This window comes from Calliphora vicina, chromosome 1, assembly GCF_958450345.1.
Source record: "Calliphora vicina chromosome 1, idCalVici1.1, whole genome shotgun sequence".
Taxonomy (NCBI): domain Eukaryota; kingdom Metazoa; phylum Arthropoda; class Insecta; order Diptera; family Calliphoridae; genus Calliphora; species Calliphora vicina.
In genome coordinates this window covers 86,139,988-86,212,076 of record NC_088780.1, presented here as the reverse complement: position 1 = coordinate 86,212,076, position 72,089 = coordinate 86,139,988, and the positions used below count along the sequence as shown (strand labels likewise).

Below are 72,089 nucleotides of genomic sequence, written 5' to 3'. Positions count from 1 at the left end.
GTTAACCGATTAACCGAAATTTCTTATTTTTGCAGTTTAACATATTTTTTTTTGATTTATTTTTCCGTTTTAATTTAAATGCAAATGTCAAAGTAAAATTTCATATTTTTTCGAACATCCAAGAAACATGTTTAGTGAGTATAACAACTGACATATTTAATTTGCATGTATTTGACGGTTGAGAACATGATAATAGACGAAACTGGAAACATTACTGAAACGAGTCTTTTATCAGAACTTATCGAAATTAGTAAAAGTATTAAAAATCTAAAAAAATTCAAAAAGGACTCCAATGGTGAAATCAATTTTCTGAAGACCCCAGATATCTTCGGGATCCAAATCTTCAATAATTCTGTCAGACATGCTTTCAAGAAGTTTCCTATTTAAAATCAGCAAAATCGGTCCACAAATGGCTGAGATATGAGGAAAAAATTAGGACAACCTCGATTTTTGACATATATCTGGATTACTAAGTCATTAATATAGACAATATGGATATCTAATGATAGATATCCCAAAGACCTTTGCAACGACGGATATAAGACCATAGTAAGTTGGACCTACAATGGGTCAAAATCGGTAAAAAATATTTTTTAACCCGAATTTTTTTTTCACCAAAATATTTAAAAACAAAATTTTTTTTATAAAATTTTAGAAAAAATTAAAAAAACGACTTATATACACTACACCAAATTTTACTTCAAAATACAGATTTTAAATATTTTTAGGTAAACAAAATTTTTTTTTCCAAAGTCGTTTTTTTAATTTTTTTTTAAATTAATAAGATTCGGCACAGCCGAGTATAGCTCTTTTACTTGTTTTCTATGTTTTTGTTCATTTTATTAATAAAATACTTAAATAAGAACACAAAATCCATAGTTTTATTATCAGTTTTAAATCTAAATAGAAATTATTCGGTTAATCGAATAATTTAAAATTAACCGATTATTAACCGATTAAATCTATACCCCGATTAATTATTTGCTCGATTAACCGATTAAACCAGAAACCCGATTAATTGAATACCCTAGTGACTAGACACGTTCAGAATGCATTGATATGTTTTCAAGAGTTGTTCAACTTTACAGTAGCTACAACTATGCTAAATATTGTTAGTGAAAGATTAGGAGACCCTGGAAGTTATTCTAAAAAAAGTAAAAAAAAATTGTTCTTCCTATATTTTTTCAACAAAAGTACACGAAAAGGCTATTTTTTGAAAAAAATTTTAACAAAATTTATTTGCGGACTCTTAGCTATATTATTGCCATATAAAGTTAAGCCGTATCACAAAGTCTGAATTAGCTGTTAACCAAAAACTGTTGACACCTTTTTTAGAGGCCCCACTGATTTTCAAAAACTTTGGGGCCCATAAAAAAAAATCGGTCACCAAAATGGGTTTTACTACCATTTGGTAGTAGAGTCGAACCTATATAGTCATGATCGTGTGTTTTTTTCACTGTTGCTCTGTGTAATTTGTAAAAATTATTACAAATTATGAGGTAAGTGAACACAACTAATAACTCATGTAAAGTTTTGACTATATCACTGTTAGTTCTCCAGATATTCGATAATAAATATTTAATTTGTATCGGAGGGGCACGTTCCGCTGGCATCAAAGTAATTTACACAGCGTTACTACGTATGTTTTTTATATGAAAAAATATAAGAAAGTGATTCAGACAAAGCTTTACGACTCTCGAAATTAAAATTTTCTTTGTAATGGAGGTCCTACACCCACCATTCCGATCTCGTCTATTTTTAGCCAAACGTCGTACAGTGCTAAGGAATAAATCCGTACTAATCTTAAACACTTTTACAATTACCATAGTAGCGAAATAAATCCTTCAAAGTTTTACAGATTTATCTAATACAGTTCACCAGATATTTTATAATATATACTTATGTTGTATGTGAACCCGCCCAATTTCAGACAAATTAATTAAATAATGTTTGAAGAATCTCGCAATTTTAGTTGTCCAGATATTAAAAATAGACTATGAACTTTCCGATCCAGACCATTTTTAGCTAAACTCCTTACAGTGATAAGGAATTAATTCATTCAAAGTTTTTACAGTTACAGATAGTCAAATTAATTATTTACTTTCTTTACTATTAGATAAGTGGGCGTGGCACCTCACGCCCATTTTCAGACAATTTATGTGAAATGATAAGTGAACTATTCGGACAAAGTTTTAAGAATCTTGCAATTATAGTTCTCAAGATGATCAGAAATATTTTTGTTTAAAACTTATGCACTAATAAGAAACTGAATCATGTAAAGTTTTAAGACTTTCATAATTATAGTTCTCTAGATATTCGAAATTAGCATTTACTTTGTATGTGTAGTGCCACGCCCACTAATCCAATTCCCCATATTTTTAGCTAACCAACAGTATTGTACAGTAATAAGAAATTGAAGCATAAAAAGTTTAAATATGTTTACAATTATTGTTCTCCAGAATTAAAGTATAATTAAATAATGAGTTTTCCAAAAAAAATCATACATTTCATTGCCACCCTAATAAATAAATATGTATATTTATTAATTTATGTATGTTGATAATACGTACCTGTTATATCAGTAAAAGTCTTTGTATTAATAATGGGACAAAAATGGCATTATTATTAACAAATGTGTATCTTAAGTATCTGTAGCAAATTAAGAGATTGTAAATATAATAATTAAATTCATTAATGAATTATTTTGTATAAATGCTGACCGAAAACCAAAACAGAAATCATTCACTTCTGAAGTCTACTTCTTAAAAGAACCAATCAACCAACGAAATACTCATTGTAACAACATGGCTTTCAAGGTAAATTTCTGTTAATGCTTACGCTTTTAAAAGAGTTGTCATATGCATACTCAGCGTGAACATTAATTACAAACAAAATTAAGTAACAATATTATAACCTTAACATTGAAATTATTTCATTATTGTGTTTGCAGTTTGTTTTCGCACTTGCCTTTGTAGCTGTGGCCAGCGCTGGATATATTCCAGCTCATGAAGTTTATCATGCTGCACCCGTTGCCGTACATGCCGCACCAGTAGCTGTTGCTCATAAGGTTGTGGTCAAATCTGAAGAATACGATCCTCATCCACAATACAAATACTCTTATGGTGTTGAAGACAAATTGACTGGAGATTCCAAGAGCCAAGTTGAAGAACGTGATGGAGATGTTGTTCGTGGTGAATACTCATTGATTGATGCTGATGGCTACAAACGTACCGTCCAATACACAGCTGATGATCATAATGGTTTCAATGCAGTCGTTCATCGTGAACCTCTTGTAAATGCTGCCCATACTATTGTCAAAACTGTTGCTCCAGTAGCCCATTATGCAGCTCCCACCGTTGTAAAGACCATTGCTCCAGTTGCTCACTACTCAGCACCTGTTGCCCATTACTCAGCACCAACAGTTGTTAAAACGTTTGCTCCTGAAAATCATTATACATCTTATGCTGCCCCCACTTATGTGAAATCTGCTGAAGTGTCTCATTATGCTGCCCCTACTCAATACACCTCATATGCTGCTCCCTCTTATAACTACCACCACTAAACACCATCATCATCGATAAATTCACATTGTTTTTATTATTTATTTATTTTGTATTTTTCGCAAAAAAAATCTCATTCATGAAGTAAATAAAATTGTATTTAAATATTTTTAAATTATATTTAGTATTTTTTTTAAAACTTGACTTTATTTTAAAATAGAACTTTGGTTTTTTTCGTACCACTACTAATATTTTTGAAAAAACGTAAAAAATATGCCCTTTTAATAGGGTAGTCCTTGATATAGTACTTGTTTCTATTTTATTCAAAGTTTTACTAGAAAAATAATTTCTGACCACAGGAATTTCCGTCATTTAAAAAAAGTAAATAATTATCTGAATTTTTGGAAATTTTATAAAAAATTGTGTAGACCCGTGGTGTTCGACTTTTGGAGGACTTTTTTAAATACAAATCAACTCGAACAAACCTACCTCAACACTGACAATGTGAAAGTTTATTAATACACACAGTTACTAATGGTGGTTTCTTTTCTGACTCAAACGGTTGCCTATATATTTTGTACCATTTATTCAATGTTACCCATACCCTCATAATGTGTTGCATTTTTAACGATCACAATAGAACAAAATCATTACCATTTATGTAATTTTCTTTTATGTAGCTTCTAAATATTAAAAAACTATACTTTTTGCTTACATAAAAAGTGGTGCATTTATAACCCTTTGATAAAATAGAGGGTGAAACATGCAGCATATATTCAGGGTTTTAGGGTAACATTATTACAAAAGAACACGACCAAACTACATTTTTTTCAGAAAAGAACACAAAAAAGTGTAAAAGGCAGAATAAGTGCATCATTTATGCCGGGAAAGAAATCACCATAAATTATACGTACGATTGACTTTTTGGGCCTTTTTTAAAAATCTTATACATGGGGCATTTCATGTCAAGTGAACCAACTTTTGAAATCGATGTCTTCCGATCGGGATGAATTTACACCAAGGTTAGTTCTATTGGATAGTAATTCAGACACAATTTTTCAACAAGATCGGTCGAGAACTCTCCGAGTTAGAGGGGGCTAAAGTTTGACATTTTGGTCAAGCAGGTATTTTTTCTTATCCATGCAACTTATTACCTATTGTTCTTAGCAAAATGTGTCCCAAATAGTTTAGATAGCTCTTTCTTCAATCTTTCGAAAAAAAATATTTAAAAAAAAAAATAAAATTTTTTTTTCCGAAATCAAAAACTTTTTTGACTTTTTTTAAAAATGGGCCCTTTTTTCTTCAAATAAAGCTTAGAGATTTTCCTTGAACGCGTAGTGGAATGCGAGTGGGATATCTATCAAAATAAATATTTTGTAACTCAATTCGAATTTTTTTTCAAAATGGGCCCTTTTTTAAATTTTTTTTTTTAGTCAAAAGAAAGCTCAGGTCCATTCCTTTAAGATATTTTAGGTCGCTTAGTGGGTTGCGAGTGGGATATCTATTAAAATAAATATTTTGTAACTCAAGACATACAATTTTTGACTTTTTTTTGCATTTTTGACTTTTGTCTTGAGTTACAAAATTTTTATTTTTTTAAACAAAATTTTTTTTAAAAAAATTAAAAAACAATTTCGAAAAAAAAAAATTTTAAAAAAATAAATTTTGTTTACCTAAAAATATTTATTTTGAAGTATAATTTGGTGACGGGTATATAATAGGGTGGGTCAATTTGTTCGGGCCCAATAAACGTTGTAAAGCGTATAGCAAATTCGTAATCTACGGAAAATTCTATGAACTTTTTCAGAAGAAACCATGGTTCTAAAATCAAAATCGAGCTTCCGGTTTTTTACGAGAAGATTTGGAGCTCAAGACCTCTTTTGCTAGGAGACCTCGGGTATGTTCAATTTTAAAAATAAAATTATTTCTTCGTTTGTGTTCCGATTTCAAAAAAATTGCATATATAGAATCTTCTCGTCGAGTACTACATATAACAACTCGTAGCTATATGTTCTTTATACATCTTCTTAGAAATTTTTTTAGATAACTTAAAAAGAATAAAAGCACCTTTTTCCCAAAAAAATAACGAAAAATCGCCTTTTTTAATTTTTTGAAATTTAAGCATAACTTTGGACTCAGTCATTATTTTTAATCAATTTTTTCTTTATGTTATATATACATTTCTTGTTAGTCCTATAAATTAAAAATTGAGAAAATCGGAAAATATTTGAAACCGCGGTCATCAAAAAACTGGAGTAGGGTGGGTAAAAATGTTAAAAATGTATTATTCAAATGCCAATATCTTTTACGCTATAAGAGATAATTGATAGCTACGAGATGTTATATGTAGTACTCGACGAGAAGATTCTATATATATTGAAATCGGAACACAAACGAAATATTATTATTTTTAAAATTGAACATACACGAGGTCTCCTAGCAAAAGAGGTCTTGAGCTACAAATCTTCTTGTAAAAAACCGGAAGCTCGATTTTGATTTTAGAACCATGGTTTCTTCTGGAAAAGTTCTTAGAATTTTTCGTAGATTAGGAATTTGCTATACGCTAGTATATACGATTCGGCACAGCCGAATATAGGTCTCTTACTTGTTTCAGTTAGTATACTGCTCCCTTCGATCAAAAAAAGGAAACTTTGACCCACTGTAAAAATAAATTTAGACCAGGTGGACTATAAGTTTCTTCCACAAAAATGATCTACTCAAAATCCTCTTTCAGAATTATAGGGTCGCTATTCTGTTCCAAAAATGCTGTTGGACAGTGTAATTAAAAATATAGACATACATATAATAATTTTTCCCATTAATTTAACAAAATTACGAACAATTTATTTATAAATAAATTTTTTTATTAAATAAAAAATATACACAAAATAATAACAAAAATAATCTAAATGAATCGAAGCATTCAAGAATTAAAGTTTAATGATGGTAGTTATAAGAGGGAGCAGCATATGAGGTGTATTGAGTAGGGGCAGCATAATGAGACACTTCAGCAGATTTCACATAAGTGGGGGCAGCATAAGATGTATAATGATCTGGAGCTGTATAATGAGTTTCAGGAGCAAAAGTTTTAACAACTGTTGGTGCCGAATAGTGGGCAACAGGTGCTGAGTAGTGAGCAACTGGAGCAATGGTCTTTACAACGGTAGGAGCAGCATAATGAGCTACTGGAGCAACAGTTTTGACAATAGTATGGGCAGCATTTACTAGAGGTTCACGGTGAACGACAGCATTGAAACCATTATGATCATCGGCTGTGTATTGAACGGTACGTTTGTAACCATCAGCATCAATCAATGAGTATTCGCCACGAACAACATCTCCATCACGTTCTTCAACTTGGCTCTTGGAATCTCCAGTCAATTTGTCTTCAACACCATAAGAGTATTTGTATTGTGGATGAGGATCGTATTCTTCAGATTTGACCACAACATTATGAGCAACAGCTACTGGTGCGGCATGTACGGCAACGGGAGCAGCATGATAAACTTGATTAGCTGGAATATAGCCAGCGCTGGCTACAGCTACGAAAGCAAGTGCAAAGACAAACTAAAGAAAGTAAAAATTTCAATGTTAAGGTTTTTAGGCCAATTAGCAAAAGTTGCTTGTAATGTTCATGATATGTGGTTTGATATTGAATTTAGAGCACATGACAGTGTCAACAGTAAAAACGATAAAAAACAACTTACCTTGAAAGCCATGTTATTACAATGATTTTGTTATTTGGTTTTAGTTCTTTTAAGAAGTAGACACAAGAAGTGAATGGTACTGTTTTAAAAATGTTATCAGTTTATATACCAAATATTTAAATATTTCACACAATTCTTCTTAATCATTTTACTTGTACGCGTACTCTAGTCTATACGATTCGCAGAATTTATTGTACCATGTATTGTGATGCCATGTAAATTATTTCATTCATATTGCCCAATCTAAAATTCAATTATAAACAGTATTTATTTGAAATATGAATGGTTTTTTATTGTTGTTCAACGTTAATTTCGATTCAATTAAATATATATTGATAATTCGATACACATTGGATTTTTTGCACATATTAATGTACTTTGTTTATAGAATTAAAAATACCACAATGTTTTTTTTACACTACTATTGTAAAACTGCGAAATTAAATCTTTTAAAATGCAGTTTAATAAATATTCATCGAAATAAAAACATCAGCATTCTCAAAAATGTATAACCCTTAGAGGACCACTGAAATGTATTCATACATATTAGGGCGGGTCGATTATTACAAATTCGCCAGACCATTAACATGCCACTTCAACAAGAAATTTAGGAAAAAAATTAACATATTTCGAGAAAAATTTAAATAAAAGCAAATTTTTATTTAAAATATATCCGTATTTACTTAAGTATGAGTTTTTATCTTCGTAGAATACCTGCGAATAGGCAGGTATGGCCAAAAAAAATATTTTTTGAAGCTGTTTCGAATCTCGATTTTAAAATTTTTTAAAATTTTGTTAAACAAATTTCAGAATTTTTTGATCATCACATTGGGATTTATTGAGATCATAATAGGGAATAAAAATATGGACAAATTATGTCAATACCTCTACAGTTTTTCCGTACCTGAGATTTAAATTTTGCGATTTTCAACAAATACTTATTGTTTTGTCCATAATTTGGCGAATTAGCCCAATTTCCTTACTGTTATAAATTTTAAGTAAAACCTATTCATAATATTGTAGTCCTGTTAATTTTAAATATGGTCAGAAAGTTTTACTAAAATCGGAAAACGTTAACCTTTAAATCGTGAAGGTCAAATGTAAAATTTTTCAATATTTGGAATTTCTAATGAAAAGATAGCGAAATGTTATATATTTTGGGCCGATTTTAATGAAACTTGAGGAAAATATAACATGAAGTTCAGAATTTAAAATAACAACACAAAAATGGAAATTAACCCTTAGCAACACTTAGGGTCCAAATGACCCTCAACTTTTAAAATCACGAAAAACACAACCATTTTGACTCCAAGTGCTCTTAACCTTCGCTTTACCAATACAAAAATTAGCTTTTTATTTTAATTTTTCTCGAAATATGTTAATTTTTTTCCTAAATTCCTTGTTCAAGTGGCCTGAGACACTTTAATGGTCTGGCGAATTTGTAATAACTTTAACATTTTTTAACCAAATTTAGTCATTTATATCTCATTACAACGATAATTACGAAAATTTACATATTTTAGAAAACAATGCAGAAAGTTAGCGAGTTTCTCCTATTTATTTCATATAAATAGTAAAATTTTGCATATATCTGAACTTTGACTTCGATGCGCGTCCAGAAATCGTTGTCCGATTTGGCTCAAATTTTTAGCACTTAACTTTAATGCCTAGTGACACAATATTCCACTCGGCACTCTTTGAAATCTAAAAAAAAATCGGCTGTCACTCTAATGTATACACTTTAAATTTTTACGTAAATTTTTACAATGACATGGATTTGAAATCTACGGAAGCAGTTTTTAGCGCTGATAATATAATAAATTTATATTGTCTACTACATAAACTAGATAATTATGCGATGAACATTAAATTAGATAAAACATTGTATATTAATTAAATTTGGTCTCTAATTAAAAATTAAAATAAATATTTTTTAATTTCATTATTAATGACTAATAAGGGGTTAATTAAAAAAAATACTTTTTGGTAAAAAATAGGAATATTTAATGTTTTTCCAACTTTAATGCAAATCTTAAATCGGAAGTTTGTCTAGTTTATGTAGTATTTAAAAATACATCAGTTGTTGTAAAAACTGCTGGTATAAACTGCTGGTATTAAAAATAATACCCTATAAACCAATTGTAAGGTTAATCGACGCCACAGTGCACAGTGGTTTAGAAACTGTTTTTTTAAATAATTTGGTATCTCGGCAACTACTGGAGATATTGTTACGAAATTTCACATGGTTGGAGCTGAGAAATTTCCTACTGTGACGTTATTTACCATATTATAGTAAAAAAAACGTATGTATTTAAGAAACATATAGGGTAATACAAATATGGAGCTTTTTCAAGGATTGGTGCTTTGCCTTTTTAGAATTTTTTATTCAAACCAATTTTGTTTTGAAATTGGACAAGTTTCGATAGTTCTGGCGGATGTTGTGTACGTTTCAGTGATCCAAATTGTACTTTATACGCTTTTTCATTAAGTTCTCTTTCTGGATCATAAACAAATTGTATTCAGTTCCGATGAAAATTTTTTTCTACAATGAAAAAAAAAAAAATTTGGCCCGAGGTGACCAACTTTGAGGGGCCCATTAACTCTAGGAAGCTTAACAAATGTATATCAACTCGGAAGCACCTCAGCTCCAACCATGTGAAATTTCGTAACTAAAAATGCTTCTAAACCACTGTACAGTGGTATAAAAAAAGAGGGAATAAATCTGTAACTTTTTAATGAAATTTGACATTTAAGTTTTGAATTATAACTGCATTGGACAACCATGGTGTGGCCAGGGGTCCCTAACGTAGGACACCTCGTGTATCTTAAATTTTTAAAACGATTATATTTCTTCGTCTGTGTTCCGATTTAACAAAATATAGAAGTTCCTCGTTAACGGACCAAGGGCTTACAAGTATGTATGTTTCTCTTTTGTTTTCTATTCGACTGTGGGATGGATGCCCATTTATAGTGTACTTGAAGGAAAATCTTTAGAATGTAAAATTAGAAATAATTTTGAAAAATACTGTTAGCGATCTTAGCGTAAATGCGTTTAAGAAAATATGTTAATTTAAAATTATTTAAATACAATTTTATTTACTTCATAAATGAGATTTTTTTGGCGAAAAATACAAAATAAATAAATAAAAACAATGTGAATTCATCGATGATAATGGTCAATAGTGTTTAGTGGTGGTAGTTGTAAGAAGGAGCGGCGTATGAGGTGTATTGAGTAGGGGCAGCATAATGAGACACTTCAGCAGATTTCACATAAGTGGGGGCAGCATAAGATGTATAATGATCTGGAGATGTATAATGAGTTTCAGGAGCAAAAGTTTTAACAACTGTTGGTGCTGAGTAATGGGCAACAGGTGCTGAGTAGTGAGCAACTGGAGAAATGGTCTTTACAACGGTGGGAGCTGCATAATGAGCTACTGGAGCAACAGTTTTGACAATAGTATGGGCAGCATTTACAAGAGGTTCACGATGAACGACTGCATTGAAACCATTATGATCATCAGCTGTGTATTGGACGGTACGTTTGTAGCCATCAGCATCAATCAATGAGTATTCACCACGAACAACATCTCCATCACGTTCTTCAACTTGGCTCTTGGAATCTCCGGTCAATTTGTCTTCAACACCATAAGAGTATTTGTATTGTGGATGAGGATCGTATTCTTCAGATTTGACCACAACCTTATGAGCAACAGCCACTGGTGCGGCATGTACGGCAACGGGAGCAGCATGATAAACTTCATGAGCTGGAATATAGCCAGCGCTGGCTACAGCAACGAAAGTAAGTGCAAAGACAAACTGGAAATAGCAGAAGAAAAATAAAATGTTCAATGTTAAGGTTTAAGTCCAGTTATCTAAATTGCTTGTAATGTTTATGTTGCTTTTGTATTTAGAGCTCATGTCTGAGGCAACAGCAGTATTAAAAAAACAATAACTTACCTTGAAAGCCATGTTATTATAATGATTTGGTTTTGGTTCTTTTTGGAAGTAGAAACAAGAAGCGAATGATACAATTTTAGATATTTGATCAGTTTATATAACAAATGTTTTAATATTACACACAATTTTTCTTAATCATTTTACTGGTACGAGTGTTTTACTATGTACGATTTATTAAATTAAGTGTACTATTGTGATACCATTTAAATTATTTCATTCATAAATAAAATTATTGGCCAATCTAAAATTCAATTATAAATAGGATTTGTTTTGAGGCTTAATGTGCATATGTACATGTTTTTGATTGTTGTTCAACTCACATTTCTTTTCAATTAAATATGTATTGAAAATACGATATACATTGAAATTTTGGCACATATTTATAACTATTGTTAAATAAATAAAAAATATAAAATTTTTTTTAGTAAGTTTTTGTTTTAATTAAATAATTGATAAATTCACTGAAATTTATGGTTGGGGTATAATTTGTTGTTGGCTCTGCCTTTACAAGGGTCTGTGAAATATGAATAATTACACAGAGATGCAAAAGTGAATGAAAAGATATGCAAGGGTTCTCATTTAGCAATTCATGTTTTGTTGGATTCCACAGAATAATGAAATACTTGAAGTTTTCCTCGATCAATTTCAAAACATCATTATGAACCGATCAGTATACAATTGTGTGACATAACTTTTGTATATACATATATTTGTATTGAATTTTAGTTGGATACTAGTTAACATATTTCAGAGATTTATGCTCATTAATAAAAGTTTCTAGAGTTAAGGACCACTCTAGAAACTTTCATTACTCAGCATCCAAATAAAATTCAATACAAATATATGTATATACAAAAGTTATGTCACACAATTGTATAATGATCGGTGGGGAACTATGGTAAATTATGGACCGAACGGTACTAAATTTTGTTAGCTTGTGTTGAATTGTGTTTGGATATGTACCTATATAAAAAAGATATTTATGAAAGCTTAACTATTTTCAGATGGAGCAGTTGTATGGAGGCTAGAAGAAATAATGGACGGATTCTAACCAAATTTAATAGGCTATGTTGGGGCAATAGATACTGAGCAGATTGATATAGTTTAAGGGAGGTTTTGGGGATTATATTTTTTTTATTATACACTAAATCAATATACACTCCCCACTATGGAGGTGTAGGTACTCATGCCTCACAATCCACTTAGAGCTTGAAGAAAATAAAAATTTGTTGTAAAATTTTCGTTTTTTTTAATCTTAAGCTTTCGTAACACAGCCATTTTCAAAACGATTTTAAAAATGTTTCATCTCTTTGAAAAGCAAATTTAAATGTATGTTTTCTGGAAGGTGCTGTCGAGTACAATAAGAATATGTTTTCGAAATTAGCAAAACACTTCCAAAATCTTGAGTTAGGGTAAAAAACCGGGTTTTCATACATTTACGTTCTTATAAGCCATTAACTAAGCTGATTCTCAACCAATTTTAAAACGGATTTAGAAAGAAAAAACTGTGGCCTTTCCAATGGTATATATATTATTTAAGTATTTTGACAAAATTTGTGTTCATTTCTTCAACGAACATATTTTTGTTTTTATTTTTTTACCATTATCCAACTTTGAAGAAGATTTTACAGATTTTATTTTATAAAGGAACCGTAGTATTTATGCACTGATTTAAAATATAAGTTTATTTATGTGAAAAATGCAATATTTATTTTAAAATTCCATTGGAAATTGACAAAGTTATTAAAGGTTGTACTAAAAAAAAATGTTTAAAAACTATAATTTCTAGTCATTTTACTTAATATAGGGTCACAAATGACAAATATTTGACGATGTAAAAGATGTAACCATTAACTAAAATACATTTGTATTCTTTTCTTTATTCCAAAAACTTATTTTACTTAGGATGATTCAAAACAAAAAATTTAGTTTTATTTTATTTGATGCTGTTTGATCTTACAAAACACAGTGGACGTCCAGTAGTACGAATTATATATTGTCAGGCCCTTTCGTAGTACCGAAAAATTCGTATTATTGAACACTTATTAATTGTTTGTACTTAAACAGGCATGAAAGAACATACACAGAGAATACAGATTCGTAGTAGCAACCGAATTTGTTTCCAATCGAATGATTCGGTTACAAACAAAGAATTTTTCGGTTCTAGCAACAGAAAATCTGTGCATGAAGAAGAATTTCGATCGAAACAACTAAACTTTTGTTACCACTTCTAAAATTTTGTAGCCATAATTGTAAAATTCGGTAACTAAGGCCGAATCATTCGATTGGCAACAAATTCGGTTGCTTCTACGAATCTGAATTCTCTGTGTACTAATGTATGTACATATATATATAACAAAAAAACAATTTACATACTTACTTAAAAAATCTGTTAAACATTGACATTTATTACTTTATAAACTGATTTCTACAGCCTTTTCATGAAGACTTCTCAATAATAGTATTTTCGAGGTTTCAATGCTGTTCTCAACAGCACATTAAATACTATTTTAACAATCGTATTCCATAACGCTTTTTAAATTTTGTTAGCCAACCATCACTGGCACAAAACTGACTATTGTAGAATTTTCTGTGCAGCTCCACAGCTTTGCATTTTAATTGTTCTCCACCGACTGGGATATGGAATTTTCTTTGTACTAAAAACCACTAGTAAAGTGCTTCCTCCATTTTTTAAATTCACCTCTTTTTAACGAACTCATGGAATTATCCAGCAGTTGCGTTTTTTGTTTAATGATTGTACATATAGTGGATTTGGATAATCCATATTTATTTGAAATTTCAAACAACGATGTTTCATTTTCGTGGTCTGCTATAATTTTTAATTTATTTTGCAAAGAAATTGTCTTTTTTACATTGTTTTACTTGCAACATTTTGACAGTTAAAAACACAAAACACTTTTAAAAATAAAAAAACTTCACAATAACTTCGCTAAACGTGGATGACCGCGAAAGAATGAAGTAAAATCATAATAAAAACTTCATTCATACGTAAATAAAACAAAAATTCTTATAACAAACCACCATTCGTACTATCGAATAGAAAAAATGCCCATTTATTCGTACTACAGAGTAGTCAATGCAAAAATTTTGCCATTCGTATTATTGGAAATTCGTAATAAAGAGCATTCGTACTACTGTACGTCCACTGCACTTGTAAGAGTAAAGTCAAACAAACTTGTGCTAAAAAGAAGTGGTTACGCTTTTTTGAGCAAATATTTGCTATACCTTACTTTTAATATATATACCATTGGAAAGGCCACAGTTTCTTCTTTTTAAATCCGTTTTAAAAATTAAAATCGGTTCAGAATCAGCTTAGTTAATGGCTTATAAGTACTTAAAAGTAAGAAAAACCGGGTTTTTACCCGTAACTCAAGATTTTGGAGGTGTTTTGCAAATTTCAAAGACAGCACCTTCCAGAAAAATTGTATCATTTTCCAGGTATTATTTTTTGTCGCATAGTGTTATCAAAATACAAATTTCTTATTTTAACAATAGAGTTTATTGAATATAATGTAATATAATAATCAGAATATAATGTAATATAATATTGAGCCATTAGCGCCAAATTATCGTAAGCGACATTTTTAAAATATTTGTTTTATTGCAGAAATTAAAATTTTATGGACCGACTGATGTTTTAGCGTTCTCAGAATATCAAAATTGTTAATAACATCAAAAATATAGGGGGTAAGATTTTATTGTTAGTCAATGTTTATATTTTACAATAAACTAATTATATTGTAAGCGACACACAGTGGTATAGAAAAAAAAGAGGGAAATAAATCTGTAACTTCTAAATGGTTAGATTGGTTTGAAGAAGTTTTATCGAGTTTAAGTTTTGAACGTGGACCTTATGGGCTCACCAGGGGCGCGACCAAGGGCCCTTAAAGTAGGACACCTCGGGTATGTTACATTTTTAAAACGATATTATTTCTTGGTTTGAGTTCCGATTTCAAAAACATGACACATGTAGAATCTTTTCATCGAGCACTACAAAAAACCGTAGCTATCAATTATCTATTATAGCTTAGGAGATATTCGCATTTGAAAATTAAATTTTCAACATTTTTACCCACCCTACTCCAGTTTTTTGATAACAGCGTATCCAAATATTTCCCGATTTTCTCCAGTTTTCCTTTATTGGACTACCAACATATGCATGTGTCAAATGAAAAAAGAACTGTTTAAAAATAATGACTAAGTCCATAGTTATATGCATTTGAATTTAAACAATTCTTAAAAAGCTATTTTTCGCTATTTTTTTTGGGAAAAAAGAACTTTTTTTACTTTTTAAGTTATCGCAAAAAATTTCTAAGAGGATGTATAAGGAATTTCTACTTTCTGAAAGCTTAGTTTTCATAAAATATTTTAAAGGAAAACCAATTTCAAAAAAAAAACACCTATTTTTTATGTAAAATAAAACTTTAGGGCAAAAATTCCCAAATCGCGTATCCGATATCAAAATATAGTAACCGATTATAGGTGGCTCAATATGTTTCTAATTATTTTGTAAAGGGTCCCGATAACCCCGACCATGGTATGGATATTATAGCCAAAAAACTAAAAATTACCATTTTTGGAATTTTTCAACACTTTTTTGGGAATTGCGGGATTTCTGATAATAAATTTCAAAATTCGTTTTTATTTTTCCATTTTAAATAGAAAAATCTACATAACTGTGAAATTTCATTAAAAACTATTTATAAATAAAAATTTAATTTCAATTCGAAAAATTTGTATCTATGCAAAAATTCAATAAAAAACAAAAAATGTTTTTTCATATTCTTCTATAAAGTATTCCGTGAATTTTTAATTGTAAAAAGTTATAAATATTTGTGAAAAATAGACAAATAGCTTGAACGAAATTATATTATATCGCATCATAAAATTTTTAATTCTATGTATAAATTTCAAAATAATCAATGTTTTGTCGCTTACGATAATTTGGCGCTGAGGGCTCGATATCATCTATATCATCTTATTTTTAAAAATACCTAAATAACATCAACTACTGCAGTAGTGTAACAGTATACTCTTACAGCTAAAATACCGTTGCCTCTAAATCACCATTACCAAAAAATTCCAAATAAGCATTGCCGTTAACTGTTTCGTCTTATTCTTATCATTTATTAAGTTTCCAAAAAACAGATGAATTTTAAAACCCCGGTTTTGGGTTTAAAAATTTATTATATATTAACCCTTCTATGAACAAGAAATACAATCACAAAACAGTATCTTTAATTGAAACATATTAGAATCTTTAGTACATCCTTTTGCGACATTGCAAACAAATATTAGTGAACAAATCCTGGTTTCGAAATATTTCATACGAGAAATAATAAAGGCCTTATTCATAATCTATTTTTAAATTTATTACAGGTTTATAAAACAAATTTTGTATGGAAATTCCATTTTATAAAATTAAAAATTGATTATGAATAAGGGGGTAAATAACTATGCATACAATTTTGTGGATTTACCTTCATTGGAAGTTATTTTGCATTTTTGGGACTAATCTTTTTATATAACTTAAAAAACTGACAATTATTGGGAGTTTAACCCATTCCTGCCTAATGGGTATTTAAATACCCAAAAAAGTGACGACAGTAAAAAAACTTGCGTTTTTATTTAGAAGAAGAGATTGATTAGCCCAGAAAAAATGAAAAAAGTAAAATTGTTTGCTTTTTGACTTTATCTTCCGTATAGGTAAAATGGTGTTTTTTTCTATGTCGGAAAATGCTCGGGAAAAGCGTTGCCAAATAAAAGAAAATGTGAAAAACCAAAAACACGCGGTGGATTTAGATAGCTTTAGACATCCCATCTATAATGTGAAAAAGTAAAAAGTAGTTTGTAAAAACACTTGCTCCACATACGGTGTATAATGTAAATGGGTATTTAAATACCCATCAGACCTTAATGAGTTCCAAACATAACAAATTTTTCCATATCAAAAAAATTTAATTTATCGTAAATAAAAAGCAAATTTGTATATTTTTGTTTATTTAATCAAAGTTATAAATTATTTAGCCTTTAAAATTTTAGATTTATCTGGAGCTGCTCCATTTTGGTAGTGCTGGATGCATGGAGCTGGGTGCAAATTCACCTGGCACTTCAAACATACATCGTTGTCCACATTCCATTGTAATGTGGACAACGATGACGAGTGGATAGTTTTCCGATTAAATGATCAATGCCCCATTTATGCCCCGGAAGTCAGCATTTTCCCGGGATTTTGATGATTTGATTTCACCATACCTCTACTCGGAAATCATTTTGGGCATTTTGGACTTTTTCTCATATTTGCGACAAAGACAATGTAGCTTCCATGCAATAACCATCGAAAGAATTTGTAATAATGAACAATACAACTTCTTTCACCGAACCCGAATGCAATATTTTCATACAAAGTTTTATATGATGTCATCGTATCATCAGAAGGCAACTTGTAAAACTGTTAGTTTAGTCGCCTAGACCATGTTTGTATTGTTACCTTCTCGATTTTAGGTCGCTTTGAATCCTTACTAGAGCTCCTTTCTGACATATGTCCAACATTACTAGAGGTTGAGGTCACTGGTACATCATCGTCCTCTCTTTCACTTTTGTTCGTCGTGCAACAATTGCACATTGTCATTTAATTTCTCATTGTCACTAATGGCATCGATATCATCATGTGCAATTATATTGATATAAACAGTATCTGGTTGTTCGCAAAAATTTTCTTCTGCATCAGATCAAATTTAAATAATGTCTTGTAATTCGGCAGTATAATCACCCTTATCGTGGTTGGAGTATGTGTTTTACGCCTAAGATATTTTCGTACTAGATTAAAGAAACAGGTTACATTTTATCTTTAATCTAGTACAAAACTGTCGTAGTCGTAAAACACATACGCCAACAACGATAAGGGTGAATATAACAAATATTCCAATTTTTCACTTTTTATAGTTATATTGTTTGCATTTTTATACAGAGATACACTTTTATACTTTGCTTTACTAAGATAAATATTTTTAAAATATTCCAAAAAATATCTCTTTAAAGCCTGTTGGGTATTTAAATACCCATGTCCGAGGTAAAATTTTTTTTTTCACTCCAAACAACTTCTACGGGCCTCCAGGCACATTTATAAAAATTTAGTTAAAATCGTACGAGCGGATCTATGGTCAGGCATTAATGGGTTAATCAAAGAAATCTTAAAATACTCTCCCAGCAATACTTTTTTGTGTTTCCTGTCATTCAATAAAGCATTAATATATAAACATATTGTTTGTATATAGAGTTTATCAATGTAAACCATTTAAAATACATATTTACAATAAATGACAAAAACAAAACAATACTAATTTGAAAGTAGTTATAAAGTTGGAGCAAAATTCAATGATTTTATGGTAAATTAATTTGTTATAAATAACAAGACAAATTTGAAAATTAATCATACAACTCATACACAATTCATATCAACTCACTCACAAACAAATATTATTAAAAATGGCATTCAAGGTACTAAATATTTCTTAATAAAATAAGGATAATAAATTAACTGTTTTTTTATTTTTCAGTTTGTTACGTTTTTTGCATTCGTCGCAGTTGCCAGTGCTGGACTTGTTACTGTACCACAAGTATATCACCCAGCTCCGGTACCTACTACTGTGGTGAAAACAATCACTCCTGTTACGTATGCACATGCCCAACCGATATTGACTCAACATCATGATGATCAATATGATCCTCATCCCCAATATAAATTCGCATACGAAGTTAACGATGAACATACCGGTGACAATCACAGCCAACAAGAAGAACGTGATGGTGATGTTGTCCACGGCGAATACTCATTGATTGATGCTGATGGTTTCAGACGTGTTGTCCAGTACTCTGTTGATCCTCACAGTGGCTTTAATGCCGTTGTAAATCGCATTCCTTTGGAACATGTCAAAACCGTTGTAAAATCTGTTGCTGCTCCTGTGCACTATGTAGCTCCTGTTCCAGCCACCACTATTGTCAAACAATATCCAGTTCCTGTGGCATATCATCAACATCATTAAGAGACATTGATTATAAATAACAATGTAATAGTTTTTATTATGTATATTATTGTTTTATTGAGATTCAAGATAAATAAATTGTTATGTATTTTTTAATTATTCCACAGCAACATACTTATTTATTAGTTTAAACATTTATATTTCTTTATTATCGCACTGATGTTCGCTGAACATTTAAGTAATGTATTTCAACCAAATACACATTAGAGTAACCACATATAGGTACATTAGAAGACTTTGGAATAATCACAGTCTGTTCGGAATATGCTCAGAAAGACAATCTTAACCCGAAAAAGTCCCCAAGCTATGATTTAAAAACACCATATAGGATTAGAAACCTACATAATGTGGCTACAATATTTAATGTAATACAATTTGAGAGAATACTTCCAAAAAACCGAAGAATTTCAAAATATTGTTACGAAAGTACTTGAATTCAAATATAACGATTTTAAGGACTGATTTAAAAGTAGCATAATGCTTTCAAATAACAGTGCTGTAATAGCAAACTGTAACATATCTGTGGGCATTATTAAATAAAAGCTTTCAGTTGATTTGATCGTAAGTTGGCAACGCTCTATTCGAATATTCAGTTAAAGAACATTGTAGAAAGTACACCACAGATGGCGTATGTATGAGTAAGATCTAGAATATTCGAATTTTGACAGTTAAAGAGCAATCTAGAATGCAGATGGCAGTGTTATAAATAGTGGCAGAGGTTGCAGTCGTGAGTAAGTTTATCAGAGACGCTTTTCGAATAAACATCAACTGAGTGCCTTAAAGTGTATTGTGTTTTTCAAGTAAATTCGTGTACATTTTAAATTGTGTCTGTATTTCTGAGAATTTATAAACGTGTATAAAAAACATTGAGTGGCTATTTAATTCTGTGGTTGTTGTACATTTTGAATAAATAAAGAGTTGTTACAATTTTTAAACTACTAAACGGCTTTTATTTGCAATCAAAAGTATCCGGTTTATTTAAAGGAAATAAACTATCGTTTTGAAAAGGTTAAAACGTAATGGGCACTATGTGCCCATTTCCAATTTTTGCGGCAAAAATTCAAATGATAAACATTCGCTTTTTGAAAAAAAAAATTTACGGTTCTATTCCTAACACTTCGACGATATAAATGCCAAAAACTTATGCCAATTGCCCACCCAGTTTATATATAAACAGCTGTGAAAGTTTACATTTTTTAAATAAAGTTTTCAAGTTGAAAAAAGAAAAAAACTATTGTATTAAGGAAAAAGTTTATTTTAAAAAAAATTAGTTATAACCAGGGAAACCGGAAATATGCTCTAAAAAAAGCGTTTTAGGCGCTTTAAATATGCAGTAAAAACTTTAAAATATGCTCTTAAAATTTAAAAAATATGCTCTTAAAAAAACAAACTTTTACAAAATTTTTAACCAAAAAAAATTTACTTAAATTTTCAAATAAAAATCGTTGTCTATTGGATCTGAAAACATTTTTAAACATAGAAAATGTTCTTTCGACATCAACTGATGTTACAGGAGCAAATTTAAAAGACATTATTTCTTTAACACTTAGAACGGTTAAGTTTGAATTAGAACTAAAATTTGATATTTAGATGGAGCTATTATTAAAATAGTGCTTATTTTATATTAAAACAAGTAAGAGAGCTTTATTCGGCTGTGCCGAATCTTATATACCCTTCACCTAATTACACTTCAAAATAAAAAATTTAAATATTTTTAGGTGAACAAACATTTTTTTCAGTTTTTTTAATTTTTGGAAAAAAAAATTTTCGAATTGTTTTTTTAAATTTTTTTTTTTAAATTTAAAAAAAAAAATTAGTTTTTTAAATTTTTTTTTGGTGAAAAGCAATCTATTTTTCAATTTTGAATTTTAAACAAAGGAGGTAAAAACCTGTAACACAACAGCGAAAAATAAGTAAGACCAAACTTGTTTTTGATAAAGTCAAAATATGCTATTAAACAGTAAAATATGCTCTAAAAACGCAAAAATATCACATAAATATGCTCTTAAAACAAATATATGCAAAAATATGAATTTAAGGGTAAAATATGCAAAAATATGCACTAACAAATCGATGCCAAAATTCTTAAATAGTTCTGAAACGTGTAAATATCTTATCCATGTGCTCATTCGACTCACCAGAAAAAACATGCATTCGCATATTTTGGTTTCCCTGGTTATAACTATATCAAAATTTCTTGATATTTTCTATTGAATTTTGAGTTTTGAATTTGATTATTTTGACAATTGAATATACAATTTTCGTTATTGGTTGAATTTCAAATACAAAAATTATTGATAGATAATTTTCGTAATTGAAAACACATTTTTGTTATTTTTTGTATTTCAATTACGAAAATTATCTATTAAATAATTTTTGTATTTGAAATTCAACCAATAACGAAAATTGTATATTCAATTGTCAAAATAATCAAATTCAAAACTCAAAATTCAATAGAAATTATCAAGAAATTTTGTTTTTGACCAAATGAATACTTGATTTAATTATGAAATAATTGAAACCAGTTCAATATGGGACAGAAAAAATATAATTTTTTCTGTGGAACTTGCGTTGCCTGAATTTGTCCAAGGAATGATACATATGTGGTTATTTGTGGGAAGGTCAGGCTTCATGCCATACTAAACATTTTTAAAACTACTTGCATCGAAGCAAATAATTTTCTTTTTTTATTAAAATTTGTTGTAACTACTTTTACCGAAGAATGAGAGCTTAATGTATTAAGTTTTATAACGATAGCGAATGTCAAAGACACGAAGAAATGCTATTTGTAGAAAGTTCTATTAGAATATAAATTTAATTTTTTTTTTTGAAAATTGTTGGTTAGTTCGAGGGGTGTTATAAGAAAAGTGGGGGGAGGGTTAATGGCAACTTTTTTAAAATGTTATTTGTGGAAAGTGCTATGAGAATATAAATTGAAATCTTTTTTGAAAATGTTTGGTGAGTTGGTGGGGAGGAGGGGGTTATTGCCAATATGTTTAAAATGCTTATTTTAGCATTTTTAGGGTCTCTACACAAAGTTTTATGATGCTAGATCCCTTGGAAATAATTTTTGCCGCAATTTTGGCTTTTGGACACATAGTGCAAAGTAAATTTTTAATTTGGCTAAACTTCTTTTGTTATAATTATGCTGCAATAAATCAATGAATACCATTGTAAAGTAATTTTAGACATTCGGAATACGTTTTCTACACTGCCAAGGGCGTCATCAACAATTTTTATTTTCAAGGCCTATTGTAAGTATCATCTATTTACTATTATTGGGAACTAGAATATGGGAAACAAATTTTTCCAATTTTCATTGTCATCAATGCTGATTTCAACATTTTTAACCACCTTCGACATCAACAAGAAAAGTTAAAAGTTGAGTGTCATTTTAACCCCAAGTGCCATTAAAAATAACATTTCGCTATGTTCCCCATACAAATTCCAAATATTGAAAAATTTTACCTTCACGATTTAAGGTTTAACGTTTTTCAGTGTTAGTACAACTTTCAAAGTATATTTAGAATTATTTTACTTATAAGACTCTGTATAGGATCTACTTAAAATTCATAACAGTAAGGATATTGAGCTCATTCGCCAAAATATGGCCAAATAATTAGTTTTTCTCGAAAATTGCTAAATTTAAATCACAGGTACGAAAAAACTATAGGAGATATTTTCATAATTTTTTTCATATTTTTATTTCCTATTATATTCTCAAGAAATTCCAATGTGATGATCAAAAAATTCTGAAATTTGTTTAACAAAATTTTTAAAAAATTGAAATTGGAGTTTTTTCGCTGGTATGACCAAAAAAATTTAATTTTTGGTTTATATTAACCGTATCCTACGAAGTCAAGCACTCTTATACAAGTAAATAAGGGTATATTTTAAGTAAAATTGAGCTTTTATTCTAATATTTCTCGAAATATATAAATTTTGTTCCTACATTTCTTGTTCTTGTGGCCATAGACACGATAATGGCCTGGGGAATTTTAAATAACTTTAACATTTTTTGACCAAATTTTTATGTTTTTTATGTCTCATTAGATCGACAATTACGTATGTATACAATTCTATTCTTTTAAATTAAATTACAAAAGTAATTTTTTAATGGCAAAATTTTTACAAAAACCAAAAAAATTGCATTTTCCCCCTTGTAAATGCATTTCAAAACTTCAGAGGGCTTGTGGCACGTCTTAATCCCAACCGATTTACATAAAAAAATTTCAGGACGACTTTTTTACCAATGTTCACCAAACTGGGGGGATGAAACTGGCAAAAATCCAACTTTTGTTTATTAAGGGCCACCCTAATGTACATGTTGAAAGTTTCTAAATTCCTTTTATTATAACTTATAGAGTATAATTTAGAGATAAATGTGGTCAAAGAAGCTAACTTTGTAAAAGTAAAAAAATTCTAAATTCTTAATTATATATATTTTTTTTACACAATTCATATACAAATAATTTAATTTTCCATAAACGATAAGCCAAATTATAATGTTTCTGAAGCAATAAAATATTTTTATTTATTCTAGAGAAATTTATCTTAATTAAAACACTAATTTTGTTACTTAAACTTGAGACACAATTCTAGTTTAGTTTAAATATTTCAATTAACCAAAATATTTTAAAATTAAATAAAATTATTTAATTGAGTTAATCAGAGTTTAATTAAAAAAAAAACACTAAATATTTGCACCTTTAATTTGGCCATTCCAATGTTCATGGCAGAAAGTATGAAATACGTTTAACTACAACTTCTGGAATGTATGATATGTATTTGTTATGTGAACAGATATAATTCTTAGCAATTCATTAATCATCATGAAAGCAAGCACACTCTAATAAGCCAAAATATAAAAATATAAATAAATTCTAAACCGGAAATCTGCAGCAACAGGCAAACCAAATATGGTGTATTGAATGGAGCAAACAAATTAATACGAATGATTTTTTCTCATTTCGAAACTTTTTAAATACCTACCTATAAGATATAAAAAAAACAAAAAAAAAACTATGATATGTTAAAGATTACTACATCCAAAGACAATAAAATTACAATTGAAATTCAATTTCAATCACAATTAGTTGCTATAAAAGTTGACGATTAATTTCAAATTGTATCATTCACTTCTTGTACCCATTTCTGCAAAGAACTAAATACTTTAACATGGCTTTTAAGGTAAGAAAAATACGCAAACTGTTGTCATGCGACAATAACAAAAAACAAATTAAGCGTTACAAGCAAAAATGATTGAAATCACTTAAAATACGACCGAAATTATTTAAATTCAATTGTATGTATAAGATATTAACAAACAATCATTAATTGGTTTACTTTTATTTTTACAGTTTGTTTTCGCACTTGCCTTCGTAGCTGTTGCCAGCGCCGGTTATGTTCCTGCCGCTCAGGTTTATCATGCTTCTCCAGTTTCTGTACATGCTGCTCCTGTAGCTGTCGCTCAAAAGGTTGTTGTCAAATCAGAGGAATACGATCCTCATCCTCAGTACAGATTCTCTTATGGTGTTGATGACAAACTGACTGGTGATTCCAAGAGTCAATTTGAAGAACGTGATGGTGATGTAGTGCGTGGTGAATATTCATTGATTGATGCTGATGGTTACAAACGTACTGTGCAATACACCGCTGATGCCCTCAATGGCTTCAATGCCGTCGTAAATCGTGAACCTCTTGTCAAGACTGTTGCTCCAGTTGCTCATTATGCTGCTCCCGCTGTTGTAAAAACTGTTGCTCCTGTAGCTCACTACGCTGCTCCTGCTGTGGTAAAAACTGTTGCTCCTGTAGCTCACTACTCCGCTCCTACTGTAGTCAAAACTGTGGCTCCTGTGGCCCACTACGCTGCACCTGCTTACTCCCATTATTCAGCACCAGCTGTTGTTAAGAGCGTTGCCCCAGTTGCTCATTATTCCGCTCCAGTTGCTCACTACTCTGCTCCCGTTGCTCACTACTCAGCTCCCGTTGCTCACTATTCAGCTCCTACTCATTACACATCTTATGCTGCTCCAGCTGTTTCATACCATCACTAAATCATTGAATTTACCGCACAAATTGTTTATCTGTTCGAATATTTATTTTACGAGTACAAAAAATGTAAGAATCAAAATATGTTAAGTTAATAAAAATAATATTTTCACAAAAATCGTTACAATATATTTTTAAATATAATGATGTTCTGAGGAAATTTGTTTAAGAAAATTGTTATCAATTTTATTATAGAAATTATATTGAGAAGATCTTCTAGAAAACAACCATATTTTGAACTAAAATCTTTGGAATCTTTTGTGGTATCCTTTAAATAATGACGATTTTCTATGCTATGTCATATTTAGTTATAAAATCTGAATAAAAGTTCTAAAGTTATTAACAATTTTACACATCTATTAAAAAATATGAACTTGCAAGCTTTATAAATCCAAACTAAAGCGAATTATCGAATTCAGAAGTAGAATAAAGGTTCCAAAATTATTTTGTTTTTATCGAAAATTTTCGTTTTGTCCCTTAATTTACTTTTAAAATCAAACTTTTTTTAGGTTTTTGACTCATTATCTTATGAGAATTATATACCCATTTTGTAAACTTGAGATTCTAAGGCACAATATTTGAATTATATTTGGATTTGTTAAATTCCATGAGATGAAAATGCTAGACTTAAGTCAAAATTTGAAAAATATTGTAAATTTCATTTCAATGCTTACATCTAAAATACTTAACGAATAACAATAAGAATCTCGTACCTCGTGGAAATGCGTTTCTGAATTTTTAAAGCATTTTTCATTGAGAGGTTTTAAGTTATTACTAGGGGCGAACTTTCATGCCTTTATTCTTATACGCGCTTGAAATATGCTTAATGAAATAAAAATATGAACTAACTAATGCCCAAATTATAGAATATAATTCGCAATAGAGTCTTGAAAGGAGTCTTTAAATTATAGGGTAGAAGGGGGATCATTTGCCATAGGGGCACATCTGCCAACATAGAATAACTTAAAAACCGAGTAAGCGATTTTATTGCATTATCATGTTATGTTTTCGTTTCTCAATTATTTACCATCCCTGAAAGTTGGAAAGTTTAATTTTACATATGATGTGAGGCAGACGCGATAGATTGTTTTTCAAAAAGCTGTGTAAATATTTGAGCTTGTGAATTTTTTGTGCTAACTTCTTTAGTTTTTGTTATACAAAAAAGTTATTGGTTGGTGATAGAATGTCAATAATAGTGAACAATAGTTTTTTCGATCATTTAATTTGAAGTACAAAAAAATTTATATTAAACCGGGAGTTTTGAGGTAGTATCTGGGGCACATGCGCCAGATACTAGGAATCCCTGTCATGTAGAGCAAAATGTAGAAAAAAAAAATCAGTCACAATTTGTTTAAATTTGTTTTGTTAAATTATGTGAAATAAACAATAAATATCTAGTTTATTATACTTTGTTTTGTGACGAAAGAATACGAAGAATAAATGAAAAAATTCGTTTATATTTTTGGATTTTTTTTTTGTTTTATTTTACAAATGACAAATCTGCCCCATCCCTTTGGCGTATTTGTCCCATGGGTGGGGTGGTTTCGCCGTTTTTGGTCAGTCTATAAATGTTAAAAAATATGCATATTAAAATGAGATAGGAAAGATTGAAATGAGTAAACCTAATGCCAACATTTCTACTTAAGTATCCGAAACAGGAATTGTATTGTGGTTTTGATTTGAGATCGTTTAAAAAGTGGCATATGGTCCCCCTTCTACCCTACTAACAATTAGTATTAAAATTATAAGTTTTCTTCTGAGAAAACTATGGGTATATTAATTATAATATCTTGGGATTAATACTTGTTTAACACCATAATCTTGCTTTTTAAAATCATCAGCATTCAACCTTAAGTTTCATTACGTAATAAATGACTATGAATGCCCTTCAACAAAAATCTTTCGGTAACAAAATCTCGTATAAATTGTAATTGAAATGAATGGTCCTGCCCGACCATATAATACCCTACAAAAGAGTAAATGAGCAAAACCCTTTTTTTAATTTCAATAATTTATTTTCTTGAATGATTTTTGGAAGTTGGCCTTATATGGAAGCTATGCCAAATTACACTGTACAACACCAAAAAAAATTACGAGGTCCGACCGATAAATTTTGATAGAGGGGACAAAAAAAGAAGACACGTGTATAAGCGTTTTGAAAGTTTACATCTGGATTTCATTTCAGGGGGGGTTAAAGTTTCCTAACTCTGACACATTCATATTGTTAATTGTCATAAGAAACCATGTTCCTTACATTTTAGGTATAAAATGTGTTCAGCAAATTTATGTAAAATGTTACGTAGAATATTTTTGTAGAATATCTTAACCCTCTAAATCGTCAAGGCATGGGTCTTTTTTGTACTTCTTTTAATAAAGGGCAAAAACACCATTAAAACAGGGATTTAAGGGGTTAAAATGTTCCGCAAAAATATTATATGTGAAATTTTACTATTAGCCCATGAATACACTAAAACGGAAAATTCAACAAGAAAGTCAGAAATATGACATAACAAAAGAGAGCCTAGGGTAAATTAAGTGGAATTGTATGGTAATGAAGTGGAACTGCCTAGAGATAAAAGAAGACAAAAAAGACCCATGCATTGATGATTTAGAGGGTTAGCATATTCTACAAAAATGTTCTCCGTAACATTTTACATAAATTTGCTGAACACATGTTATACCTAAAATGTAAGGATCACATGGTTTCTTATGACGATTAACAATATGAATGTGCCAGAGTTGGGAAACTTTAACCCCCCCTCAAATGAAATTCAGATGTAAACTTTCAAAACGCCGATATACGTGTCTTTTTCTTGTCTCCTCTATCAAAATTTATTGGTCTGACCTTGTAATTATTTTTGGTATTCTACAGTGTAATTAAAACCAGTATTATATATAGTAACATAGTAACCCAATTCCATTTTAATATTGAAATGTTTACAAAATATAATGGACTTAGCACTTCTGCAAATTTATAGTTATTAAATAGGTATTAACCATTTCTGACTACTAAACCAAAAAAATTTGAATACATAGCTTTAAAATTTTTAGTTTTTATTGGATATTTTATTTCTGCATAGATAAATATATTGTTTAAACTTTTAAAATAAGTTCAGTCAGTGTTGGTTAACCGAAAAACCGCTTGTCTTAAAAATGTAAATTTTTGGTTAACCGAACACTATTTATAAACACTACTCCCAAGGAAGCATTTAATAACTTAATTTAATAATAATAAAATTACGATTTCGTGAAAATCGAGAAATTTGGCAAAAATATTCACAAACTGAACTTTTTTTTATATTATTATTATATATTTTTTCCTTTATTCAAATTTTTCAAGTTTACAATTTACAAATTATGAGATTTTACATAAGTATATCAACAATTAATAACAAATTAGCTTAACCTTATATAATCTATAAAATATATCACAGTTTAAGGATGAACAAGTAAGAGTGCTATATTAGGCTATGCCGAATCATATATACCCTTCACCTTTGTTGTGGATGCATTATTATTTTTTATAATTAGTATATATGTATGTACATTGCCCACTTTCAGCGTACAGCATCCTAAATTTATCAAGAACACAAAAAACAACAACGCCAAACGAAACAAAACACCAAAAGAAAAAACAAAAACAAAATACGCAAGCCAATGAAACCAACACACATCCAAACATACTAGGGATGCCAATCCCGAAATCCCGATCCCGAAAATCCCGGGATTTTTCGGGATCGGGATTTCCCAAATCCCGGGATTTGTGAAAAAGAATCCCGGGATTTTTCGGGATTAACGAATCCCGGAATATTACAAGATTTTTGATATTTTCAGGAAGATTTTTCAAGCTTCTAAAATACCTAGAAAGCTAATTTTCAGCATACTTATAATTCTAATCTCGCCGAATCTTGTATACCCACCATCAATGGAGACTTGATTGGCATTTATGAATAAATGACTTATATCGAAATTTATGTTAATATCATTATATACAAATTATTTATTGACAATAAAATATTTTGGACTGGACCTCACAAAAGTTGGTAGAAGGGTTTATTTTCATATACAACTTGTTTATGACCAATTTCATCACGATATTAATTATTATAAGCCAATTTGGACTAGGGACAAATGTAGCCCGATTTCCGCAATACTTTACAGTATAATTTCGGAGTACTTAGAACTTATTTTGTGCACAATTTTTTAAGGATTGGCGTATATTCAACATATTAATGACTGCTCAAACAATATTCCGGGAGACAATTGTATGGGGCTAGGGGAAATCATGGACCATTTTCAATACCAAATTTGTGGATAATTTTAGCCAGCTGGCTTCTTTCGTCTGTGCCCTATCGTGTTTTTAACAGACAGGCAGACATTTTTTGTAATATAATAAAACAATACTTTTTATTTTTAATATTAATATAGGGATGGAGCAAACATTTTCGACAAAAATTGTACAGTTTCAATTGCAAATAACTTTTAAACGTCATTACCAATTTTAACACGATTGGTCTCATCAATGTACGCTTTCCTAAAAATCCTCTTGCTATGAATATGGCATATGTACTCAATGCAAAAGTTATAAAATTTTAAATTTTGTTATGGATTTATCACGGTTAAATTTATTTTAATTTAATGCATTAGTTTTTGCTTTGTTATATTGTTTCTTATGCATATTAACGAAATAAATAGTTTTTATTGTTGAATTTGATGTTTTTGACGTTTAACTAAAATCCCGAAGTCCCGAAAAATCCCGAAATCCCGGGATCCCGAAAAATCCCGGGGTCCCGAAAAATCCCGGGATCCCGGGATTTACATTTCTAAAATCCCGAATCCCGGGATTTGTAAAACCCAGTCCCGTTTGGCATCCCTAAAACATACGTTTAATTGTATAAAAAACAACAACGCCAAAAGAAACAAAACACAAAAGAAAAACAAAATACGCAAAGCATGCACATCCAAAAACATACGTTTTGTTGCTTTTTTGTCAAAAAAACCAACACACAACCAAACAAACGTTTAGTTGTATAAAAAACAACAACAACGCCAAAAGAAACAAAACACAAAAGAATAACAAAATACGCAAAACATGCACATCCAAAAAAACCAACTCACAACCAAACAAACGGTTAGTTGTATAAAAAACAACAACAACGCCAAAAGAAACAAAACACAAAAAAAAACAAAATACGCAAAGAATGCACATCCAACCATACGTTTTGTTGTTTTTTTGTCAAAGCATGCAGTACATTGTGTTTTTTGATGAAATTTTCAGAGGTTGTCTCGGATTTTTGCTCATATCTCCGTTATTTATGGACGGATTTTGCTGATTTTAAATAGCAAAATTCTCGAAAGTATGTCTGACAGAATTGTTGAAGATTTGGATCCCGGAGATATCTGGGGTCTTCAGAAAATTGATTTCAACAGACAGACGGACAGACAGACAGACAGACAGACAGACAGACAGACAGACAGACAGACAGACAGACAGACAGACAGACAGACAGACAGACAGACAGACAGACAGACAGACAGACAGACAGACAGACAGACAGACAGACAGACAGACAGACAGACAGACGGACATGGCTTAATCGACTCCGCTATCTATAAGGATCCAGAATATATATACTTTATAGGGTCGGAAATGAAAAATGTAGAAATTACAAACGGAATGACAAACTTATATATACCCTTCTCACGAAGCTGAAGGGTATAAAAATTAGGTATGAAAAACCTTTGATAAAGAATATAAAGATATTTTATAACTCGTTAACAAATTATAGAAATTTAAATAATTAAACAACAACAAAAATACTTTTGTAAAAAAGTAGAAGGTGTTGCTTTTAGAGTAAATTTCTTATGATATCGTAATTAGACTGTCTGCATTTTTCGTGGAATGATAGCGTCAGATCCCTCATAATTGCGCTAATTGTTTTGTGACCAAACTTATCATGTAATCTTATCGTAGAGTACCTCCATTTCAGATTATGAATAATCTTGAGATTTTTATTTTGAATAATTTGCAATTTTTTTATGTGTGATTTTGCTGTTTTTGAAAACCAAGCTTGACACCCATATGTCATTATAGGCCTTATACACATTTTATACAAAAGTAGTTTATTTTTAAGATTCAGAACTGATTTTCTGTTTAATAATGGAAATAATGCTCTGCCACACTTAATTGCCTTTTCACTGACGTGTTGAACATGCTCATTAAACGTTAGTTTTTTATCAAAAATAACTCCCAAATATTTTATTGAATTCCGAATTTCAATAGTATTACCTTCGAATTGTAATGGGATACTGGGTATGCGTTTTGGTGATTTGTTAAATGGGAAAATAATAGCTTGAGTTTTTTCATGATTTATTTTTATTTTCCATTTTTTAAAAAACTTTTCAGCGGATTTAACGAAACACTCATTCTTTTAATGATTGCGTTTGATAGTTTTCCACTACATATAAATGCGCTGTCGTCTGCATAAAAGGCAGCATCACTATCTTTTTTTATTACAATATCCGATGTATATATGGAATAGAGAGTTGGTGACAATACGGAGCCTTGTGGAAGACCGGCTGGAATATTTCTTACTGAAGAGTAGCTATTTTGTATACATACCACAAAAGATCGATTGGTTACAAAGCTTTTAATAATTTTTTGAAGATATATTGGAAAGCTCATGCTGTTGAGTTTGAATATGAGGCCATCGTGCCAAATCGAGTCAAACGCTTTCTCAATATCAAGAAATACCACTCCTGTACTTCTTTTATTAGATTTATTATTTTCAATAAGTTGTATAACTCGTTTAATTTGATGAACCGTAGAATGCTGCTTTCTAAAACCAAATTGTTGATTGTTTATTATATTATTTCTCTCGGTAAAGCATAGTATACGAAGCAGTATAACTTTTTCGAAAAGTTTGTCTAATACGCTTAACATACTTATTGGTCTATAGCTATTAGGCAATTTTGGATTTTTACCTTTTTTGGGTATAGGTACAACTTTTGCTTTCTTAAATATATCAGGAAAATATCCGTTTTTGAGACAGAAATTAAACATTTTGGAGAGTACTTCAAAAAATGAAAGGGGCATATTTTTCAGGACAATACTTTGGATCATATCTAAGCCTGGAGATTTGTTGTTTTTGAAATTACTAGATATTTCTATTAATTCGGTAGCTTTCGTCAAAGCATCTTGTTCCAATAGTATTTCATTATTGTGGTATAGACTTTGAGTATGTCTTTGAACATTCTTATCCATAGTTGTGTGATTATTTAGGGTAATTTTATGAGACTGTTCAAATACATCAGCAATAATGTTAGCTTTATCTTCATTGGTGTTATATTCATGTCCATTTAATTTGAGGGAAGGAATTTCAAAACGTTTACATTTAAATGTTTTCGTCAGTTTCCAAAACTTTTTGCTACCCGTTGGTAGTTTCTTAATAAATGTAGACCAGTTTTCATTTCTATCTCTATTTATATGAAAATCTATCAAACTCCTTAGTTGCTTTAATATGCTAATTAATGTTTGCCTTCTACCATAATCAGAACACCGTTGTAATTTACGTAGATATTTCTTTCGTTGTCTAATTAAGTTTATCGTTAGGTCAGAAATATTATTTTTCCAATCTCTATTATTACCCACAGGAATTTTTCTATAAGCATTATTTAAAATGGAGATAGCCTTTACAAAAATTGAGTCAATGTTTACATTGGTTAAGTCTTCTGATATTAGGTTTTGTACTTGTATTTCGTTGTCTACCCATCTTCTTATAGAATTCCAATCGGCTAAATGGTAGAGTGGGATTTTGTTTGAGGTACCTTGAATATTCCCATATATATAACAAGTTACAGGAACATGGTCTGAGACAAGTTCATTAGGATGAGTTTCTAGATTTGAGAATGATAGACTTGAGTTTGAGAGCATAATATCAATTGTGGATGGAGGAGAAGGAGAAGCAGTTTGATCAAAGCGAGTGTTATTTGTAGGGTAGAAAACGTAATAGTTGGACTGATTTTGGTGGTTAAATAAAACATTACCTGCTTGGTTATTTAAACTACAATTCCAGCTTGTGTGATGTGCATTAAAATCGCCGAAAATAAAAAACTCTGTTGATTTATTCGTTAATACATCAAGATCCTTTTTAAATTTATCAGAAAACTGTGGGCAATACGCTGATGTTATAATTGTTGTTCTTCCATTAAGATCAATAGAAATCGATATATTCTCAATATCAAAAGTTTTATCATAACGAAGCAATTTATGTTCTAAACAGTTGCGAATCGCAATAAGCACTCCTCCGCCATGAGTTGGACGATCCCTTCTATAAACTTTATAACCAACAATCAAGAATTTGTGTTGAGGTTTAAGAAATGTTTCATTTAATAAAACAATATCTATGTTATTCTTTCGAATAAATTGTTCTAATTGCGAAATAGCTGAATGTGTTGTTATGCCTTGAGCATTCCAGTGCATAACATGAAGCATATTGAAATTTAAGGTATTACAAAGCATGTCTTAACATATTTCCTAATACTCTCAGTTTGTCGTATTTATTTTTACACTTCTGTAGTGCATCGATAGCTTCAAAATAAATATCTAACAATCTATCGTTAGAGATATCATCACTAACATCATCATTATTATTGTTATACTGGTTATGTTTTGACATATCAGAGTATAACACTTTACGATTACCAGCTGATTTTACATGTTGCTTTGATGTTGATGGCTCAGTTGATAAAATTTTCGGAAAATCTTCTGACGACTGATGAAATTCTGGAGTTGGTCTGGATCTTCTGGGACTTGAAATGTTGTTGGATGTAACTTTTTTGCGGATATTTATATACTCCTGCCTACATGGACATCTTGGATCGTCTGCTTTGTGATTAACATTGTTAAAGTTTTTCTTAACGCAATTGAAACACTTATATACGACTGGACCTTCATTATGTATTTTATTTAAATTACAAACCGAATAGTCATGAGCACCTGCACATGCTGGACATACGACAGATCGATGGCAGTTGTTAGTACCATGTCCGAACATTGAACATTTGCTGCATTGGGTTGGACCCTTATTGCCTTTTAGTGGGTTTCTCCATTTAACAGCAATACCACAGAAAAACCTTATTTTTGTATTTCTCGTTTTGAAATTTGTTGCCTATTAAATTCTATCATATAAATTGCATCATCTAAACTAGAACGCTTTGTTTTTATTTCTTTCACATTAATGGGCAATATTGTGAGTGAACTTAAATTCATCTGTGATATCTTTAATAGTGATTTGAGGGAGTCCAAATAACACAAGTTTAAACTTTTTGTTATCTTTAAGTTGGTGAGTGTAGAATTTAATATTATGTTCTTTTAGTTTTTTCATAGCGTCTTCATACAGCAGTAGAGAACTAGACATAACTTTTGTTCCAATTGACATTCTTTGAAATTTGTACTGCGAACCGATAAGTTTATGTACTATCGTAAAGCTGGTGGAGTCGTCAACGACTATAGGGGGAAATGTTTCTGTTTTAACAGAGACTTCCTCACCTTCACTGAATGAATCCAGATCTTGTTCATCTCCGAGCAAATCATACCTGTTTTTTACAGGGTTGTTATCCGGAGCCTTAGGAAACTTATACCTTGGGTTATTCCCAAATTGTTTTTTTCTTTTCATAGTTTTAATTATGTCAAATTAAATTCTATGAAAAATATTTATTGCTATACTTAATAATTTATAAAAACTAAAAAATATTTTCGAGAGCACAAATATTCACGTGTTGTATCAGCTGATAACAATACTGAACTTTTTTTTATTCTTACAATTTTGAATAAAAAAGAGCAAAATTTTTTTATTTCACCCATATGTATGTATATCTATGACTGTAGCTAAATGTTATTCTCAAAATTCAATGCATATGTTTTATTGCGAAATTCCGACACTAAATGCCGCCATTTTTTTTAATAATTTGTTTGACCTTTTTAAAAAAGCAAGCTAATTTTCTTAGAGTTGGATTTTTGCTCTCAAAAATTTACCACAGCTTTTAGTAAAAATTTAACAAGTAGCCATAAAAATATTGGGTTAAATAACTTTGGTCATATAAAATATAAAAAATTAATAAAATATCGATTTTTGAACGCTTTTCATTTTATTCGAACTCATTAAGAACTAGTAACAACAAAAGTGTAATATCAAATCATACAATTATTTAGAAAAACAATATATCACATATACTATAACTTATATCTAAAGAATACTCTTTTAAATAACAAAATACTGCGGCAAGTGATTATCATTCATTTACAATTCATTGGTCCTATTTAATGATGATGGTTATAGTAAGATGGAACAGCATTGTGATAACTGGCTACTTCGGGAACATGAGCATAATGGGTCTTAACGGCAACGGGAGCAACATGAGCTACTTTAACCAAAGGTTCACGATGTACTACGGCATTGAAACCATTGTGGTCATCAGCTGTATAGGTGACAGTACGCTTGTAACCATCGGCATCGATTAAAGAATATTGACCATGTACAACATCGCCATCACGTTCCTCATGTTGACTCTTCGAGTCTCCAGTTACTTTATCATCCACACCATAAGAGAATTTGTACTGAGGATGTGAGTCGTATTCCTCAACAGTTTTGGTGTAGACCTTGTGGGCTACAGGTACAACATGATGTTCCAGTGGAGCAGCATGATAAACAGGTTCAGCATGATAAACCTGTTGATGTTGTAGTGGAACGTATCCAGCTGCAACTGTGGCCACAATAGTTAAAGCAAGTACAAGCTGCAATGAAAAAAAAAACGGAATAGGTTTAACTTTTTATTATAAGGAATAGAATCAAATAATTTAAGAACTCACTTTGAATGCCATTATGCGAAAATGTGTGTTTGTTCTTTTCTCTTGAATTAACAAATCTGGAATGATAATTTTTTTAATTGAATTAACAGCTTTATATATGAAATACAAACATTTTAAACAGCGATTAGCTGTTAATTTTTTAATATTTTGTTAAAACACATGTAGATTTGTTAGCGGTTACATACATATGTGTGTGTTGTGTATATTTTTTAGTTTGCTCTAATTTGATGCTTTTACTTTAGCATTTGTTAATAAAACAAACATTAAATATCAAAAACTTAAGTAATTTCAATATAAGTACTTTACTACCCGTCATTTAAATAATTGGTATATAATTGGTATATATATATATTTATAACAAAACTTTCAAGCCGGATCATGGACGGTATAATTACACTGTCCAACAAATTGAGACTTTTTGATTGGAACTGAAAGTGCATGTTGAGTAGAATAAACTTGTAGTCCACCTGGTCTGAATTTTTTTTTACAGTGTGTCAAAGTAACTGAAAAAAATGATGTTAGTTAATATCTGAGGAGCCGCAGAACAAAAGGTACTTTTTCGCATCTTTTCAAAAATTGGTTTTTTGGTATTTTTATAATATTTGGGTTAAAATCTTCTAGAAACAATCAAGTCAACAAAATTTTTTTAATTGTTTTACTAAGTAAATTGGGTTATAAAAAATGTGTGCTTAACAAAACGTACAATACTAGTATAAAACGAAAAATAAATTAAATTTCAATGTGTACTTTGTTTATATATTAGATCAGGATTAAAAACAAAAGATTCTTTTTCCGATATTAAAATGGTTTTATATCAAACATCCTTTGACATCTATTGATAAGTAAGAAACTTGTTACCATTTCCAGGTTGAAGCAGTTTTTAAGGGGGGCGAAATAAATAAAAATCATTTTTCCAAAAATTTTAAATATGCGAAAAAGTACCTTTTCTTCTGCGGCTCCTCATCTAAGAGAATTCTTGTTATCAGAGTTATATTGTGGAATTTTATGGGGATCATTTTTGTGAAAGATCTTAACCCTCTACCTCCTCTCAAAAAAGTCCTTTCAAAAAGGACATTTAAGGATTAAAATATTCTACAAAAATGACTGATGGAAAATTTCAGTGGGGGTCACCAAAGATGTCAATAAAGCTCTTTACGCTTATTCAACAAAATTACTCACCAACTTGGGTCTCACATTTTAAAAAAAAATCACCAAAAATCTATTTATGATCCGAATGAGCAGATATTTAAAATATAAATAGTCCTAGAAAAGATCTGTAGGTTATCGCATTTAGGTCGAGAGTTACTTAGGCTTGTTAATTTATTTTTTTTAATTTTTCTCGATCTCTTTTTAGTTTTTTAGATATGTAGGGCCTACGGTGGTTCGACATTTTTTTTCAAATATATTTGCGATAAAATTTCGAATACTATAAATACAACATTCTAACAGTTATCTCGTCTCTATAAAAAGTTACATGCATCCAAAGTTGGAACATGTAAAAATGGCCGTATTTTTTACGTTTTTTCCCAAAAAAGTCCCTATATTCCATACAGATTTGAGTAAAAAAATGATTGAAATAATTGAAATCTACATAGAAAACTTTCGTTCTCTTCCTACCTTTTTCTCCCAGGGGCTGGCGGGCTGCCTGACCTTTTCCATGATGTTGTCCTCTTTTCCAGGTGGAGGAGTGGTTAGGGGGCTTCTTTGATGGATTGTTTAGAGGGAGGTTAATTTTAAAAACTCGAAAACCATGATTTAAACTTTTCGTCCTCTGCCAGGGATCGAACATGGGGTGCTTGGTTTTGTAGGCAAGCACTTTAACCACTACACCATGCCGCTTTATATATTATTATGTATGTATATAATTTTAAAGTCAATTTTTAATTTTGCTCTAGTTCGTTTATTAGAATTACTCTATAATAATTCAAAGAATACAACTGTAAATTAATTTTAAACAATTGGCAAATTTTCGGCCCTGACAAAGGCGTCATCAACAATCTTTATTGTAAATATCATCTATTTAACTCACTATTATAATGAGAAACTTATGAACAGGGCAACCAAAAATATGCAATATCATATCTTTTCCTGTGTATCGTGTAAACATGTCTTAGTCATAAATAAATATATCGATGTATTTTGGCATCGATTTGTTAGTGCATATTTTTGCATATTTAACTCATAACTGCATATTTTTGTTGCAAATTTTCTTTTTTTCATTATTTAGTTTTCTTAACATAATTTTATTGTTTGCATTGTAATTTTTTATTTCAATATTTTACTATTTTGTTAAGGTCCAATGCTAATTAGCCTAACTACTTAATGAAAAAATTACAGAACCCATTGATTTTTCTTTCGTTCACTTAATTCATATGTATTTGAATTAAATTAAAACTATACACGCACAAATATCAAAATATAACAAATTGAAAAATTACGTAAACAAATTAAAAGAAAATGGGCAACTTCTTAAATAAATATTTAAGCAACTATTCAACAAATTTTAAGATAATTAAAATCCATCGAAAACCTCGCTTTCAAATCATATATAGATTTACTCATGCGAATTTTTAACGAAATTGTTAAGAAATCATTTAAAAAAATATACATGGATATCGATAATCGAAACAATGGATGAGAAAGGAAGAAACATGGGAAATGTCACGGTATTTTGAGTTCCCATGACAAAACTGCAACAAAAAGGTTTTTTAATTGCCGCAGTATTAAACGGAACAAATCATTCCACTAGTCTAAGGCGTTTTGATAATTCTATTTAAATAAACACACAAAATCCATAGCAATTTTTTATCCAAAAATTACACACGCTCTTCATAGTTTTTAAAACATTATTCAAAAGATAAAAAAGTGGGTTTTAATGCGTTATGTTGAATATAAACATTTCGAGAAATTTATCCGGAACATCCTCTCCCTATTGATCCCATATACATTGGGGCACATGGATTTAGAAATTTAACTATTATGCCACTAATTACTAAAATAAATTTTGAAGTGTTAGGCAGTTTAAAAGCTGAGAGAAATCAATTGATAAAGATTGTCTAAGAAACTCTTCGGATATCTAAAACAAAGATTTAGTTTGAAAATTTTAAAACTTAAGTAAACATATTGTAATTTATTGCTAAATATAATAAAATGAATTGAATCAAACTATTGTCTTGTAGTGCCAAATTCACTAAAATCGAAATTTAATCCTATAATAACCAATTTTAATTTATGAGCTCAATATTTTTTAATAAAACTTTGAAATCAAACAATAACCAACTATTTTTAAGTGTATATATTTTATATTTTAAGATCATATTTTTCGTTTTTAAGTGCATATTTTATGCGCATAAAACTGTTTTTTTAGAGCATATTTTTCGTTGCCCTGCTTATAAATTTGACTTTCCATTTAAATTTTGAGATTTTCCGATTTAAATTTTGAGATTTTCGAGAAAAACTATTTTTTTGGCCATATTTGGATTAATGAGCCAAATTTCTTTACTGCTATGATTTTTAAGCAAAAGCTATTCAGAATATTATATTCCATGTAATTTTAAATATAGTCTGAAAGTTTTACTAAAATCGGAAAACGTTAACCCTTAAATCGAGAAGGTCAAAGGTAAAATTTTTCAATATTTGGAATTTCTCATGGAAAAATAGCGAAATGTTATATATTTTTGGGCCGATTTTGATGAAACTTAAGAAAAATATAACATGATGTCTAGTATTTATAATAATAGCACAAAAATTAAAATTAACCCTTAATATCACATGGGGTTAAAAAGACACTGAACTTTTAAAATCACGAAAAATACATTCGATATGAATGGCGCTAACTTTAATGTTTTTCAGAGTTAAATAAATTCAATCATTCACGTTATTTTTTAAATCTATTAAATCAAAAGTACACTAAAGGGTTAAAATCAATTTTATTATTCAAAAATCCTCAATAAAATATTAATTACGTTATTAAAGCAAAAATCAGGTATAAATACAATATTTTGCCGTTTGAAAAATGTGTGGTCAAAATTGAAGAAAATTGTGAACATTTTTCAAAATAGCTTCGTAATACTATTGTCTAATTAATACACAACACAATACTTAAAAGTTTGTTTCCTATAAAAATAAAATTTTCATCAGCACTATTGAAATTGACTATTTTTTAATGGTTTTAGATTTCTGGACGAACTTCGTAGTGTTGCTGGATGCAAACTAAGCAACATACTGGGTTTCATTAAGGGAATAGGGTGGCTATTTAAGGGACGTTCTACGGCAGGTCCAAATCCGTAAAAAGACTTATCTTTCCTTTCTTTCTTCTTCTTTTTAACAGACAGAATTTTGGACTTTTTTGCTTACTCTAAGGCTATCATCTTTATCTATCTTTATTGAAGGGAATCACAATGGACCTCAAGGTCTCCGAGTGGAAGTACACTCAATGTACACCCCTTCCTAACCTAACCTAACCTAATGGTTTTAGAAGTTTGGGGTCATTTTAATCCCAAGTGCTATTATGGGTTAATTTAAATTTTTCTACTGTTTTTGTAAATACTAGACTCTGTGTTATATTTTGCTTAAGTTTCATCAAAACCGGCCCAAAAATATATAACATTTCGCTATCTTTCCATGAGAAATTTGAAATATTGAAAAATTTTAAATTTGACCTTCACGATTTAAGGGTTAAAGTTTTCCGATTTTAGTAAAACTTTCAGACTATATTTTAAATTACCTGGACTATAATATTCTGAATAGATTTTACTTTAAAATCATAACAGTAAGGAAATTCGGCTCATTCTCCAAAATATGGCCAAAATATTAGTTTTTCTCGAAATATTTTTATTCCCTATTATGTTGTCAATAAATCCCCATGTGATGATCAAAAAATTCTAAAATTTGTTTAACAAAATTTTTAAAAATTTGAAATTGGAGTTTTGAAACTGTCGTTAAAAAAAAAAATTTTTTTGGTCATACCTGGGAATAGTTTAGCGGTATCCTACGAATACAAAAACTCATATACAAGTAAATATGGATATATTCTAAGTAAAAATAAACTTTTATTTTAATATTTCTCAAAATATGTTAATTTTGTTCCTATATTTCATGTTCTAGTGGGCTGAGACACGTTAATGGCCTGGCGATTTTTTAATAACTTTAACATTTTTTAACCAATTTTTTTCTTTTATATCTTATTAGAACGACAATTACGTACACATTTCGATTCTTTTAAATCAAATTGCAAAGGTATTTATTTAATGGCAAAATTTTTACAAAAACTGAAAAAATGCATTTTTTCCCCCTTGTAAATGCACCTCAAAACTAAATCGCTAAGTCGGCACGGGTTGCCCTTCTTAGAACAAGCTAAAAATTTGTTTGGTGGTATTTTATGTCATTACACAAGTTTTCAGGGGGTACCGTCTCAACATTTCCAAAAATTTAATTCTAAGGGACACTCTACTGTACAGTGTACACCCAAACTACAAATTTTGAAGCTGTATATACTTTATTGGACATTTTATGTTTTTTACACATATATGACGGTTAACCGGTTTAACTGCTTTTTTCGATGCCGGTTTTTTAAAAAGTCGGTTTTTTATAAACACTATTCATCCGTTTCAGACAATTTTAAGAATTTTGACATCGATTTGTTTATGCATATTGAACTCACAACTGCATATTTTTGTTGCATATTTTCTTAATTTTCTTCATTATTTTGTTCTCTTAATATAATTTTATTGTTTGCATTATAATTTTTATAGAACAAAGGAATCATTTTTGATAATTCTATTTAAATACATGATGAATGGTCCAAAATCCATTGCAATTTTTTAATAAAAAGTGACACATGCTCTCCATAGAGTTTTTAAAACATAAGTCAGATGTTAAAGCTTTATGTAGAATAGAATAGCTTTTAAAGCTTTATGTAGAATAGAAACGTTCTGAGAAATTTATATGGAACATCCTCTCCCTACTGATCGTATAAACATTGGGGCACATGAATTGAGAATAAAAAATATTATGCTACTAATTACTAAAAAATGCATTTTAAAAGATGAGAAAAATCAACACATAGCAATTTATTGCTAAATATAATAAAATTAATTGAATCAAACTACTTTCATGTAGTGCCCAAGTAACCAAATTCAAAATTTAATGCTGTAATAACGAATTTTAATATATGAGCACAATATTTGTTTTACTTCTTATATATTTATACCCTACACCACCATAGTGGGGAGGGTATTATGCGTTTGTGCAGATGTTTGTAACGCCCAAAAATATTAGTCTAACACCCACCTTAAAGTATACCGATCGACTTAGAATCACTTTCTGAGTCGATTAAACGATGTCCGTCCGTCCGTCTGGTCGGCTGGCTGGCTGGCTGTCCATATAAACCTTGTGCGCAGAGTACAGGTCGCAATTTTGAAGATATTTCGATGAAATTTGGTACATATTACTTTTTCGGCTCAGGGACCAAGTCTATTGAAACTGGCTGAAATCGGTCCACTATTTCACCTAGCCCCCATACAAATGTCCTCCCGAAATTGGACTTTATCGGTCATAAATGTTTAATTTATATATGTATCTCCACAAATTCCGCTCCAAATAAGTTTTATATACACAAAATTCATGTCACCAAATTTTGTTACGATCGGTCCATAATTAGTCATAGCTCCCATATAGACCCGCTTCCGAAAATCACTTTAACGTGCATAAATCGTTTAAAAATGTTGGTACACACACAAAATTCAACATACTTAACTTTAATATAGACATAAATCACACGACCTAATTTCATGGTGATCGGTCCATAATTGGTCATAGCCCCCATATATGGCCCACTTCCGAAAATCACTCAAAAATATAAATTATTGAAATTTTAAAAGAAAAATGTTTTTGCTCTTTTACTTAGTCGGGCTTGACCGACCATACTTCCTTACTTGTTTATTAATAAAACTTTGAAATCAAACAATAACCAATTATTTTTAAGTGCATATTTTTTTTTTAATTTAAGAGCTAGTTTTTTTAATTTTTTAGAGCATATTTTTGGTTGCCCTGCTGAAAACATACTTTTAAATTTGTTTTCTACTTTTGCATTTTCAATAGCAAAATCTATATAACTGAAATTTCATTAAAAAATATTCATAAATACTTTAATTTAACTTTAATTTCAATTTGAAATTTTTTATCTTCTCAAAAGCTCAATAAAAAGCATTTTTTGTCATATTATTCAAAAAATATTCCACGAATTTTTTAATTGTCAAAAGTTATATATATTTTTAAAAATTAGTCCCCCAAATTCCCTATCCATTGATATATAACATGTCTACCTTATGTTTTTTAAGTGACAATTAAAATACGAACAAAAGTCCCCAATGAACAATGAATTAAGGCCCGAAAATATTATAAATAAAAAACAAGTAAGAGTGCTATATTCGGCTATGCCGAATCTTATATACCCTTCACCTTTGTTGTGGATGCATTATTATTTTTTATAATTAGTATATATGTATGTACATTGCCCACTTTCAGCGTACAGCATCCTAAATTTATCAAGAACACAAAAACAACAACAACGCCAAACGAAACAAAACACCAAAAGAAAAAACAAAATACGCAAGGCAATGAAACCAACACACATCCAAACATACGTTTAATTGTATAAAAAACAACAACAACGCCAAAAGAAACAAAATACGCAAAGCATGCACATTCAAACATACGATTTGTTGATTTTTTGTCAAAAAAACCAACACACAACCAAACAAACGTTTAGTTGTATAAAAAACAACAACAACGCCAAAAGAAACAAAAAACAAAAAAAAAACCAAATACACAAAGCTTGCACATCCAAAAACATACGTTTTGTTGCTTTTTTGTCAAAAAAACCAACACACAACCAAACAAACGTTTAGTTGTATAAAAAACAATAACAACGCCAAAAGAAACAAAAAACAAAAAAAAACCAAATACACAAAGCTTGCACACCCAAGCATACGTTTTGTTGTTTTTTTGTCAAAGCATGCAATACATTGTGTTTTTTGATGAAATTTTCAGAGGTTGTCTCGGATTTTTGCTCATATCTCCGTTATTTATGGACGGATTTTGCTGATTTTAAATAGCAAAATTCTCGAAAGTATGTCTGACAGAATTGTTGAAGATTTGGATCCCGGAGATATCTGGGGCCTTCAGAAAATTGATTTCAACAGACAGACAGACAGACAGACGGACAGACAGACAGACAGACAGACGGACATGGCTTAATCGACTCCGCTATCTATAAGGATCCAGAATATATATACTTTATAGGGTCGGAAATGAAAAATGTAGAAATTACAAACGGAATGACAAACTTATATATACCCTTCTCACGAAGCTGAAGGGTATAAAAACAATGAAAACAAAACAACGAAATTTAGGGACTTGGTTTATTTTTTGGGATTTATTTCATTTCTAAAGTTGGGAATTTAATTCATAATGAAATTACATTGTGGTGTATCAAAAACTGGCTTCACTCAGAAATGCTATTTTGCATTTGCGACCATCGGCCGGGCGCAAAAAAAATTCCTAATCTGGGGTGTATCATAAATTGGCATCGCTCAGAAAAGTTGTTTTACAATGCAGGCCTTCGGCAGTGGGCAAAGGTTTTATCTTCTGGGGTGTATCAAAAACTGGTTTCGCTCAGAAAAGTTTGTTTGCATTGCAGGCCTTCGGCCGGGCGCTAAGGTTTTCTTCTCTGTGGTGTATACAAAACTGGCTTCTCTCAGAAAAGTTTGTTTGCATTCATAATGAATTAAGCCCCCAATTTTGGGATTTTATTTCATTTGCTGTTTGGGGACTTTGTTCGTAGCGCCACAAATTAATTATGGAAAACTGAACATCTCGCAGAGAATTTACTATTGCTAACCAGAAAATGTTTGCTTCAAATAAGCACAATAATAATAATAACAAGGTAATTTTCATTATGTTTCAAGCCTCTGAGATATCGTTACCTTAATATAGAAAGGCCATAACTTGTGTTTTTTAGTAAGCCCAGAATCTCGACTTAAAAAAGCACGAGTTGGGGCCTTTTTATATTAAGGTAACGATATAAAATATTATAGTGCGCCTTCGCTTAGTGCTACTTATAACCCCAGAACAATTACAAAAATTTAGTAAATCCTATGAATAAAATCTTTATATCAATTATTTAAATAAATATCAAAGCAATATGTACCGATTTCAAATATTTTTACATGTGAGAATTTTGTCAAGAAATATCGCTCAATTCAAAAGAGAAAGCAATAACAAAACAGATAAATGTAATAATCAAAGTATACCAAGTAGTCCAACTCTCTATTTTATAAATTTACTCTCTCACATATACGGGTACTGTGTAAATTCAACACCCTTGTGAGAGAATTATACACATCAAAAGTCTCGAAATTTTAACTATAAATTGTCCAATAAATATAGTTTGATACGCGTAAATTCACTAACACACATTATTTTATAATTTTTTTCAACACATTTAGCACTTTTTCTTTTCCGAAGCACGTCCATTTCGCACAAACTAAAAAATATTTTTTTTTTTATTAATTTTGACGTTTTATTTTGTTTGTGGTAGGTTTTAAAATATAGAACAGAGTTTAAATTTTTGGTATTGATGGCACCAACACATATACATTTTTGTTACTAACACATATTTAGACTTAGGTACTTTTTCACTAATATAGTATAGAGTTAGGTACTGCTGTCAAAGAGTTGGACTACTTGTTATACTTTGGTAATAATGATTAATTTTACGATTTTCCTATCATCTTAGGCCCATAAGAAATTATCATCAATTATTAGTAATAATATTCTAAATCAGCACCCATATATGTATGTATATCAGACATATTTCAATATCAGACGTATTTCAAGCGGAAGTATTATTACCTGTGTAGTAATTAATACATACCTACATGATATTAAATACAAAAAAAACAATACAATACGTATCTTTTGGTAAAGATTACTCCATAAATCTAAATACAAAGAAATTACAATTGAAATTGAATTTCAATCACAATTAATTGCTATAAAAGTTGACGATTAATTTCAAATTGTATCATTCACTTCTTGTACCCATTTCTGCAAAGAACCAAATACATTAACATGGCTTTTAAGGTAAGAAAAATACGCAAGCTGTTGTCATGCGACAATAACAAAAAAACAAATTAAGCATTACAAGCTAAAATGATTGAAATCACTTAAAATACGACCGAAATTATTTAAATTCAATTCAATTGTATGTATAAGATAATAACAAACAATCATTAATTGGTTTACTTTTATTTTTACAGTTTGTTTTCGCACTTGCCTTCGTAGCTGTTGCCAGCGCCGGTTATGTTCCTGCCGCTCAGGTTTATCATGCTGCTCCAGTTTCTGTACATGCTGCTCCTGTAGCTGTCGCTCAAAAGGTTGTTGTCAAATCAGAGGAATACGATCCTCATCCTCAGTACAGATTCTCTTATGGTGTTGATGACAAACTGACTGGTGATTCCAAGAGTCAATTTGAAGAACGAGATGGAGATGTTGTCCGTGGTGAATATTCATTGATTGATGCTGATGGTTACAAACGCACTGTGCAATACACTGCTGATGCCCTCAATGGCTTCAATGCCGTCGTACATCGTGAACCTCTTGTCAAGACTGTTGCTCCAGTAGCTCATTATGCAGCTCCCGCTGTAGTAAAAACTGTTGCTCCTGTAGCTCACTATGCTGCTCCTGCTGTCGTAAAAACCATTTCCCCAGTGGCCCACTACTCCGCTCCTACTGTAGTCAAAACTGTGGCTCCTGTGGCCCACTACGCTGCACCTGCTTACTCTCATTATTCAGCACCAGCTGTTGTTAAGACCGTTGCCCCAGTTGCTCATTACTCCGCTCCAGCTGCTCACTACTCTGCTCCCGTTGCTCACTATTCAGCTCCTACTCATTACACATCTTATGCTGCTCCAGCTGTTTCATACCATCACTAAATCATTGAATTTACCACACAAATTGTTAATCTGTTCGAATATTTATTTTACGAGTACAAAAAATATAAGAATCAAAATATGTTAAGTTAATAAAAATCAATATTTTCACATAAATGTTCACTATATTTTTAATTCTATCTACTGATATAACGTCTTGGGAACTTTTACTTCATTTTTTTAAGCATCTGTACATTGGAATGCTTCGATTTACACAAAAATGTTTGTACACTTTGTTATGATTTAGAAGTGGTCACAAAAGTTGGATCATTTAAAATAATGTCTACATTATGGATTTTCTATGATAAGATTGTTTATTCAAGGAAACGTTATCACCCAAGAGTAAAAATGCTTTGAAATCTCCCTTTTGAGATTTAGAAGTTTTGGACAATTCTGTATAATTCAAGAAGTTTATGTAACAAATGTAATAAATACACACAAATTCGCTTGTTAAGTTGCTAAAATAAAATAAGAGAAATTGAATTTGACTAACATTAGTGTTGTCATATGGGCAATTCCATAAATATCTCACTCTTGAAACGTTTGTCAAGAAGAGTTGAATATGAAAAAAAAACACTAAAGTTTTACTATGTTAAGGTATTTAGAGCATATTATAATTTTTCAAGAGTAAAAATAACCGTTTAAACTAATTATCTAATTAATTAATTATCTTTAATTGTTTAATGTGGCGGCGAAACTAAACACCAAAAAAAATATTTGTTTTTTACTTTTTCTATACAAGAGAAAAATATTGCATTTTATTTAATATAAAATCATCCAAAGATGATTTGGATTTAAATACAGGCAAATCCATGTATAACGAACGATATGTTGTCAGGCCCATTCGCTAAATTGAAAAATTCGTTATATCGAGATGTTTTGTTTTTTAATTTTGGACAACTTTTTCTGTACTGGAATTTAACTAAACGTATGGCGTTTTGATCCCTAGGTTGAATGAGTTGTGTGACATTCGGAGGAATGAATATCGTCCAAGTTCGTATATCTTTAGTAGTTTTTACTAATTGTTCTTCTGGAGGCTGACAATGAAGGCATTATCCACGATTAATAAAGCCTTCATTGTAAGTGATTTCGATTCTGAAAATGATTCAACCTGTAGAAAATTAAACTCAGGGACAAACATTTAAAAAAAAACAAATTTTGAAGATTCCAGATTCCACTTAATTTGTGTGAAGATAATTTACAGGAAACACTTAGTCACGATAAAATGTTTGTTTTCATTTTCTTCAAAATGTTGAGAAATTTGTTATTCCATATTTCATTCATTCATCTAAATTTTTAACTTTTCCTTTCAATGAAATTCTTCTACGGCTTCCCATATTTAATTCACGTGAACACTTGCACAATTATAGCCTGTTTCACAATATCGAATGAAAGATTTCGTTCGCATTTTAAGCGAAAGAAAGCTGATTTTGGATTCCCTAACTTCATGTTTATGTGAATGAATCAGTTTTCTTTCGCTTAGAATGCGAACGAAATCTTTCATTCGATATTCTGAAACAGGCTATAATTGTGCAAGTGAAACAAGCAATTAAAACCACAGAAAAAATTACAGCACCTATTATTAAAGAGAGTAACCATTGAAAACGATACCGTAACGACTTATTTTTACATTCCTTAATACTTTCTGTTCGTTATATTGAGCATACAATTTTGCTCGTTATATCGAGCATACAATTTTTGAAACGTTCGTTAAGAATTTGACCGTGCGTTAAATCGGGTTTTCGTTAAAGTGAGATTCGTACCGGGATTTGCCTGTATTGTATTTTCGGATTGTAAACGGAAATTTTTTTTGACCAAGTGTCAGAAATTAAAGAATTAAGAAATTGTATACATACAGTGAGCCTCAAAAGTGAGTAAACACCAAAAGTTATTTGATTTTTTTTAAGATAATGAAAATCCTGAAATCTATTCATCGATTCAAATTTGAAACTTTCGGTTTGTTGGAGATTGAGTTGAATAATAGATTCGGTTATCAAAAAAAAGATTTAAGTCGGAATATAATGATTTTTATGATCTTAAAAAAATCAAAAAAATCACTGGTGTATACTCACTTCTGAGGCTGTGTGTATGTATGTATCACGAAGGTTTATGTCACGTATGATATATCCTGATTTGGCTCGATATTTTGAACAATAATTTTTCGAATGTACTTATTTTTATATTATTTTTTATATTAAGCACTTCATACACAGAAAAAACTATATTTCAATTCAAACATTTATCACATATTGAACTGGTTTCAATTATTTCATAATTTAATCAAGATTCATGTGTTCAATAACAAAATTTTCTGATATTTTTTATTGAATTTTGAGTTTTGAATTTGATAATTTTGATAATTGAATAAACAATTTTCGTTATTGGTTTAACTTTAAATACAAAAATTATTGAATAGATAATTTACGTAATTGAAAACACATTTTTGTTTTTTCAATTACGAAACAAATCTCCTATAAATCGCTTTCAGAGTCCACAGACCACATGTGAGCTTGAAAATTGTTTGGACGAACAGCCCACATATGAACTGCTGGCACTTTCCGCTCACAGCCCACATATTCAAGCACACCTTCGTAACAATATTTTTAACAAGTAAGAGAGTGTATATTCGTCTGTGCCGAATCTTATATACCCTTCACCAAATTATACTTCAAAATAAAAATTTTAAATATTTTTAGATAAACAAAATTTATATTTTTTTCCAAAGTTGTTTTTTCATTTTTTGGAAAAAAAATTTTTCGAATTGTTTTTTTAAATTTTTCGAATTTTTTTTATAATTTAAAATTTTTTTTTAAATTTTTAAAATTATTAATATATTTTTTCCGATTTTGACCCATTGTAATTCCAACATACTATGGTCTTATATACGTCATTGCAAAGGTCTTTGAAATATCTATCATTAGATATCCATAGGTCAAAAATCGAGGTTTTCCTGATTTTTTCCTTATATCTCAGTCATTTGTGGACCGATTTTCTCGATATAGCAACCGAGCCGGAAGAATTCCGGAGATATTGATGTTTGAATCGTATATGTAAGTTATTTGGTCGCTTCGGAATGTTGATTTCAACAGACAGACAGACGGACATGGCTTAATCCGCTATCTATAAGGATCCAGAATATACATATATACTTTATAGTGTCGGAAATGAAAAATGTAGAAATTAAAAACGGAATGACAAACTTATATACATATACCCTTCACACGAAGGTGAAGGGTATAAAAATGGTATCAAAGTTTTTCATAAATATGTTTGAATAAGCTTTAGAAAAACGGGTTAACAGTCTTACAAAAACCGGTTTGTTAAAAAACCGAAACCGGTGGAGTTTACAAATATGAAAAAATCGGTTTTCGGTTTTGGATACTCTAGTGTCCAACCTTCTTCGGATTTCCATTCACTTATTTTCAAGTTTTTTGTTCATTATTATAAAATATTCATAAATTACTATTGGTAGGAAAAAAAGTAGTTGTAAGTCCCCTTTTTGTTGATTCTAACTCACTAATTTCATGATTATTATAATTAATTTCAAAAATAGTTCTCTCTTTCGATTATATACCATTTACACAAACCAAACACTAGTAGTGTTTGGGTTCTTTTGGTTTTTCATTGAAAAACTACTAAAATTACTTTTGTCAAAAGCTGATTTTTTATGATAACTCAATAAAAACTACTAAACCAATAACTTCCATCCCTGGCTTTTCGTACTATTGAGAATTTATACAATATATTGAATGATGAATGCATTACGAAGCCAGAGCAGTAAATAAAAGTGTTCACCATGTTTAATGTGATTTCGTTATAAGCAGCAAGTTAAGTCCCATATTATAGCCACTCTACACACAGAAAATGAAGTTAGGAAATGTTCAAAATTTCCTTAGTTAAATAATATACCAGCTGTATGTCTCGTGTTTTTCAACAAAGGCAATACATCTCGAAGCATACTCCAGTTTATCCTCGGACGCATTTCCTGTAGCATTCGCCAGGTTTCAAAATGCCTTATGTCTGCAAATGGTACGAATGGCATAGGTGCAATACTTCATAAAAGATCATTTAAATCTATTACAGAGCAATATGAAATTTTGGGATTCGAGAGGGAGTTCATTCGGTGCTCAAATGTTAAATTGTGTAGAGTTTTCGACTCTTCTGGTTCGAATAGTAAGTGTGCTCAACTCCGGGTTCATATCCCTAGCTTCAAGGCACTTTCCAAGAGGAGTTTAATTGTATTCGCTACAGAACTACATGCCGACAACATTACGACTATTAACCATCGATTACGGCTACGATGGAAAACTGAATATCTCCATGAGTGTCACAAGCGTTATAAATGTAAAAATCCACAACAAAATCTGCTGCAGCATCTTAAAATATTGGACAATATATGGCTATTGTGCAAACATTTTGTAAATAATTCATTAGATAATACAATTAAAAAGCAACAAGTTGCGTCATATGCAATTTTATAATTATATTCTGAATGAAAAAAGATTGAAAAGAAACTTCATTATCGAAGTTAATTCAGGTATGAATGGATTCCGAATTAAGATTTTAGTGAATTCAGTTCAAATTTAATTAATTAATTCGAAGCTCTGGTTTAGAAGATATACGCATTCAGAATTTATAGGATTTTACAGCCTAAGATCCTAATTTTCAAAAATACCTTCTACATAAGGAGAGGGAAACCTATAGACCTTCCAAAAGGTTTGGTAGAAACATGAAATTCGTTTGTGCTGGGCGATGTTGAATCAGCCAGACACTCAGTAACGTTACTCTTTAATATATCATGAATTCCATCAGATATCACACGCAGAGAAAAAATATAGTTGGGCATGGTTACTGTAACCATTTCAATATTGTTACAAGTTTTTTAACTATATTATAGTCACAGTAACCATTTACACGATTGTGGTAACCATAATATGGTTAATTTTCGATCCACATGATTGTATAAACCATATATATGGTTACAGTAAATAAATATATGTTTGTGACAACCATTCATATGATGAAGGACTTACCATATTATCATAATTATTGGTTGAATTTCAAATACAAAAATTATTGAATAGATAATTTTCGTAATTGAAAACACATTTTTATTATTTTTTGTGTTTCAATTACGAAAATTATCTATTCAATAATTTTTGTATTTGAAATTCAACCAATAACGAAAATTGTATATTCAATTGTCAAAATAATTAAATTCAAAACTCAAAATTCAATAGAAAATATCAAGAAATTTTGTTTTTGAGCAAATGAATACTTGATTTAATTATGAAATAATTGAAACCAGTTCAATATATGATAAATGTTTGAATTGAAATATAATTTTTTCTGTGTATGTATGTATATATTTTTAATTGGTTTTCAAAACCCAAAATTGTTTGGTATCAGCTGGTCTACTTTCCTTTCGCATTGGAATTATTAGGGCTGAAATTTCTTGTTGCACAGTGTAATAGACATAATAAATTTGCAAAACTTAAAATACATAACTTAATGAAATTGGATTTCAAATCCGCAGCCATTACACAGAAAAAATTATATTTCAATTCAAACATTTATCCCATATTTAACTGGTTTCAATTATTTCATAATTAAATCAAGTATTCATTTGCTCAAAAACAAAATTCCTTGATATTTTCTATTGAATTTTGAGTTTTGAATTTGATTATTTTGACAATTGAATATACAATTTTCGTTATTGGTTGAATTTCAAATACAAAAATTATTGAATAGATAATTTTCGTAATTGAAACACAAGAAATAACAAAAATGTGTTTTCAATTACGAAAATTATCCATTCAATAATTTTTGTATTTGAAATTCCACCAATAACGAAAATTGTATATTCAATTATCAAATTTATCAAATTCAAAACTTAAAATTCAATAGAAAATATCAAGCAATTTTGTTTTTGAGAAAATGAATACTTGATTTAATTATGAAATAATTGAAACCAGTTCAATTTGTGACAAATATTTGAATTGAAACGGTTTAAGAAATAGTTTTTTCTGTGTAAACAGAAAATTTAAACTGTTAGTGTCTAAAAATATGCCCAAACACAAAAACTACAAAAGAAATTAATTTTATAGGTGATAATGCGGTAGAATGCCGCATAAATATAATTTTGGCAACACCCCTACAATTTTTCGGATAACACACTTAAAAACTCTTAAATATGGCAGAAGAAGAATAAAAATCAGTCGAACTGTTTTTTTTTTTTGATTTGATTATTATTTACAGATGGTTCTTTTCTTGCTGGAGTGACTTTAGACTTTTGTACATTCTTATCGCTGTATTTAGATCATTGTCGGAATTTCTCATAATGACCCTTCATCTGCTCTACTTTACTCTAGAGTAGACCAAACCGGCAACTACTCGTGAGTAAGTAAGTACCAACCAACCAACCAACCAACAACTCTACTTGTCTCATTTTGTAAAAGATTGCAAAATACAAAATGTATTTGTTGAATGCACAAATGTTGACCAACGGATTTTGATTGTGTTGTTGGAAAATTATAAAAAACACACATAGTATCTACAAAAAAACAATAATTCCTTAAGTTTTCTTTGTATTCATTTCGATTTTACACCATATAAAATAAAACAAAAATACTTCGTCGGAAAACAATAGACGAAGAAAGGATCTTTTGTTATACTAATATTATTGTCCATTCGTATTGCACCCCAAGATACCAGTCACTACCAGTAGTCAATCGTATGGGTACAAATACAACAAACAGACGAACAAATAAATGTTTCCCTGGGTGAACAAACTTGTTTTCTTTTCGAATTAAAATGCAGGAAAGCAAAAAAAAAAAACAACCTAAAATGAAAATAAAAGTTCATAGATCTTTGGGATGCATCATTGCTGCATTATTTAGATGCCGTTTTATTAAATTCTCGTATGTGTGTTCCATTGAATCTTTATTAGATCGCATTATCCGTGTGATGTGTGTAATTTGTCCGAGAGATAAAAGATGAAATACCGACTCGCTGACTGACTGGTTGCTTGGTTAGCTGACTGACTGTTTCATTCATTTCATTATTTTGATAATAAAAAGATCGAGAATTGCTTAACAAAAAAAAAAAAACACAAATCAAGAAAACTTTCATCAATGCAGAACAAAAACTAAATTTATTACTAAAAACAACATCTTCTGAGAAACAAAAAATAACATTGAAATCACAGTGGTTCAAGAAGAAATATTATTGTAGTGTAATATACTTGTTTTATTATCATTCTGTTGGCTTTATCCATATAAAATATACTACAAATAATTTTAACTACCAAACGTAATAATTTCCTAAAGGCTAGGTTAGTTAGCTGGTAATCGAAATCTTGATTTAACGTAATACTTTACTGCAATTGTAGAACATTAACGAATCTTCATATCAATATGAAGTTTTGACCTCGATTCAGTTATGGTCCGAACTGTACAGAATTTGGTTTCCTAAAACCGGTCCTCATAAAGGTTGTTAGACAGATTTAGGTTAATATAAAACATGTTTGTATCCAATTTCATCACGATATTAATTATTATAAGACAATTATGATTGTTTAAGTAATTTTCTGAGAGGGACATTGTTTCCCAATGTTCCCCATACTTTACAGTATAATTTCAGAATACATACTTACAACTAATTTGTGTAAAATTTTATGAGGATTGTCGCATAATCAAAATTTTCAATACTAAACAAACCTCGTCAATAGAGAGTAATTAGTCTCAGGGCATTAGTCTCTAACTTTTTGAATGAAACGCAGTTTTTGGATTGTGAGATGATTTCATAATGCAGTCAAATCCCTTTCCGCCATGCCAATTCCCGGGACTAAATCCGGAGAATAGGGTGGATGTCTGTAACTTACTAACTGTTGTAAATTAATGTCTAAGAGAATTCTTAATGTCAGTGTTATATTGTAGAATTTTATGGGAGATATTTTTGTGTAAGTTCTTAACCCTCTAGCTCCTCTCTTTAGGGGTCAATTTGACCCTTTTTTGTAGAAAATTTAAAAAAGTCCTTTGAAAGGTCATTTAAGGATTAAAATATGCTACGAAAATTTTTGTCGGAAAATTTCAGTGTGGGTCACCAATGATACCAAAGTTGTAAATAAAGCAAAATTACACGCCACTTGGGTCTCAAATTGATTAAAAATATTTGTTTTATGATGTAAAATTTCGGGATGTTTTCTAAATATTTCATTAAATTTTTAACTAATTTATCCATTATTTGCACCACCACCTCAGTTTCAACAAAATTTAAGTATTAAAATATTCTACGAAAAATTTTTCCGGAAAAGATACCAATGTTGTAAATAAAGCTCTTTACGCTTAATTAGCAAAATTACACGCCAATTTGGGTTTCAAATTTCTTAAAAAAATCACCAAAAATCTATTTATTATCCGATTTTTTTTTAATTTTGCTCGATCTTTTTTTTAAATTTTTAGATATGAAGGGCCTACGGTGGTTCGAATTTTTTTGCAGATCTTCTCTAGGACTATTTATATTTTAAATATCAGCTCATACGGATCATAAATAGATTTTTGGTGATTTTTTAAGAAATTTGAGACCCAAATTAAGCATAAAGAGCTTTATTTACAACATTGGTATCTTTTCCGGAAAAATTTTTCGTAGAATATTTTAATACTTAAATTTTGTTGAAACTGAGGTGGTGGTGCAAATAATGGATAAATTAGTTAAAAATTTAATGAAATATTTAGAAAACATCCCGAAATTTTACATCATAAAAAAAATATTTTTTTATATGTAAATTAATCTTTTATGTAATTAAATCTTATTTCTTAATACACATTTGAATCTAACAACATCAATAGAAATGCTTCATTAGCGATTTTTAAATATCGCGTTAGAGGAATTGTCTAAGTTGCAAATTTGAATACCAAAGTAAGCAAATATAACAAAAAATATTAGGATCTTTAATACCGCATCTCATCTTACTAGCCATAATATAATAAGAGAAATTATATTTATAAAATAAAAAAAAAACAGAATATTAAAGCTAATTTCTATTTTTAACTCTTTAAGTTTAAAACGATTGCATTTTTACTTTAATCAAGGTTAGTTTATTACAAAAAGTAAGAAAAAATAAATCATAACCTAAAAAACTCCCCCAAGATGTTTTGTGGAGTGAAGTGGTTTTTGGCGGTTTGTATTAAAAATAACTATGATACAAATTTTTGTTTTGTATAAAATTTTTGTGAAATCGAATATTTTTGACTATATTTTCTGACCAAACAACCGAAATAGCAAAGTAAAACTGAATTAGATGAACAATAAACACGTGTGCTTTTTTATTGAATTCGTGACAGTTTCTTAAAAAAATTGATTTTTACAATATTTTCAAATTAATATATTTATCTAACCAGAGCACCCTGACGGCAAAGTTCTGCAAAAAATCATAAATGATGACTTCAGAAAATATAATTGTTTAGCAAAATGGCAATAGATGCCAATAAACCATGTTTTAAAGATTATAAAAAATGTGGTTAGTAAAGTGACCACTCAACCGCAAAGAGTTAAGTCGTTCGCTGTCAATTACAGAAAAACAGACCCTTATCTAATATAAATATTGATTGCATAAGAACAAGTAGATTTTTCTTATCATATAAAAAAAATCGAAGATATTTTATGATAACGCTAATTGAACCATTTTACCAAAATCAAACTTATAAGGATGAAAATAGTTAATTTTCATCATTCTTGCGATATCACCAATACATTCTGAAATTTAGATAACCAAAATTGATGTCAAAGAAAAGATAATTTTATGTAGAAACTAGTACAAAAATGCTTCTTCAATTTTAGTCTCCTTTCATACAATTTTTAACCAATAAGAAGAAAAAAGAAAACACAGTATAACCAAACAAATTAAAAATGACTTGTTTTAAAAACAAGAACTGTCCATAAAAATAGTAAAAGATAGTTTTGAAAATGAAATGTATCAATTACATTTTTCGCTGCATCAAACCAAAATCTCAATTTTGTTCCTCTGTGGTATGTATGTTCAAGTCATTTTCTGAGGGGGGGGGGGGGACCTTGTATGGAGACTAGGGATAATTTTCGCCTTTATAGTATAATTTCAGATTACTTGGAATTAAATTGTGCAAAATTGTATCAGTAAATCAACATATTTATGACTACTCCAACAGTATTCCGGGGAACATTTGCTTAGTATTAAAAATACCTTGTCAACAGACAGTATTTGTGGAAAATTTCAGCAACGTCCAATTTCATCAAATCGATTAGAAAGAAAATGGAAATTGGAGATAAATTGACAGGTCCACTTCTCGAAATTAATTTATCGCAAAATTTTGATTTCATCAAATCGATTAGATAGAAAATTAGCCTCGCCACTGAATTTATGTAAAAACAGTAGTGTATAAATTGCCCGAATCGATGACAGATTTTCAAAGTCAATTTGGATAATTTGGTAAAGTTGTTCAAATTCAGTCTATTCATGATGATTTTCAAGACAGCTCGTTTGACAAAAAATACTTTCGTAAGTTCTATCGGGCTTAAAATATTTTTTAATAGTTATGATTCCATGTTTTAGTTGAGTTTTATAATGTTGCAATCTTGAGACCTTATTCCAAAATCTATTAAAAAATAATAAAAGTAGAAATTAATTCCTAATAAAATAATAACATTACAAATTACTGCTTTTGTTTTCTTAAGATTTGTACTTATGTTCGATTATTTTAAATTGAATTTTTTCCTTGATTATTTGAATGACAAACCTAGTATACACCTCAAGCGCGATATCATAAAAATATTAACAGTCCGTTTCACGATCACGTTCGAAAAAGAGAGCAACCGATACAGAAATTAGATTCCTCTACATTTATAAAACACATTCGTACGATTGATTAGATTACAGACCATTAAAGTTACTTCTAGATTAAGAAAACTTATGTCGAAACGAAGCTACTTCTCTGCTAATGATAAGAGGTCTGATGACTCCTGTATAAGTTCTCTTAACGAAACATTAGAGTTACTTTCCTAGTTGTCTGGTAAACTCTGTGATACAGACAACAATGGACTATAAACCTACGAATATCATCAGATTTGGCGAAGGGTAAAAGAACTGTTCAATTTGGAACAATTCAATTCGATGTAAGCCCTATGGAAACCTAAACATAACATCACGTTAAGGGAACTCCTGCAGATGTACAAATATGAACTAAGAATGTATGTATGTAGGTATTATTACCGTCCAAAATTAATTGATATATTTCGTCCAAAAAATGGGTTTATGTAAGGATAACACCGATGATGCAATGAGGAGGAGGGCAACACGTTCCACTTTCACTGAAAATGCGTTGCATTATCTCGTTTTAAATGTTTTGCATCTTATTTCTTTCAGAATCTTGAATAATTAAGTGGTATAAATTAACTGAGGATGGTGAAATACATACAATTTAATAAACTATATGGAAAAGAACTAAGTGCTCTACTATGGAAGTTTACTTAGTTAACGTCTATTGTCAAGTAAACTTTACTGCACCCGACAATGTCTCTCCCTCTCTCTCTCTCTCTATGAGGAGTCGCTTTGGATCAGCATATTTGGTCTTGTGAATGGATACAGATCTCTGTGTAGCAATCTTCTTACCTAACCTACGCTCGCCGAGATACCGGAATTTGTAGCAAAACTCTTCGTTAAGTTCATCATTCGTAGAATTAATGAAACCGAAATCAGATTTATTTCGAATTGTGTTCGAGATTCCTTGCCTAAGAGCTATGATGTAGTGCTTTTCATCTGAAATTTAGCTGCGTATGTTTTCCAATAAAACCACTGTATATTGAAGAAGATGTTCTATTGCTGTTTTCAACACAAATACGTAGAGTGCAATGACCAGAAAGTGATATTTTACTTCCTTAATTGTTGTTGCTTTTGTTTATTCTTGAATTGTGTCTGGTCTGATTACTTTACTCATACAAGTCTATTGGATGCATAAATACTCGAAAATAAAATATCAAAACACTCAAATAATCGCACATAAATATGTGTAAACAAAAAGAGATTTTTGAAAATTCCATAACATAATGAAAGTTTATATGTTGGTACTTGAAAACAAAATAAAATTAATAAGAAAGAACATTTAGGAGATGCTAAAAAAAATCTCAAAATCAAAAACAAAAATCAACATTAAATCACATTAACAAAAAACAATTTAACAACATTGTAAACGAAAAACCAGCTGTTGCCAATAAATTCACAAGATTTGTTTTCCATTATGTTTACAAAGGATGTGGCACATTGAACGTATCTATGTTGTAAATGCAACAGCGACTGCGACTACGAAGTCTAGGTCTGCTGGATAAAATTACAAGTGTGTTCAAGGTCATTACATGGAATCACAGCCAGCATCTCTGGCAGTTCATTACTCTTTCGTCCAGTTACCCCAAAACGAAGCAAATAGTTAAAATTCAGAAATATGTATATTCGCAAACTGTTTGTCTGTCTGTCGGTACGGTACACCTGGTGTTATGTATTAAATACTTAAATAGTTGCAAGATAATGAGAAATTGTTCTTATTCGCTTTGTTCTCTTGGTTCTATTTTATTATTATTTTACTTTAAGTTTAGCTATACCTTCCATACAGATCAGGGATCGATGGATGGATGGATGGTTGGCTGGTTAGTTGGTTAGTTGTTTTGCATTGTTGTTGACCAAGTAGTGTAAATACAAGTTGCTGACCTTTTTGAGTGCATCATTCGAAATGATGGAAAGCAACAACTGAAGCAGGGAACAAACAAAAGTGTTCAACAACCAACATTCAATGACACTCCCTTGTGCCTTTAGTAATATGTTTAAGTTATTTAAAGGATCACAACAATGCAATCGCTGCGAGACAAACCCTTTTCTTTATTTTTTCTTTTCAGTTTTGCTTTTGCTTCGTACGAGAATCTGAGTGTTTGCAAGTATCTTCTGTCTTTTCAGATTCTTCATTCTAAAACTTGTACTATCAATTATCAGCCAGCCACCACTGCTACGGCTACTGCTGACTGCAATCCCTTAACTTTTTTCTTGCGTTTCTTACCGATTCCTTTTGTTTTGTTCCTTTAACTTGCCCAGTTGAATGTAAGAAAGTTGTGGCAAAATGCACTCCATATAAAATGCAAATAGTGATTCAAATTTTTACTCAATTCTAGTATGTCTGTTGGATTGTTTTTGTTTTCCATCAGTTTTCTACTCCTCGGAGTTTGTGTATAAATATGGGTTGTCATCTCCTGATACATCATTCAGTGTTTTGTGTTGAGACCGTTCAGAGTTTTTTGTTTGGAGATTTATTTTTTTATTTACCGGACATTTGTTCGCGTTACGTTTTTCTGGTAATCGCAACATCAATCATCTTCATCATTATCATCATAATTTACAAAATTTAAAGGATCGGATCAAATACCAATTCTTCCAAGCTTTGTGACAGAAAAACAACAAAGAACAGATTATGGATTAAATATACAAATAAGTGTTTTTTGTCTGTCTGGAGCATTCAAAGGTATTATCTGATTTCGATTTTAAACAATAATTGATCTGTATCAAATGCTATGAAAAAGTGCCTAGTGTTAGTTTTAATTAAGGCAAATAAATTAAAAATTAAAACAAAATTCACTTAAAAACCCAGTGTTGAAGTGCAATAAATAACATTTTAATCCGAAAGCTTATTAAGATAATTGAAAACAACATATCAACGTTTTGTTGAGTGAAAAACACTTCAGTTATATTTAAAAATTCGTAATATTTTAAAAACTGTAAGACAGTAGAAAATATCTTTGACCACTGTCAAAATTACGGCAGTCGTGTGATCATGGCTTTCAATGTCTAGCTTGAAATTATATTATTATAATTTCTCAAGCGAAAGCGGTAATCCGGTCCTAGATTGAAATCCCCAAAGTGAACCCGTGTTTTTAAAATCAAATCCAGCTTGAACAAAATATTTAGTTTCTTTTTTATATGGATTTGGGCTCTCTGAATCCAAAAATTATGTTGAAAAAGCTATGTTTTAGGTTTTCTTTTCGCGTTACAGTTGGGTCTACATTAGGGTGGCCCTTAATATACCAAAGTTGGATTTTTGTAAATCGGTTGGGGTTAAGATGTGCCGCAAACCCTCTGCAGTTTTGAGATGCATTTACAAGGGGAAAAACTTAAATTTTTCAGTTTTTGTAAAAATGTTGCCATTAAAAAATTACTTTTACAATTTAATTTGAAAGAATAGAAACGTGTACGTAATTGTCGTTCTAATGAGACATAAAAAACATAAATTGGTTAAAAAGTGTTAAAGTTATTAAAAATTCCCCAGGCCATTAACGTGTCTCAGGCCACTAGAACAAGAAATGTAGGAACAAAATTAACATATTTTGAGAAATATTAAAATAAAAGCTAATTTTTACTTAAAATATATCCATATTTATTTGTATACTAGTTATTGTCTTCGTACACAGAAAAAATTATATTTCAATTCAAACATTTATCACATATTGAACTGGTTTCAAATATTTCATAATTGAATCAAGTATTCATGTGCTCAAAAAAAAATTTCTGATATTTTCTATTGTATTTTGAGTTTTGAATTTGATAATTTTGACAATTGAATATACAATTTTCGTTATTGGTTGAACTTTAAATACAAAAATTATTGAATAGATAATTTTCGTAATTAAAACACAAAAAATATCAATTACGAAAATTATCTATTCAATAATTTTTATATTTAAAGTTCAACCAATAACGAAAATTGTCAGTTTCAAAACTCAATTTTTAAAAATTTTGTTAAACAAATTTCAGATTTTTTTTTAATATAATAGGGAATAAAAATATGAAAAATGTATGACAATACCTCTTATAGTTTTTCCGTATCTGAGACTTGAATTTTGAGATTTTCGAGAAAAAATAATTTTTTGGCCATATTTTGGAGAATGAGCTCAATTTTCTTACAAATATTAAGCATTTTAAGTAGAACCTATTCAGAATATTATAGTCCAGATAATTCTAAATATACTTTGAAAGTTTTACTAAAATTGGAAAACGATAAACTTAAAAGGTCAAATTTTTCAATATTTCTAATGGAAAGGTATATTATATAAACAATTTCTAAATTAAAAAATACATATATTTTTTACTGACAAAATCTTGGAACACAAGATTAAATTTATGAGTTTACCGCTAAAAATAGAAATAATACAAAAGGATGGTGGAATGAGAGACACATCTCCTATAAGTAGTCTTAGAAGATAAGCATAACTATTATTAGTCTTTTGTTTTGGCAATCTGTATAATATTAATAAAATTTTGGAAATATTTTTTTATTTGAGAAACAACTTTAATGTAAGCATTTAATAAAAGCTAATTTTAATGTCTATATAAGTTTTGAAGTTTTTGCTCATTTGCTACAATAATGTCATAACTCAAAATCCGGGTGTTTTGAACTGAGTAATACAAAATATGCGCCTTTCATTAGTCTTTCATATAGTTTTAACAGTTTTAAAAAAGTCAATTATTATTTGTATGAGAGTGTTTTTTTTTGTTGTAAACGTCAAAATTAAAATTCATGTTTTCTCGTATATTTGACAAGTAAAAAATTGGGTTAAATACAGATTAGAAAGATATTAATATCTACCATTTAAATCAGGTTTTATTTCTGAAATCGCATGATTTGTTGAAAATTTATTTAAAAAATAGTAAAATGTCATAAAACATTCAAAGTCGTTTTTCTCGAAACGACTTTTTTTGAATTATGACGTTTTTGCAGCAAATGAGCGAAATGAACTATAAGTTAGTTAGACATTTTGAAAAAAAAAATATGAGTAATTAAACTTCTCGCTCTTCTCTGATGAACACCAAGCGATCAAAAAATTATTTAATATTGTATGAGAGCAAGTTGTAGGCTCTTATAAATTTTTTTTATAATGTTGCCCAGTTATGTATTTAATTTGAATGTTTTTTTAGAAATGGGAAAAGTACTTTAGGAAATTTGTGTGGAAATTTTTAAAAACTAGTAAAAAATTTGTTAAGGAAATATTTAATCGATTTGAAATTTATTATCGTTTATTATTACATCGTTATCTTGAGACTCCTTAAAAATTTGTAAAAAATGGACTTATCACGTTTGCGCACTCAGTTAACGATATATAGTATTAAAATTTTAAATATATAAATATTTAATACCATACAAGAGTACAATTCGTAAATCCAAAAAAGGAAACAACATTATTTTATTACCATTGCACTGTGGTTCCAAATTCATATCTATCTAGACAAAATAATTTGGATTTGTGGTCTCTGAATCTGTATTACTTAATATTACTGAATATATTTACTAAACAATATTAAAATTAAAAATTTTTAAAAATCTAGTGAAATGTTATTGTAACAAAAACAAAACACATACAATTTTGTGAAAATGAGCGGATTCAATTAATTGTGAATAAATTCGAAAAGAATCAATCGATTTTCATGATCGATATCTCATTTTGTTGCTATTATATGTGTCTTTGCGATAAAGCAATAAACCTAAACAATTTCCCTATTTTCACGTAAAAATATATTTTTTCCTTCAATTTGTTATTATAACTCCAAAACTACGAAACACAATAAATAACCGGATGTATTTAATGGAAATAAATGATAACAGACTACAATTTTCTTTAATGTCACAAAAATTGGTAAATAATAAATCCAAAATGTTAATGGAAAAATGGGCCGTTCTTTCTAATGATGCGTATTGATGAACTAAAATGGAACAGTTTGGAAAAATTATTTTAATAATGTCTTCTGTTCCTTACTAGAGATCGAAAATGTCAAAATCAATGTAATTTGAACAAAGCAAAGTTTCCAAACATTATTTGAACTTTAACTTTTTTTTAATAATTTTCTGTAATAATTTTAAAAACTTTTTGTTTTCAAATCTATTATTCAGGCCTATTTAATGTTCATGAAATACCAATAAGGATCATTACATATTAAGGACAAAGAAAGTAAAAACATTCAGCATAACTTCAAAATCCTTAAGTCGATTTTAAGTCCATACAATTGACTATTATTTTGAATATCAAATTTCAATTATAATTTAAAATGTTGTTTTATTATTATAAAATAAGCTTTTTGTTTTGAACTTTTATGAACATTTTTTTTTAGGTACGAAAAAAAACAAAAGTTCACTTTTTTATATTTCAGATAAATAATACTGTCCAACAGCATTTTCAGAGTTATATTGTGGAATTTATTTACGAGATAACTGTCAGCAAGTTGTTATGATTTGTATTTTATAGCAAAAACAGATGATATTTAAAAATATAGTATCTAAAAATAAAAAAAATATAGTATCATAGTATCTAAAATACCAAAAAAAAAACGAGTAGAATTAAAAAAAACAAGTAAGAGAGCTATATTCGGCTATGCCGATCTTATATACCCTTCAACAAATTATACTTTAAAATAAAATAAATTTTTTAAAATATTTTTAGGTAAACAATATTTCATTTTTTTTTAATTGTTTTTCAAATTTTTTTTTTTTTGAAATTGTTTTTTAATTTTTTTTAAAAAAAGTTTTTTCCAAATTTTTTAAAAAAATTTTTTTTTTGTAAAAAAAATGTATGACAAAAAAATTTTTTGTTGAAAAAAAAAATTCGGGTTAAGATATATTTTTCCCGATTTTGACCCATTGTAGGTCCAACTTACTATGGTCTTATCTACATCGTTGCAATGGACTTTGAAATATCTATCATTAGATATCCATATTAATGACTTAGTAATCCAGATATATATAAAAAAATAGGTAAAAAATCGAGGTTGTCTCGGTTTTTTGCTCATATCTCCGTTATTTATGGACCGATTTTGCTGATTTTAAATAGCAAACTTCTCGAAAGCATGTGTGATAGAATTATTGATGATTTGGATCCCGAAGATATCTGGGCTCTTCAGAAAATTGATTTCAACAGACAGACAGGCGGACATGGCTTAATCGACTCCGCTATCTATAAGGATTCAGAATATACATATATACTTTATAGGGTCGAAAATGAAAAATGTGGAAATTAAAAACGGAATGACAAACTTATATATAAACTTCTCACGAAGGTGAAGGGTATAAAAATAAACCTAAATATCACTTGAACTAAAAGAGGTAACTTACATATGAATATGAATGTTTTTTGTAGATCTCCTTAAGGACTATTTATATTTTTACATTTTTGGCGATTTTTTAAGAAACGTGAGACCCGAGGTGGCGTGTAATTTTGCTAATTAAGCGTAAAGAGCTTAATTAGCAAAAAGTCCTTTTTGAAAGGACTTTTTTGGATTTTCTCGAAAAAGGGTCAAATTGACCCCTAAAGAGAGGCGAGAAGAGGGTTAAGATCATTCAGAATTATAGGGTCGCTATTCTGTTCCATCAAAACGTCTCAATTTGTTGGACAGTGTAATTATTCTAGCAGACCTAATTATCCACCAAATTATTGAAATTGCATTCTAGCATTGATAAATACAATGTTCTGAAGACATATTTTCATATTCGAAAACCTTATAATAAAAAATATTATCAATTAATTTAAAAATACTGATCAATTAAACTTTAAATTGAGTTATGACAACAAAAATCCGTTATTAACCAGTTAACAACATATGATCAAATGTTTCTTGTTTCTACCGATCCGGAAGCGACCAGTCTTAAATTTTTTTAAATCGTTGGTTTTCATTTTCTTCTATAAATTTTAAAATTTGTTTATCTTCTTTCAGATGGTTCCCGATTTCCAACAATCTCCAGTGTCCCCGTGTGTTAAGCAAAGGTGATACATGAAACTCTCAAGGGATGCTCAATGCTCAACACTGAATCGCCCAACGATGCTGGGATACTTCAAACGATGTTTCGATCATTAAACAAAATTTTAAATGTTGTTAATAGTTTAGGTTAAATCAATAAAAAATTGCAATAGGCGTAAAAAATGTTTGCTGGCCCAGCAGCAAAGTGTTGTGTGTTTTTTCTGAATGGAATGTAGGGGTATTTCGTTAAATTATTTCTGGTCACCATCTCTTTAACATAACATTTAATTGTTGTTATGGAATGGAAATATTGAAACTGTTTGATATTTTTAACACCACAAATGTGGAAAAAGACTTCCGCATAACATAGTTAGATGCCATGTTTTTGCTCTGAATATAAATTAATCACGTTTAAATTTAATTAAAATATTTATAATAAATTAAATATTTCGGTTTTGTGAATTGTTTATAAAAATAACCAAAAAATAATAGTAATTATTGTATGGACAAAACGCTGAAACGGTACTATTCAATTTCACATAAGTTGTATATGCGGACCATTCACATCTGCATACAACATAAAGGAGGAATGATATACATACATACATCATCTACATATGTTGTGTTATATCTGTATCTGAGTCTTTTAGACACGTAATTTTAATTAGGTTGCAATTTCAGCTAAACAATTTAATTTAAAATTTTTTTTTATTTTTTGTTTCTATTTCTGTGTGTTTTTTTTTGTATTATTGTGACCAACTGCTGATACACAATTCTCCGTTTGAATGTCTGTATTGGCTGGACTTTAGCATGCTACTCCCCGTTTATTTGATTTGACCTTCGTCTAAAATCATTTGCGCACAATCGTGAAACTATTTGTGGTTAATAAAATAATGAAACACACAAATCACACAATAACAAAAAAAAAACTGAAACTATTTCAATTTTAAAACATTCACAACAACTGTGATTCCAAAAAATATTGCCGTTTATTGTCCACGTCTATTAACTTTTCTTTTATGTGGAAAAAAAATTATTTGTATGAACGTTGCTAGACTATAGATCAGAGAGTCTCAAGTAGGGAATAGAAGCAGTCTGTTTTCCAAAAATTATTTATCAAAGTTGACTAATTTACATACATATTTTGTAAAATACATTGAATTTGCCAGGCATAATAATTCGTATCTGTAATATTCAGTTTATTAAGAACCATTATGTTTTTATATACTGTTATCATATGGAGATTTCATATTAAATTATTAAGAAAATAATTGATTAAACTCTTCCCAGTATGCTAAACGATTCGATGTTGTCTTGAAAATCAATCACATTTTCGTAAAATTTCTTTTTCAGAGTGTAGAGCGATAATGAGCCGAAAATTGGTTATTATTCAGATTCAATTATTATTTTTCGATATTAAAAATGTTCTATAATGATTCGTCATAAGAAAACAAGTGAGAAAGTATGGTCGGTTAGGCCCGACCATATAATACCCTACACTAAGTAAATGAGCAAAAACATTTTTCTTTTAAAGTTTCAATAATTTAAATTCATGAGTGATTTTAGGAAGTGGGCCTTATATGGGACTATGACCAATTATGACCGATCACCAAGAAATTAGGTCGTGTGATTTATGTCTATATGAAAGTTATTTTTGTTGCATTTTGCGCGTATACCATAATTTTTAAGAGATTTATGTACGGGAGCTATGACTAATTATGGACCGATCGTAACAAAATTTGGTGACATGAATTTCGTATATATAAAACTTATTTGGAGTGAAATTTGTGTAGATACCTATATAAATTAAACATTTATGACCGATAAAGTCCAATTTCGGGAGGACATTGTATGGCGGCTAGGTGAAATAATAGACCGATTTCATTTAGTTTAATCGACTCAGAAATTGATTCTAAGTCGATCGGTATACTTTAAGGTGGGTGTATAACAGAGGGAGCATTCAGCATCGAGTAGTCAGACGGTGCAGGGTTCAGACTAGAGTGTCCAAAAAACCGGCAAATATAAAAAAACAGTTTCCGATTTAAACGAAACGAAACGATTTCGGTTTTTGTCTTAAAAAAAGCGGTTAACCGGTTTATATTAACTTATTATTTAATATGAAAAAGATCTCCTTAAATTTATTTTTATTTGTGGACGCTAATAGTAAATGTCTTAAGATATGTTACTAAATCTTTGAAAATTTAGCATTTTTGCAGTTATTTTATATCTTTTACGAAATGTTGTCAAATGTTGTCTATAAAATAAATCAATATTTTTAAAAATGGTATCAATGTTTTTCATAAATATGTTTTAATGAGCTTTAGAAAATATATTTCATTAAAACCGGTTAACCAACATAACAAATCCGGTTTGTCAAATCGAAAAGTTAAAAAAACCGAAACCGGTGGGTGAAGTTTACAAAGATGAAAAAACCGATTGACCGGTTTTCGGTTTTGGATACTCTAGTCCGGACCATAAAGCGGGTGAAGCAAAACTTCCCATCTAAATACTTTATTCAAAATACTTTTTAACAGGTATTGTAACATGTGACCGATCGTTGTCATGATGGAACATTATGGTTTCATGTCTGGCAGCATTTTTCGGTTAATGCTCACTTCAAACGAATCAGTTACATTCTATACTGTACAAAGGTTGGTCACATTTGCTCTAGGTAGTGGGAATCACTGACATTGGCTTTATTAGACAAATTAAAAAATAACTAGAGTACTTCCATATAATAATCGAGTACGACTATATAAAATGTATGGTGTGAACATATTCTACGCAAGCGCATTCTTTAAATGTTTAAATGCCTGTATAATACAATTTGTTTGGGGGTCTGAATGCTTCAGTTATTATTGCTGGCATTTTGTTTAACATTTTATGTTGCTTTTATTATCTGTGAGGGTTTCTTTTTCAACTTTATTTAAAGAGTGACAATAAACTTCAATAAAAAAGTCTATTTTTAACAATTCAATTTAATGAAATCATTTTTAATGCTTAATTCGAAACTACACATATTCGTACAACATAAATGATTTATTTATTTTTTTTTTTGTTCCATTATTTCTTGGCTACTGTGTTTAATGGTTCACTGTCTTGTCTGTCTCGCTGGCAGTCTTGTAACTATGAATTGAAATATTTTGTGTGAAAGGGTAGAGCGGGAGACATAAAGACGGACAGACATGCAACTATTTCTTTTTCACCTTCAATACAACTTAACAAGTGCGTAAAACGGTTTTACCTGAACATTTTTGTTTGTTACAATTAAATTCATTTCACAAGATTTTAAAACAAATAACAGAAAAACACTATTTGAACTTGAAATCAAGGACCGACATTAATTGCTTAAGTCAATTATTTAATACGATTTTATTTAGAACAAAGATTGGGAAAGTAATCATTTAAATATTTCATGGCACTTGTTTGGAATGTTAGTTAATTGGCTTAATTATGTACGGTTTTCATTGACGATTTTAATGGAATCTGTTCAATTATATAAAAATTAATTCAATTTATAGAGTATGATATTGCCACTACATTATTTTTTATTATTGTTTACTACTATTTAATTGAAATTCTCCACGTAATTTCTTTAATGGAAATTTTGTAGAGCAGTTAGTGGTTCAAGTATTTTTTGTGATTAAAATTGTCTAGTATTACAATTTGACATATATCGCTTGCGATATAAACCACTTTTTTAGTAGCTCAGTTTTCTCGAAAATGAATCTCTTGTTCGTAAAATTTCATCGATATGGAATTCGATATAATGTCGAGAATGTGCGTGTTTTCCTTTTCAGAATGCAGAGCAATAACTAGTTAGAAAGTGATTCTGAGTCGATCTGTATACTTTAAGCTGGGTATTAGACTAATATTTTTAGGCTTTACAAACATCTGCACAAACGCATTATAGGGTAAATATATGTATGTTTAATTCATTGAGGAACAAAAAATATTTATAACCTACACCACCATAGTGGGGAGGGTATAATGCGTTAATGCAGCTGTTTGTAACACCCAAAAATATTGGTCTAACACGCACCTTAAAGTATACCGATCGACTTAGAATCACTTTCTGAGTCAATTAAACGGTGTCCGTCCGTCTAGCTGGCTGTCCATATATCTCAATTTTAAAGATATTTCGATAAATGACCAAGCCTATTGAAACTGGCTGAAATCGGTCCATTATTTCACCTAGCCCCCATACAAATGTCCTCCCGAAATTGGACTTTATCGGTCAGTCATAAATGTTTAATTAATATATGTATCTACACAAATTTCGCTCCAAATAAGTTTTATATACACAAAATTCATGTCACCAAATTTTGTTACGATCGGTCCATAATTAGTCATAGCTCCCATATAGACCCGCTTCCTAAAATCACTTTAACTTGCATAAATCTCTTAAAAATGTTGGTATACACATAAAATTCAACACAAGTAACTTTCATATAGTCGTAAACTACACGACGTAATTTCATGGTGATCGGTTCATAATTGGTCAAATCTCCCATATAAAGCCCACTTCCGAAAATCACTCACGAATATAAATTATTGAAATTTTAAAAGGAAAATGTTTTTGCTCATTTACTTAGTGTAGGGTATTTAATGGTGGGGCTTTACCAACGATACTTTCTTATTTGTTTTTTTTGTAAACTTGTTTATTAGCCCATTGATATTGAAATACATTTATGCAAATATGTAGGACAAATTATAAATTTAATTTCGATATTTTGTTTACCATTTTATTTATTTGTTGAAATTGCTTTAACTTGCTAGGCCTTACATAATCCATGACAGTCCTCAAATTAACAAGGTGGTAGATCAGTTGGAGTTTGAGTTTTTGTAAGTAATCTTGCAAGCGGGCTCGGATGGAGTTACAATTTCGAGATGAATCTCTGTTTCACCATGACCAAGGTTCTACCGTCATTGTCCCAATTGGGATTGGGTTCTGTATAAGATCAAGCCTTAATTTCGATTTGGTTTTGATTAGAAGCCACTTGCCACTTTTTGATGTTCTCGTTGTTAAGTGTGACAGCTGGAAAGTTTCCTTTCATACTCGTATTCTCTAGATTTGCAACAACGTCTCCATCCGTCTGAGATAATTTTCTAGTACACTAGATGCTAAGCTTGACTCCACGTATGAACTTGTCATCCGCAAATGAAGAAATGGGTTACTCTATCGGTCATTATCAAATTATAAAGTGTTGGTCTCTTGTCACAATTATGACTGTACAAAACAAACGAACAATTAATAAATAGTTTTTTTTAATTTTAATTCATTATTGCAAAACATTATTAAAAAAAAAACTTAGGGTTAATTTTGTTATAAAAACATACATGAATTTCCTGAATTGATATTTAGACTTTTTCACAGACATGGTATTTTTTTCTGTAGCACCGTGTTATTGTAAAACTCTGATAATGTTAACCCATTTTTATTTGCATAAGTACCTATGTATGACTGATAAAGGGTATTTTTATACCCTTCACCATTAGAGTGTACCACCTTGCAAGGAAGAAAAATAAAGTGCGCATTTACGAAAAAAAAAAATAATTTTTTTTTGCCGAACGTAGGGGTCGCATTTGTACATATAAAGGAGGTTACGAAAAACAATTTTATTTTATTTTAGGGGTCGCCTTTGTACATTTTTCGTTATATCTTTGGCATTTACAGTCGGATCTTAAAGTATGATATATCAATGTTTTTGTCTCGAGAATACCAATTTTGCTCTAAGAGCCATTGACCTCAAGTATCCCGTTCTAATATATATCCTCTAGATCTTTATTCCTACCACCCTAATGTACTACCCTAATGTCAGAAAATTAATGTTTGCAAGAAATCATTAAACTTTTGCTAACGAAGTAATTCGATAACACCAGCAGAAACACTTTAAAATTTAATTAAACAAAAATAATAACAACAAGTAAGAAATTATAGTCGGTCAATTATGGACCAATCGTTATGAAATTTGGGGAAATGACTTTTGTATATATATATATATATATATATATATATATATATATATGGGGGATTTCATGTCAAGTGAACCAACTTTTGAAATCGATGTCTTCCGATCGGGATGAAATTTGCACCAAGGTTAGCTCTATTCGATAGTAACTCAGACACAATTTTTCAACAACATCGGTCGAG

General features: G+C 29.9%; 6 protein-coding genes and 1 long non-coding RNA gene across 8 annotated transcripts; 4 read left to right on the top strand and 3 right to left on the bottom strand.

The window, feature by feature from the left end:
* The first annotated feature begins 2,759 nt into the window (after nucleotides 1-2,759).
* Nucleotides 2,760-3,678, top strand: LOC135963278 (larval cuticle protein A2B-like). Its single transcript, XM_065515064.1, has 2 exons — nucleotides 2,760-2,816; nucleotides 2,951-3,678. The coding sequence occupies exons 1-2, from the start codon at nucleotides 2,805-2,807 to the stop codon at nucleotides 3,560-3,562; spliced, it is 624 nt and encodes a 207-aa protein (XP_065371136.1). The 5' UTR covers nucleotides 2,760-2,804; the 3' UTR covers nucleotides 3,563-3,678.
* Nucleotides 3,679-6,303: 2,625 nt separating this feature from the next.
* On the bottom strand, nucleotides 6,304-7,269 carry LOC135963277 (larval cuticle protein A2B-like). The gene is made up of 2 exons (XM_065515063.1): nucleotides 7,208-7,269; nucleotides 6,304-7,067 (listed from the first exon to the last, which is right to left on the bottom strand). Exons 1-2 carry the CDS (start codon nucleotides 7,217-7,219, stop codon nucleotides 6,438-6,440), a joined length of 642 nt encoding a protein of 213 aa, XP_065371135.1. The 5' UTR covers nucleotides 7,220-7,269; the 3' UTR covers nucleotides 6,304-6,437.
* Nucleotides 7,270-10,272: 3,003 nt separating this feature from the next.
* On the bottom strand, nucleotides 10,273-11,176 carry LOC135963279 (larval cuticle protein A2B-like). Its single transcript, XM_065515065.1, has 2 exons — nucleotides 11,165-11,176; nucleotides 10,273-11,023 (listed from the first exon to the last, which is right to left on the bottom strand). Exons 1-2 carry the CDS (start codon nucleotides 11,174-11,176, stop codon nucleotides 10,394-10,396), a joined length of 642 nt encoding a protein of 213 aa, XP_065371137.1. The 3' UTR covers nucleotides 10,273-10,393.
* A 7,497-nt stretch (nucleotides 11,177-18,673) lies between these two features.
* On the top strand, nucleotides 18,674-19,230 carry LOC135951242 (larval cuticle protein A2B-like). The gene is made up of 2 exons (XM_065500859.1): nucleotides 18,674-18,685; nucleotides 18,745-19,230. Exons 1-2 carry the CDS (start codon nucleotides 18,674-18,676, stop codon nucleotides 19,228-19,230), a joined length of 498 nt encoding a protein of 165 aa, XP_065356931.1.
* Nucleotides 19,231-24,382: 5,152 nt separating this feature from the next.
* LOC135963275 (larval cuticle protein A3A-like) lies at nucleotides 24,383-47,273 on the top strand. Of its 2 annotated transcripts, XM_065515059.1 has the most exons (3): nucleotides 24,383-24,420; nucleotides 24,591-25,268; nucleotides 46,609-47,273. In XM_065515059.1, the coding sequence occupies exons 1-3, from the start codon at nucleotides 24,409-24,411 to the stop codon at nucleotides 47,146-47,148; spliced, it is 1,230 nt and encodes a 409-aa protein (XP_065371131.1). In that variant the 5' UTR covers nucleotides 24,383-24,408; the 3' UTR covers nucleotides 47,149-47,273. The 2 variants fall into 2 exon arrangements, with proteins under 2 accessions (XP_065371131.1, XP_065371132.1); XM_065515060.1 differs by lacking the exons at nucleotides 24,383-24,420; nucleotides 24,591-25,268 and adding an exon at nucleotides 46,259-46,297 and having other exon boundaries at nucleotides 46,474-47,273.
* Nucleotides 35,412-40,521, bottom strand: LOC135948894 (larval cuticle protein A2B-like). The gene is made up of 3 exons (XM_065498346.1): nucleotides 40,508-40,521; nucleotides 36,152-36,207; nucleotides 35,412-36,108 (listed from the first exon to the last, which is right to left on the bottom strand). The coding sequence occupies exons 1-3, from the start codon at nucleotides 40,519-40,521 to the stop codon at nucleotides 35,603-35,605; spliced, it is 576 nt and encodes a 191-aa protein (XP_065354418.1). The 3' UTR covers nucleotides 35,412-35,602.
* Nucleotides 47,274-60,427: 13,154 nt separating the features above from the next.
* Nucleotides 60,428-66,118, top strand: LOC135949561 (uncharacterized). The gene is made up of 2 exons (XR_010575877.1): nucleotides 60,428-60,680; nucleotides 65,912-66,118. It is a non-coding gene; the product is annotated as an uncharacterized LOC135949561 (long non-coding RNA).
* The last annotated feature ends 5,971 nt before the right edge of the window (nucleotides 66,119-72,089 follow it).

Excerpts from the sequence above, each read along its gene's own strand:
- LOC135963275 (XM_065515059.1), top strand. Across the intron at positions 25,269-46,608 it reads CATCTTATGCTGCTCCAGCT|GAATACGATCCTCATCCTCA; the intron begins GTTTCATACCAT and ends GTCAAATCAGAG.
- LOC135948894 (XM_065498346.1), bottom strand. Across the intron at positions 36,109-36,151 it reads TTCGCATAATGGCATTCAAA|TTAAACCTATTCCGTTTTTT; the intron begins GTGAGTTCTTAA and ends TATAATAAAAAG.